Source organism: Macaca mulatta, chromosome 2 (genome assembly GCF_049350105.2).
Source record: "Macaca mulatta isolate MMU2019108-1 chromosome 2, T2T-MMU8v2.0, whole genome shotgun sequence".
Taxonomy (NCBI): Eukaryota; Metazoa; Chordata; class Mammalia; order Primates; family Cercopithecidae; genus Macaca; species Macaca mulatta.
This window is the reverse complement of record NC_133407.1, coordinates 192,979,760-193,051,848: the sequence shown is the minus strand read 5'-3', so window position 1 is coordinate 193,051,848 and position 72,089 is coordinate 192,979,760.

Here is a 72,089-nt window from a genome sequence, read left to right as displayed (position 1 = left end):
TCTGTCTAGAGAACCCTGACTAATACAGCATTTATATCTTTACAACTCTGCTTACACGAACTTCTCTTCCTTTAGCCTATAGGCAACCCTGGGTCAGGGACAGAATGCAATGCGTTTTTGTATACTTGTTTTTTCTACAGTGCCTGGTATATATTAAATACATAATAAACACTTGTTGAAAAATGGAGAGAAAGAGAGAAAGGAAATTACTGGGTGTAGAAAATAACTGTGTAAAGGGGAATTTAATTGCAGTGAGTGCAGTTGAGATTCAAAGTTTCATGGACAGCAAACATTTTGTGCTCTGATCTGCCTACAACAAGTTCTAGGTCCACTCAGCTTTGCGTATGAACAATGGAGAATCTCTATAAGCACTTTTCCTGGTTTTTCTTCTTTTTAATTATTTTTTCTTATTTCAACCTTTATTCTGTTGTCTCTTTCTAGCTTTACCATGGCCTAGAAATGGGCATATGTAAATTCCCTCTACCCTTCCATAATTCATAATTTAGACATTTATAAAAGACAGCGTGTTAGTCCGTTTTCACAATGTCATAAAAACTACCTAAGACTTGGGTAATTTATGAAGAAAAGAGGTTTAATTGACTCACAGTTCCGCAGTCTTAATAGGAAGCACGAATGGGAGGCCTCAGGAAATTTACACACAGGAAATTTTGTAAGTATGTGCCACACACTTGTAAACCATCAGATCTCATGAGAGCTCTATCCCGAGACACCATTAGGGAGATGGTGCTAAACCATTAGAAACCACCCTCATGATCCAATCAACTCCCGAAAGGCCCCACCTTCAATACATGGGGATTACAATTCCACATAAGATTTTGGTGGGGACAAAGAGCCAAATTATATCGGGCATCTAGCGAGCTGTTCTTAAAGTGTTTGTTTTAGTAGTTCAGAAGTCATTTGTACAAGCACAGGGATTTAAATACAAAGAGATTTTTTAAAACTTTCCTTTTACTTTTAATGGCTAATTGAAGCTATTTTTGTGGCTGTGAAAATAGTATCTGGAACTAACTTGTGATGTACTTTCTTTCCTGTCTCAATAATTTTACCTAACTCTTTTCACTGTTTCTCAAAAATCTCTACAGCCTATTTTTTTTTTTTACATAGTTCCAAAGTCAGTAAAATTTTAGTTGCTATTCATTTATACATCCTACATCTGCATGTCCACATGTCATTCACAGTGTTTTACAATATTAGCAAATTTAATCCTTAAAAATCACCTTGAGGTAGTTTCTCCTACTGGTCCCATTTTACTGAGAAAGAAACTCAAGACCGAGAGCCAAGAATTACTAAAATGGAAGAAATCTAATTGCAGAATCCAATATATTCTACTTTTTGAAAAAGTAAACCTTTAATTTTTTAGTTACACATGTATATACCTATCTTTCTATTTGCCTATGTTTTGAGACAGGGTCTCACTCTGTCACCCAGGCTGGAGTGCAGTGGCACAATCATAGCTTATTGCAGCCTCAATATCCCAGGCTCAAGCAATCCTTCAACCTCAGCCTCCTGAGTAGCTGGGACTAGAGGTCTGCACCACCACAATCAGCTACTATTTTTGATGTTTCAGTAGAGACAATATGTTGCTATGCCACCTAGGCTGGCCTTGAACTCCTGAACTCAAACAATCCTCCTTCCTTGGCCTCCCAAAGTGTTGGAATTATAGGCATGAGCCACCACACCCAATCCATGTTTTAAGTGAAACAAAATACTTTCTATGCCAATCACTCCAAGTTTGACAATAAGCATGATTTTGATTATCCAATGCACCTTAGCAGTGATTTTCTTTTTCTGAAGGTATTTATCTTAATCAGCTGCTCCCTTAAAAGGACCAAACACATTGTTTTGCTTAGAATGTTTATACACACACATTTCTTGTTCACATGTCTCCCACATAATAAAGATGTCTATGCACTGGCCTTAGACCTTATAAAACAATTTCAGAATATGTATTTTCTTAAATTATAAGGAAAATAATAAATGCCTCTTTACTTTTTTTTACTGAATATCTATACCTTTCAAAAATATCTCCAAGAGACCAAAAAAGGTAAATATATTTTGTTCTATATGCAATTAACATTTATTTAGTATATATGGTATGTTTTCATTTATACGAAGTTCTAGACATCAATATCACTCAATGATAACAGAAATTAGAGTATATGCTGCTGAGAAATTTGGAAAAGAAAATGTTCTTTATCTTGGTATGAATATCGACTGCCCAGTTGTACACATTTCTTAAAACTAATCAACCTACAACACTTAAAATATATGAGTATCTTTGTAGAAAAGTTAATAGAGAAAAAGTGTAAAGAAAAGTTAACGAAGAACCGATGTCATATTGATATTTAATCACTTTTTAATGTACTGATTCCATTTCTCTAAAAAGATTATAATAGGTTATAATATGATTTCTAAAATGACGATTGATGGTAGAGAATTTTTCTTGACAACAAGATGTGGCATTGATGATGCCATTTCTTTGCTTCTTAGAGATAGTTGTAGAACCATGTACAAACACTCTATGATATATAAACAGGCTCCGTATACTTTCATAATTTATTAAAGAGTTATTTATTGAAACACCAATTAAATGCTTGATAAAAGTAAAGGGTCAAGACAGGCATGACAGTGTGCTCCTGTTCCAGCTAAACAGGTGGCGGAGGCAGGAGGATCACTTGGGCCAGGAGTCCAGCCAGGGTAACATATCTTGAACCAGGAGTTTGAATTCAGCCTGAGAAATGCAGTAATACACTGTCTCTAAAATAAAATTTAAAATTAAAATAATAAAAATTTTAAAAAGCTAAGGATCCTTATATATATAAGGATTCACAAAGCATTTGTCCTCTATGAATCTTCACCAAGGATTACAAACTTAAATGTAGAACCTAAAACTATAAAAATCCTAGAAGAAAATCTAGAAAATACCATTCTAGACAACAGCCTTGACAAAGTGTTTATGACTAAGTCCCCAAAAGAATTTCAACAAAAACAAAAATTGATAAGTAAATTTAAACTAAAGAGCTTCTGCACAGCAAAAGAAATTGTTAACACAGTAATCAAACAACTTACAGAATGGGAAAAAATATTAACAAACTATGCATCTGACAATGGTCTAATATCCAGAATCTATAATAACTCAACAAGCATAAAACAAATAACCCCACTAAAAAATGAGCAAATGACATGGAGAGAGACTTCTCAAAATAAAACATATATGTGGCCAACAAATATATGAAAAAATGCTTAAAATTATGACTCATTTGATGTAAATCAAAACCATAATGAGATATCATTTCACACCTGTCAGAATGGCAATTATTAGAAAGCAAAATATAACAGATGGTGGTGAGGTTGTAGAGAAAAGGGAATGTTTAGACACTGTTGGTGGGAATGTCAATTATTTCAGCCATGTAGAGAGCAGTTGGACATTTCTCAAAGAACTTAGAACTGCCTTTTGACCCAGCAATCCCATTATTGTGTAGATACCCAAAGGAAAATAAATTGTTATACCAAAAAGACACATGCACTTGTATGTTTATGACAGTACTATTCACAATAGCAAAGACACGGAAGAAACCTAGATGCCCATCAATGGTGGACTGGATAAAGAAGATGTGGTATATATATACTATGGAGTGCTACACCATAAAAAAAAGAATGAAACTATGCCATTTGAAACAACATGATGGAGCTGGAGGCCATTATCCTAAGACAATGAATGCAGAAACAGAAAACCACATGTTCTCTCTGTAGGTGGGAGCTAAACACTGAGTACATAGAGACATAAAGATGGGAACAATAGACGCTGGAAACTACTTGGGCACTTTGCTTATTACCTGGATGACAGAATCATTTGTACACCAAACTTCAGAGACACACAATTTACTAATGTGGCAACCCTCCATATGTACCTCTTGAAATGAAAATAAGAGTTGAAAAAGAAAAATAAAATATCTGTCAATATTTGTCTCAACCTGTTCAGGATGCTGTAACAAAATTCTATAGTATCGGATGGCTTATAAACAATAGAAATTTATTTCTTTTAGTTGTGGAGGCTGGGAAATCTATGATCAAGTACCAGCAGAATTGATGTCCGGTGAGGACCACTTCTCAGTTCATAAGCGGCACCTTTTAACTGTATCTTCACGTGACAGAAAGGGCAACACGCAAGACGGCTCTTTGGAGACTCTTATAAAGGCACTAATCCCCACAATGAGGGTGCCTCTTTCATGATCTAATCATCTTCCAAAGGCCCCACCTCCTACACTATCACTTTGAAGATTAAGGATTTCAGCACAGAATTTTGAGCAACACATTCTGACCATAGCAATATTAAATTAAATAGAGCATGCAAATACTCATTACTGCACTTAATTTACCATATATACTCAATAAATGTTAACTGCATATAGAGAAAAATGTTTTTACCTTTTTTGGTCTCTTGGAGATTTTTATGAAAGCTATAGATTTTATACATTCAGTAAAATATATGTATATCAGAATTTAGTATTTTCCTTATAATTTAAGAAAATACATCGTTTGAGTTCAGGAGTTCAAGACCAGACTGGGTGACATAGCAAGACATTGTCTTTACTAAAACATCAAAAATATTAGCTGGTTGTGGTGGTGCAGACCTATAGATCCACCTACTCAGGAAGCTGAGGTTGGAGAATCACTTGAGCTTGGGATATTGAGGCTGCAATGTGCTATGATTGTGACATTGTACTCCAGCCTGGGTGACAGAGTGAGAACCTATCTCAAAAAATAGATTAGATAGATAGATAGATAGATAGATAGATAGATAGATAGATAAGTATAAATATGTATAACTAAAAAAGTAAGGGTTTGTTTACTTTTACAAAATGTAGCATAATGTATTGGATTCTGGAATTAGATTTCAGAATCTATTTTATTTAATGGACAATTCCATCTTTATTTAAAACAAAACGTATTGCTCTAAAAAGGATAGTATCTACACAACAATGAAAAATAGCACATTTTCATTTTTTAAGTAGTATTTTTTCTTTGAAACAGATGTTGTAATAGCAGAGAAAGATACAAAAAGAAAGGGGAATGTGACACTTATCTTCAACTCAACTGCTGGTTTTATGCATTTTCTTTAAAAAAAATAATACCGTCACAGTAATGCAAATCTTAGTACTGAATGATAATACTAAGTCTCCAGCTTTGTTTCAAGCAGGTTACTTGTAATCCACTCTGGATCAATATTTTGAGACCTATATTTATTATCACTGACATCAATATGATTAATATCATAGAATAGTTATCTAAAAGAATGTATAAATACAATTGCATAAATGCTGCAGTATAGGCAAATATGTCAATAATTGAAACTATTATTGACATGCAATACTAACATTACATAATTAAAATAATACTTTTCATTGAGAAAAAATACGTTTAATTTTTTACAAAAAGATTGTTTAGAATGTGGATGTATAACATACAAAACACATCTTATTCCAATGTACCACACTTGAGAGTTAAATTTCACCTCTATTTTCCTATATTTTAAAATCTTCACAGATGTTATTTTAATTCATTTTAACACATACATTTTACATTTTGGATATACATAAATAACACATTTTGTATATACGTTTTACATTTGATTTTTTTTCAATTACTCAGTTATGAATATTTTTTCATAAATTTAGACCTTGAACAATTTTGACTTTAGAGAGACATTTGTAAAGTAGTTTCTGTTTGGCTGATTCATATAAATTTTATACACTAAACCTCCTTTTAAATTTTCAGGATACATTACTTTTAATAATGGACTAATCAATTGTTCACTAAGGTTTGATTAATTAAACAGATTTGAAAGACCCCCTCTTTTTAAAATTTAATATAAATTTCATTCAATTCTACAAACTGTCACTGTTATTAGATAATTATTTTGATGAGTGTAGAAAATATAGTATATTGGTTTTATTTAAATCTTATTCTAATTTTCCTTTAAGGGAATTAAAATAATTCAAAAAGAATTAATTTTGGTTAGGCAATTGATTTATGGAGTTCTATTTCTGATTATTGCCTTTTTACAGAATAAAATTATTTTTACTATGTATCTCCCTTAATGACTTTGAATTTAAAATGAACTTTAATTTTAAACTTCATATTTAATGGGAGAAGATAATTGTCTTTACTGATGCTTTATAATCATCTGTAAACCAGTTTATTAAGTAATTTCTCTTTTAATTAGAAAAAAAGTAATACTTCAGAAATATCATCTTATCAGTTGGCATTTCCCATGTGCACTACTTGGATGTTTGTAAAATAACTAAATACAGTATTTCCAACCTTAATAGAAGGGTCAGAAGCACTTTTCTCTTTTTCTGACAAAACAAATTTTCTTGATAATTTCTAAACTTTCAAGCAATAATTATCAACATCAGTTTTGCCTTCTAGATTCTTTTAAAGAATTAAAATATTAGATTTACTCTTAGAAGACATTCAGAATTGCAAGTATGCTTCTCTAAAATCAAAATGCAATGTAATACCTTAATATATAATGGCCTTACTTTTGAAAGACATTCAATATGAGTTAATATAATTTTAAACTGTACAGATTTAAAACATTATTAATTATCATTTGTTTCTCAATGAATATTTATTGTATTACCAAAATGATAATCTAAGTTTTGAAACTCTGTCTCTCTCTCTCTCGCTCTCTCTCTCTCTCTCTGAAAATTTAAACCTTAATTCTAACATATTTCAAAATACTAGAGACTTGGGGTAACAGAACCAAAATATTAAAATCTTCTTAACATGATATAAATATGTTAAAGAGCCCGGCAAATAAATCTAATAACTAGAAAGAATCATGGAAGAATCTTTTTTTTTCTAGTTTCATGCAGAAAGATAATTCAGTTATTGAAGAAACATAATGTCTAAAACCAAACACATAGAACACCAACTATTTTTGATACATTGACACTATACTCTAGAAAATGTGTTTATTTATGTTATTTGGAGAGTTGAAGTGATATTTTTATCATTCTATAATTAGAAGGGCAGATGAAATTTCTAAACAGTTTGAGATATAGCGCAAATACATTTTCTCTATTTAATCTATACAATTTAATGGCTTTTAGTAAGTGCATAGAATTGGGTAACTGTTACTAAGAAAAGAAACTATACATTAGCAATTTTTCCCATTTTCTACAATTTCTCCTGCCATAGGCAACCAATAATCTAATTTTAACCTCTGAAGAATTGTCTATTCTGAAAGTTTCATACAAATGAAATCATACAATATCGTTGTTTTTATTTCTGGCTTTTTTCATTTTCATATGTTTAAGATTCAGTCATGTTGTAGAATGTACCTGAACTTCATTCCTATTTATTGCCAAATAATATTACATTGTATGGATATACCACATTTTGTTTCTCCATTCGTTAGTTTGTGGATACTTGTATTGTTTTATGATTTGGCTTTTATGAGTCACGCTGCTATGAACATTTGTGTAGACACTTTTTGTGAATGTATATTTTCATTTCTCTTGGGCATGTACCTGGGAGTGGAATTACTGACTAATAAGGTAGCTCCATACTTTGTATTTTGATGAGCTATGATATGGTTTGGCTGTGTCACCTCCAAGATGTCACCTTGAATTGTAGCTCCCAAAATTTCCATATGTTCTAGGAGGGACCTGGTGTGAAATGTTTGAATCATAGGATATATTTCAGACATTACTTCTTCGGTTTTTTTCTACTTACTTCTCTTATTTCTCTTCTTTCTCTTATTGTACTCTCATTGCAAATATGTTACTACTTTTTCTGGCATCCCAAAGATCTTTAGTACATTGTTCATTTTTCTTTTCTCTTTGTTCCTTATGCTGCATAATCTACATCAATCTTCAAGGTAAGCTTTTTTTTTTTTTTCTACCAATTCATGTTTACAGTTGAGATCCTTTAGTGAGTCTTTTTTTATTTTTTACTTTAGTTATTGTGTTTTTCAACACCAGCCTTCCCATTTGATTCTTTTTAATAATTTTTATGTTTTTATTGGTGTTCTCTATTTGATGACTCCTTGTTGTCTAACTCTATTTCTTTCAGTATGATTTATTTTAGTTTTCTGAACACATTTATAGTAGCTGCTTTGATGTCTTTGTCTGTTTTTGTTTGTTTGTTTTTGTTTTGTTTTGTTTTTTTCATGGAGTCTCACTTGCCCAGGTTGGAGTGCAGTGACACTATCTCTGCTCACTGCAACTTCTGCCTCCCGGGTTCAAGCAATTCTCCTGCCTCAGCTTCCCTCGTGCGTAGCTGGGATTACAGACACAAGGCACCATGCCCGGCTAATTGTTTGTATATTTAGTAGAGATGGGATTTCACCGTGTTGGCCAGGCTGGTCTCGAACTAGTGACCTCAGGTGATCCAACTGTCTCAGCCTCCCAAAGTGCTGGGATTACAGGCGTGAGCCACCAGGCCTGGCCAAAGTCTTTCTCTTCTAATTTGCCATTCAGGCCCTCTCAAAAGCAGTTTCTATCACCTGGTTCCCACTTCCTCACTACTCTGTCTGTATGGGTCACATTTTCCTATTTTTCGTTTGTCTCATATTTTTTGTTACTGAGTTGAATGCTGAATATTTTACATAATGTATTATGGTGAATCTGGATACTGACACATCCTTCCTCTTCAGGATTTTTTGTTACTATTGTTTGCTTATTTACTTGTTTAATTCTTTGCCTGGACTATTTTAGTAAAGTTTATTTTCCCCATAGCATGTAGTCTTTGATGTCACTTTTCATAAGGCACGGCTTTGGCCATATTCACAATAATTCTGGGTTGACCATGATTTTAGCCTGGTTTCCTTTGACTGTCTTTTCCATGATCTTTCTTAAGTAGCTGCATCCATTTGCTTCGCACCCAGCCGGTAGCCTCTACTAACTGCTAGCTTAAATGCTCTATTCTTTTCCATGATGCTCAGGGAATAAATTGATCCAAAGTCTGATCCAATTAAATTCTGATCCCTTTGCAGTAGTAGTCTTTGAGGCCAGACTTTGAGATTTGTTCTAACCCCAGGAGGGCGCTTCTTAGCTTTCTCTTTTCATGATTCTCTGTATTAAAATTCTGGCTGCTCTGTGATTTAGCCTGTTGTTCTTACAGAAACATTAATTTCTCCAGAATCATAAGGTAAGGAATAATCTAGAAGAATATATTTATTTTCTATCTGAAAAACTCAGATATAGAATTATCACTGTAAATGCACATGGGTTACAGTGACAAATTTAAGATTATTAGGTTTTATTTTATTGGAAAAATAAGAGTATTACAATTAATCAATAGAAGCTAAAATTATCTCTACGTAAAACATGGAGTAGCCTTAGGCTTACATTAAGCATTAAGAATATTCTTTCCTGTATTATTTACTGTAATACTATTCAATTTTTTATTATATTCTATATGGAATATGATGTTTATGACTATTTTTAAAGTGTTTTTGGTTCTGCGATATAGTTATATTGCTTGTAACTTTATACACACACATACAATATTTACGGTTATATGGAATGCTATTTTTAAGTAGGTAGTCAAAAAAATAAGGAATTATGAAGAAATAACTACATTCTCTTATAAACATATTTTAAAAGAGGGTTTGACCCCTCTGACTATTAATAGAGTAAATGATGCATTAACTTATGGAAAAGTTTTTGTTACAATTTAAATGGAACCTGAATGTGTGATAGGTGAGTAAAGTAAATGCACTGCTTAGACACGAATTTTATTATAAAGATGATGAGTGAGGGCCAAGCGCAGTGGCTTATTCCTGTAATCCCAGCACTTTGGGAGGCCGAGGTGGGTGGATCACCTGAGGTCAGGAGTTTGAGACCAGACAGGCCAACATGGCGAAACCCCGTCTCTTTTAAAAATACAAAAATTAGCTGGGCATGGTGGCGGGCACCTGTGATCCCAGCCACTCAGGAGTCTGAGGCAGGAGAATCACTTGAACATAGAAGGCAGAGGTTGCAGTGAGCCAAGACCCTGTCATTGCACTCCAGCCTGGGTGACAAGAGCAAAACTCCATCTCAAAAAACAAAACAAAAAACAAAAATAAAAATGATAAGTGAGTTGCATTTTGGGATAAAATAGAGTGACATATTGGCATAAAGCATTATGAATGGTGACAAGATACTGTACTATTATTTCATAATTTTATCTAGAAACATTTATTTAGCAATGTTAACATCAAATGTCTTATTCAGTGCCACCATGCAATTAAATGCATTCTAGCTTTTAAAAGTTTAAATGCATAATGATATATATGGAGTCTGTAATTATTTCACTGTAGAAAACAAAAAAAAGTTAAATATTAAAAATGAAATCATCTGAAATTCTACTTTATTACCTCATTAATACTTTGTTGCAAATAGAATGAAGTTATGGTTGCTTGTCAGGAATAGTGATAGGTTGTTGAGAATAACATTCTGCCTCAGGTTGATCACTTCTTCAGGGATTTGGTTCCTTGCCTCAGTTGCCAACAGACCCTGAGATAATCAGTCATTGGCAGACACACTTATAGAAACCAAATTCACAAGTAAAAGTTTTGTAGCTAAAGTCAATTAATTTCTAGTGAGGGTTATCCCTGCCTCAGGTGAAATGTAATTCTAAGTGGATTGGACATGCAAATTCCCAAAAGGAATAATCCAGTACAATTATTTTGAATTAGTCATGAGGCTTTGGTCTCAAAATCTCCATTCCATATGTTAAACATAAAATTAAAAAAAAAAAAAGGTGACACTGTTACATGTATGAATAATTTAATCAGAAAATAGAATGTGACCACTTCAAATTATTGTGCCAAAAGTTACAAGACTACCAAACGAATGTATTTGTAGTAGTTGACAAAATTTTAAAAATAATGAGGATGTGCCATTTCTAGTGTTAAATATGTAGAACTTTATTAAACTTTTATTTTTGCCAAATTACCTGTGAGCAGTTCACTTAGTTTTTGTCGTTTTGTCATCTTTAAATTGAAGAATTGTTTAAGTATATTTTATTTAGTTAAGAAGAATTAGACTTCCTCAAATGTTCTTAAGTATGGGTACAGAGATTTTTCTAAGGATATATATGCCTATGAAATTAGCAAACTATGTGCAAGTGACCCAGAAAAAATATCAATGTTAGAGAAAGTTCACTATCTTCTCTGTAGTCCTCTACCATTGATTTGGGTGTTCCAATTTTATTTTTCTTTTCAGCTACTATGTCACTTTTCAACGTACTGTCTCTCAGCTCCAATGAACCATCTCTAGTTACAGTTTGTGTTACTTAGGCTTAAACTCTTTAAAACGCTTTATTTTCTTGCTCCTTCCGTTTGGCTTTCTATTTTCTTTCTGCTTCCTATTCCTGTGTCATCATAACATGCTTGTTGAGGAGGCCAGCAGTGTTCCTTCTGTTAGCAGCAAGTGAACCCAACATGAAGATTTTCCAGCCCTTGAACAACCAGATTAATTGCTCTCACTGAAAGACAAGAGTATCCTAGTGGCTGGCAGTACCTCCTTATAGAAGGGGCACTAGCTCCATGAGGCCTCGCTTCAAACCTTCTACCTTTAATCACGACAATTTCTTTCTTTTGTTCTTAACTTCCTAGAAGTAGTAGCTACTTTCTACAATCGTAACCTTTGTAAGAACTTACTGTTCTTTATATCTTTTCAGTTAGCTAATGAACAATTTTACACCTACTTTATCAAATCCTTATATTATGCTTTTTTTCATTCATATGGTTTCTGTCTCTTGACTGATAAGAAATTTGTTGCAGCAAAGAAATAATCAGACATTATTTGAGAATTGTATTGGTGAGGTTTTTGGTCTCCAATGCAGTGGCAGATTCTTTTGACAATAGGTAATAAAAGGCTAGTATTTCCTGACATACATTATCATCATGTTATTAGGTCTGATCTTGAAATGCTTACTGAAGCAAATGCCTCCTCAGACCAAATAGCTGCTGCATTTTCAATTTGGCAGTAATGATAACTTCACGTTCTGTGATGTAGATTCTCTGAGTACACTTAAGTGCTTACAGAAATTAAATGAAATACATCTTTAATTTCTGAGGTTAAGTCACCCTCAGGAAACATATAGAGCTTCAACCATTGCCATAACATAATCAGGAAAAATATGGCTAAAACTAAACAAAAAGTTTCTTTCCGTTCCAGAATTGCAATGTGAGGTGATTCATTGCCTTTCAATTCTTTCACAGGAATGCTATGATAATGACTGTGAAAGACTGAGCATCTAAAACTTAGAACGGAGAAGTCTATTTGAAGCCACATGAAACCAAGGACCTTGAACTTTCAAGTTACTCAATTTTTCTTGCCAATAGAAGCAGTTTCTCTTCAATAGTATTATAAGTCTTTCCTTGCTTGAAAAATCTATAATAACATTATTTGTAGCAGTTTTATTGCAAAGAAATGCCATTTTTTAAAAGAATAACCCCCAAAATAGCTTATTGTCACTAGGCTCATAAATAGGGACATATTACAGCATGCTTCAGACAGGCGAGTACAAAAACTGCCCCAGGAGAAAACAGCTGATATACCAAAATAATTTTAAGATTTTGTTCATTTCTATCAGAGGCAACATGTGAAATATGTATGAAGATATAGTCTAAGGACAGTAGATGAAGAAAAATGGAACAAAACACCAAGTCAGTTTTACTGATGTGATGTACAGATTAATCGGATAATTTGGGCACCTGCAAGTGACTGTAATAGTTTCCGTGGCTGGTTGACGGAGGATTGCACTCAGTTGTGATCTTCATTTACTCATGTTGAGATGCCAGAACTTTCCTGGCATAATTTAAAGAAAGACGTTCAAAGAATTAAAGGGTACAGAGTATTGTAATGGACATTTCCTATATAATATATACACCTACCCTACCAATATGTGCCCTCCTAGGACACAGATAACTCTCCATTTATAAAGATATCAAAAAATAAATTAGTAAATTGAACATCAGTATCTTTAACAAATTTGTGTTAAATGTCCTTTGTAGGATGGATATCATGGTAAAGATTATACAATGGAAATGAATTTTCTGATTTTAGTGGGGATTACTGGATTCCAGAAAAAAAGATGTTAGGTAGCAGCGGTAGCAGGATTTAATCACTTTTTTTTTCTTCTTTTTTTAACTAAAAAGTGCATTAGGTTAAAAAAAAGTGGTAATTAGAAAGTTTTGATCCATATGAATTTTTGTTGGTAGTTAGTCAATGGATCACGGTGTCTCTAAGAATGACTATATAGTCTGATTATTACATATTTACTTATCTATATATAGTCAGGTTATTAAAAATAAGTCCAGGTGTAGTGGACAAAAAACACAATAAGGAATTATTGCTGTTTACCCAGTTTCTAGGACTAAGCCGTTTATAGACCCAAAGAATGCAGATTGAGGAAGAATTAGGATTCCTTTGAGGAAGGACCCTGCAACATTGGCACAAGTATATACTCTAAGTATCTCTTTCATACAAGCACATTCCAAAGGGAATTGCAGCCATTTACTAGAGTAACTGCACATTTTAGAAAAACAAATATCTAAGCCTTGCGAAATTACCAGACACTATCTCTGAATTGATGGCAAATCGTGACCATATAAAATTCCATGATTGTTCATGATCTGACAGCTAAGGGAATATTTTATTTGATTCAGGTGTTAAATAGGGCTTTGGCTTAAGTTTACATCACACTGAGCCCAATATCTTTGAAGTCTTGTCTTGTGGTTATCTCTCCATTCCCGAATATGTACTAGATACACTCATAAACAGCAACTAACAACATCCCCACATTTGCCCTCCAAGTGATGGTACAGAGATATTATGGTAGAAGAGGTGAAGTGGAAGCCCCTACACCTTTCTTCTCTTCCAAGATTGTACCAGCAGCAGTAACACATTCCTAGGGTATTGCAAATATTAGCGTGACTATCACAATCTTGAAAGATGTGTGAACAATCCTATGACAGCACTATTTAACTTGCCTCTTCTGCCTGTGCACAAGGTGGGTAAATCTTAGAGAATAAAATGTTTTCTTTCATTTTTTTTGGGGGGGGGGAGAATAAAAATTATTGTGAAGTAGGGACTCAAGTTGCCTCTGCTGTTCCAGTAACAGTATATATTTTGGAGTAAAGTGACACATCCCTGGGTACTTGTAACTATTAACCTGAGTAATTCATGTTCAGGTTACATATCAATTTGAAAAGTCTATCAAAAGCTGTTGCTTTTACCTGATAGGATCAACAAAAAATTTTGCCTCAGGACTATATCTACTTTCCTGCATACTGCAATAATATAGTCTGCAGGGATCTTAATAGTTTTAATATTTCATATGCCCTCACATTCTTCCAGTAACATTATGGCTTATTAGACTTAATGAAGAAGAAGTGGCAGGTACTTTAGACTCCTTAGTAAGACATTGGTGAATCAGAAGATAGTATGCAAACCCCAAGAATATTTAAGGGCCTGCAAACACTGGGAAGTATCAGAGAATACAAAGGGATGGAGCATATCATAATATTATCTTTGGACAGAAAGACAAGTTGCCATACTTTGCACTACTGCTATCACAGACAAGACACAATGCTTGAAGGGTCTTTTTGGATTTGGGAGCATCATATGTCCTACTTAAGTGTGCTTATTCAAACCCTTAACAAAATAACCTGTAATTCTACTAGTTTTTAGTGAGAATTGGAGCAAAAGATGGCTCAGCAGTAATTCTAGGCTGAAGTCCAGCTGCTCTTCTACTTTGCCTATGAACAAGAGCAGCCAATAATGTTCAAAGTGTCTGTGACAAATGGGGAGTAATATGAAGCCATTACCAAGGAACAATAGAAGAATCATAGTGAAGTCATATACAGTTTTTGAGAAACCCTTGCCCTCTTCTGCAAAAAACTTCACTCGCTCTCTTGCTCTTTTTAAATTTTTTTTTTTTAATTTTGAGACAGGGTCTGTGATGGTTAATACTGAATGTCAACTTGATTGGATCGAAGGATGCAAACTATTGATCCTGGGTGTGTCTGTGAGGGTATTGCCAAAGGACAGTAACATTTAAATCAGTGGGCTGGGAAAGGTGGACTCATCCTTAATCTGGATGGGCAGCATCTAATCCGTTGCCAGCATGGCCAGAATATAAGGCAGGCAGAAAAACGTGGGAAGACTAGACTGACTTATCCTCCCAGTCTGCATCCTTCTCCTGTGCTGGATGCTTCCTGCCCTCAAGCATCAGACTCCAAGTTCTTCAGCTTTGGGACTCAGACTGGCTTCCTTACTCCTCAGCTAGCAGATGACCTATTGTGGGACTTTGTGATCATGTGGTTTAATACTTCTTAATAAACTCTGGTATATATTTATATTCTATTAGTTCTGTTTCTCTACAGAATCCTAATACAGATTTTGGTACCAGAAGTGGTTCTAGATGAACCGAATATTGAGGATGGAATTCTTCCATTGGTTTTGGGGATTCTGGAGTTGGTTGATTAATATGATTAGACTCCAAAATTCTAAGGACTCTACTTCTAATAGTATGGAGAATGCTGATAGTCCTTGGCATAAACTGGTTAGAGAGCTATGCAAGATAAATGTATTTGACACTCCTGATTCACTGCTCATGAGAGGCATGAGTTTAGTGACTCTATACATAATACTTTGACTATATGTGGAGAACCAAGTGTTGTGGGAAGTCAGGGACGCTGAACGGAGGGACTGGCTGAAGCCACAGCAGAAGAACATAAATTGTGAAGATTTTATGGACATTTATTAGTTCCCCAAATTAATACTTTTATAATTTCTTATGCTTGTCTTTACTGCAATCTCTGAACATAAATTGTGAACATTTCATGGACATTTATCACTTCCTTAATCAATACTCTTATAATTTCCTATGCCTGTCTTTACTTTAATCTCTTAATCCCGTCGTCTTCATAAGCTGAGGATGTATGTTGCCTGTGATGGACCCTGTGATGATTATGTTAACTGCACAGATTGTTTGTAAAACATGTGTGTTTGAACAATATGAAATCTGGGCACCCTGAAAAAGAACAGGATAACAGCAATGTTCAGGGAACAAGGGAGATAACCATAAGATCTGACTGCCTGTGGGGTCAGGCAGAACAGAGTCGTATTTTTCTTATTGCAGAAAATGAGTAGGAAAAATATTGCTGAATTATTTTCCCAGTAAGGAATAACCCTGGGAAGGGAATGCATTCCCAGGGGGGACCTATGGATGGCTGCTCTGGGGGTGTCTGCCTTATGCAGTTGAAGATAAGGGATGAAATATGCCCTGGTCTCCTACAGTGCCCTCAGGCTTGCTGGGATTAGGAAATTCAAGCCTGGCGAATTGTAGTCAGACAGGTTCTCTGCTCTTGAACGCTGTTTCTTGTTAAGATGTTTATCAATGACAATGAGTGCACAGTGGGACATGGAACCTCATTAGTAATTCTAATTTCTCCCTGGCCTTGTGACCTTGCTCTGCCCTTGTGATCTTTTATTGCCATTTGAAGCATGTAATCTCTGTGACCCATGCCCTATTTGTACCCTCCTCCCTGTTTGAAATCCCTAATAAAAACTTGCTGGTTTTGCGTTTCAGGGGGCACCATGGAACCTGCCGACATGTGATGTCACCCCTGGAGGCCCAGTTGTAAAATTTCTCTCTTTTGTACTCTTTCTCTTTATTTCTCAGACCGGCCAAAACTTAGGGAAAATAGAAAAGAACCTATATTGAAATATTGGGGGCCGGTTCCCCCGATATCTGGTGCCTGACATGGGGCTCAAACCCATAACCCTGAGATTAAGAGTATCATGCTCTACCGACTGAGCTAGTTCAGCCAATATCAATGGGATGCTTCAGACTCAGACCAATGTTGTGTTTCTGCTTCAGGTGGTCCCAACACAGACCCCTGCACAAATAAATTTACCTACAGTCAACCCAGATGGGTCCCAGCTTCTTCTTTTGTCTCAGTATAATGCTTGTCCACCTCCACAGTAGGGGGCAGGGCAGTCAATCTCTGTAGTACTATTCCTCTAAATTTACTACCTAACTCTTTGCCTTTAATTGTCCCCACAGTGGTCACTGGCTTTTTACCTCAAGATTCAGTGGGACTGTTGTTAGGTAGGGCATCCACCTCTGCTAAAAGAATCACCATTCATACTGGTCTCATTAATTCTGATTCTGTTGACGAGATTAAACTAATTGTGTCTGCCAAGGTTCCTGTTTCCATTCCAGCCAATGAGTCAATTGCTCAATTGCTTTTCCTACCTAATATTGTTTTAAACAAAGCAGGTAAGGCACGTGGCCCTGGGATGGGCTCCGGGAGTGAAAAGGCCACTTATTGGATTAATGTAATTTCTAAACAATGGCCCACCTGCACCATGTGCATTCAAGGAAAAAGTTTGCAGACCTAGTAGATACTGGGGCTGATGTTTCTATTATTTTCTCTAGTTTATGGCCTTCCTCCTGGCTTAAACATCCTGCTAACATGGGACTAGCAAGTGTTGGAAAAGCCAATGAAGTTTACGAGAGCATATTTATCTTGCCTTGCACTGGCCCTGATGGTCAAAAGGGTACAATTCAGCCTTATATCACGCCAGTCCCCATTAATCTTTAGAGTAGAGATTTACCGGCACAATCGGGGGGTCTGAAATTAATATTCCACATAATTCCTATAGTGCGCCCAGTCAGCATATGATGGAAAACATGGGGTTTGTTTCTGGACACGATCTTGGTCCAAAACATGAAGGGATTACTAAACCCCTCCCAAGTACTGTAAAAGAAGACAGGGCTGGTTTAGGTTATCCTTTTTAATGGTGGCTCCTGCCACGCCTCCTGATCCTATCCCTTTACAATGGAAATCTGACACATCTGTGTGGATTGAGCAGCGGCTGCTTTCTAAAGAAAAACTGGAGGCTTTATCTCACTTGATTTCTTAACAGTTATAACTTGGATATGTGGAGCCTTCTCTTTCCCCCTGGAATTGTCCTGTGTTTCTAGTAAAAAAGAAATCAGGCAAGTGGTGGATGGTAACCAATTTAAGGGCCGTTAATGCTGTAATTCAACCTATGGGGGTCATCCAACCCAGCATGCCTGCCCCTGGTTTAATACCTAAAAATTGGCCTTTCATAGTTATTGATCTTAAAGATTGTTTTTTTCATATTGCTTTACATAAATTGGATTGTGAAAAATTTGCCTTTACTGTACCATCTATCAATAATCAGGACCCTGCAGCTCGTTATCAATGGAAAGGACTTCCTCAGGAAATGCTGAAGAGCCCTACAGTCTGCCAGCTTTATGTTGGACAAGTGCGTTCACCGGTTCGAGCCCAATTTCCCCAGGCCTATATTTTTCATTGTATTGATGATATTTTAATTGTTGCCCCCATTGATAAAGAATTAATTGACTGTTATCAAATTTTGAGCCACCGTATTACAGAGGCTGGATTATACATCCATCTAGAAACCCAAGGCTGGGCTGCTTATCTTCCAGAGATATCAGCTACAGAGGAACCACGACATTTGGTCTCAGGCCTCTCCCTTTCTCCTTTAAAACAAATGAAAGAGGGAATAATGGGAGATACCCCATACTTTCAATATAAACCTGCAGGAAACCCATGCCCTAAAAATTTTGAAGGCTTATCTAAAACTTTAATTTTGGCAGATTGTGTTAATGCAGTAATATTAAAAAATGACTCATATGGCTTATTAATGGACTGGGCACCAAAAGGCTATTTAAAAAATAATTGCTCCTCTGGCAGAAGGGAATGCCTGGAGGGTACTTATTTTATTTCTTATAGGGAGAACGAGAATCATCAGTCTACTTTGTGTAGGAAGTTTAACTCATTCTTTCCCTTAAAATAGGAAGATAAAGGCATTACCCCTCCTCCCGAGATGTCATATGATACTCCCCATTCTGAGCCCAGAACACCCAGAACTTTGGAAATTGGCTATTGCCATGTCTGGACTGCGAGTATGGGAAGGGGAAATTATTCTGTCTGTTGTCCCCGCTACCGTCCCCCTCCCTCAGTATCAAGGTAGATCCAGACATTCTGCTTTGCTTACCTCCAACCTGACAGTTCCCATACAGAGTTGTGTTAAGCCTCCTTACATGCTGCTAGTGGGAAATACCAAAATTCGGAAACACAATCAAACTGTCCAGTGCATTAATTGTCATTTATACACTTACATTAACTCCCATTTTGACTCCAGGAAAAATGTAATGTTGGTTCGAGCCCAAGAAGGAATCTGGATTCCGGTAAGTTTGCCCAGACCTTGGGAATCCTCCCCCTTGATACATTTAATTAATGAAGTGTTACAGTGAATTCTGAAAAGATCTAAGAGATTTGTTTTCACTTTAATCACTGTGATCATGGGCCTAATTACAGTCACTGCAATGGCCACCACTGCCGGAGTGGCGTTACATCAATCTATTCAAACGGCTCATTTTGTTAATGATTGGTAAGCCAATTCCACCCAAATGTGGAATTCTCAACAAGGCATTGATCAAAAATTGGTTAATCAAATTAATGATATAAGACAGTCTGTTATTTGGCTTGGAGATTGGATAGTGAGTCTCAAACATCACATGCAAATGCAGTGCGATTGGAACACTTCTGATTTCTATATCACCCTTTATTCCCATAATGAGACTGATTATTAGTGGGAAATGGTAAAAAGACACCTTCTGGGTAGGGAAGATAATTTATCATTGGACATAAGTAAATTAAATAAACAAATTTGGAAGCTTCTCAAGCTCATTTATCCATTGTGCCTGGAGCTGAGGCGTTAGATCAGGTGGCAGAAAATCTTTCTGGAATAAACCCCACAACTTGGATTAAGTCTACTGGGGGCTCCACTGTAGTAAATTTTGGAATTATGTTTCTCTGTTTAATAGGCTGGTCTTTAGTGTGCCGAAACAGTCAAAGAACCCTGCGTCAAAATCAAGAGAATGAACAAGCCTTCATCACCATGGCACATTTATATAAAAGGAAAGGGAGAGATGTTGCAGAAAGTCAGGGACGCTGAACAGAGGGACTGGCTGAAGCCATGGCAGAAGAACAGGGCTGGGCAGAACCGAGTCATATTTTTCTTATTGCAGAAAATGAGTAGGAAAAACGTTACTGAACTCTTTTCCCAGTAAGGAATAACCCTGGGAAGGGAATGCATTCTGCCTTTGGGGGTGTCTGCCTTATGCAGTTGAAGATAAGGGATGAAATATGCCCTGGTCTCCTGCGGCACCCTCAGGCTTGCTAGGAAATTCCAGCCTGGCGAATTGTAGTCAGACAGGTTCCCTGCTCTTGAACTCTGTTTCCTGTTAAGATGTTTATCAATGACATGTGTGCACAGCAGGACATGGAACCTCATTAGTAATTCTAATTTTGCCCTGACCTTGTGACCTTGCTCTGCCCTTCTGCCCTTGTGATCTTTTATTGCCATTTGAAGCATGTGCTCTCTGTGACCCACTCCCTATTCTAACACTCCTCCCTGTTTGAAATCCCTAATAAAAACTTGCTGGTTTTGTGTTTCAGGGGGCATCACGGAACCTGCTGACATGTGATGTCACCCCTGGAGGCCCAGCTATAAAATTTCTCCCTTTTGTACTCTTTCTCTTTATTTTTCAGACTGGCCAACACTTAGGGAAAATAGAAAAGAACCTATGTTGAAATATTGGGGGCTGATTCCCCCGATAACCAAGGAACATAATGAAGTTGGTTGGTTGTTCCTAAGTTCACTGGACAAAGTGATGAAACAAAAGGATGAACTCAAGTATTCTAACGCCCAGCTTCAGAAGCAGATACTGAGCCTCAATTGTTCTAAGATTGCCCTGAGTGAGAGTCTTGTGTCCTGCAGAGAAAAAGCTGAAATTGTGGAAAATCTAACACAAGCTCTTATCACGCAAGTGGCTGATCTACAATGAAAGGTTCATGCACAGCCTCACCAGGTGTCTACTGTTAAAATGAGGGCACTGTTTGGGAAAGAATGGGACCCTGCAACTTAGAATGGGAACTTGTGGGAGGACCCTGATGAAGCTGGGGACAATGCATTTGTAAACTCTGATGTACCTTTTTTGCCAGAAGAAGCAGCTTCCCCATTCCCATAGTGGCAACATCCCCTTCCTGATCAATGCTGCCTACAGCATTTCTACCTTTGTCTAAGGAGAAAAACTCTGTGCTGCCTGAAGAAACAGTCATGGCCTCCCCTGAGGCAGTTGCCAGGCAAGACAATGTTGGTTCTCCTCAGGACCCACTCCCAACACCTCTGCTTCTAGACCTATAACTTGACTAAAGTCCCAGCAGGCCCCTAGAGGTGAGGGTCAGAGTGTGACCCATAAGGAGGTGCACTACACCTGAAAAGAACTGCTTGAGTTTCTAATTTATATAAGCAGAAATCTGGAAAACAGGTGGATGTTAGGGGTGTGGGATAATGGTAGAAAGAACATATAGTTGTATCAGGCTGAATGTATTGATTTTGGGCAACTAAGCAGGAATTCTGCATTTAATGTTGCAGCTCAGGGAGTTTAAAAAGGTTGTAATAGTTTATTTGCTTGGTTCTCTGAAATATGAATTAAAAGATAGCCCACTGTGAGCAAGCTGAAAATGCCTGATCTCTTTTGGTTTAATGTAGAGGAAGGAATCCAAAGACTTAGGGAGACTGAGATGGTAGAGTGGATTAGTCACTTTAGACCTACTTATCCCAGCTAGGAAAGTCCAGAAGATATATCCTTGCCCAGTGCTTTGTGAAATAGATTGATGAGGGCATCACCTGCATTTTTTAAGAGCCCTGTAATTTCTCTTCTCTGTATGTCAGATCTAATGTGGGAAGCGCAGTCACTCAACTACAAAATTTAAATACAATGGGAGTAATTGGATCTCGAGGTGGCAAGGGCCAGTGGCAGCACTCAACTGTCAAAGGTAAGGTGGATATAGCTACCGTAATGGACATCAAAGGCAAAACAGCAATCGGAACAGTCTGACTCGTGCGGAGCTCTGGCATTGGCCAATTAATCACGGTGTTCCTGGAAGTAAAACTGATAGGAAGCCTTCTGCATAAGAGAACCAAGTAGCAGAAGTTGAAGTGGCTCTTCTCATTATTAAAACAGGCTCAATAACAGAGTTACTGCTTCTCATCTGCTCCATTTTTATCTCTGCTTTTTTGGAAGTGCTGCTTCCAAGAGAGGTATGTTCTCACCTAAGAAACGGCTGCAGTTCCATTAAATTGCTACTTGAGAATGTCATGTGGCCTTTTTTTTGCCCTCCATACTATGGAAACAACAGTTAAATAAAGGGGATACTCTGCTCACTGGGGTAACTGATTTAGACTACCAAGGGGAAGGTTGGTTGCTACTAGAAAATGAGAACAGGAAAGGATATGTATGAAGCCCAGATAATTATTTGAGGTATCTTATAGTCTTCTCTGTATTACAATATAAATCAATAGGAAAATACAGCAATTGAAAAAAGAGTAACCACTCACACTTCAGGCCTTTCAATATTGAAGGATTGAAGGTACTATACTAAGAAAAGGAACATGACCTGAGCAATTGAAGGCAATGAAAGCATGGAAGGAGTTCTGGAAAAAAAAGAAATTATAGACATTAACTATGGCCTAAAGCCTATGTCTTAAGGGCAATGAAAAGTGGAATAAATCATGTAAGATAGAAAAGTTATAAATATCAGCTATGCCCTCAAGACCAGTTTAAGAAATAATTTATGCTTTATATATTTATACATTGTCTTCCTTATTTGTTGTGTGTTTGTAATTTTTTTCCCTTTCATCCCTACTTCTTATTTTATTCAAATTTTATAGAAGGTGACATTAGTCATTCAGTAAAAGTTTTACTTCCCAGGTAACAGTACTTATAATTCAGGGAATAGAATATGTAGACATGACTGTGACTGAATTTGAGGGTGAATTAACATAGATCAGAGAGAGAAAATGTGACATTCTCCCAGAGTCAGATACAATGATGGTTAGAATTTTACATGATTTTTTTCAGCAGAGTGTAAGAACAACTTGAATGAAAGATAGTAGCATCTTATTAAGGGTAAACACAGATTTTTGTTGTTTTATGGAAGTTCAGATATGTACAGAAGAGCATGTGTGAAAGCCAAGTGCCCAAAAGAGAGTGTGACAGTTAATAAGGTTTTGTCTCTCAGAGCCAAACTTTTTGATCCTGGAGCTGCAATTCTAAAAACTGTGTATCTGTTTTGACAGCTGGCTCCCTGTTGGTCTCTGTCTGTACAGGGTGTTAGAGAAAGAGAGGAAGGCTATAGCAGAAAGATGGAGCTTGTTCCTTATTAGTGGCTTTCTATCTACTTCTTGGTTCTGTGAGCATTACCCTAGCAATCTTTAACCCAACAGGCTGCAGTTTCTCTTTGCAGCAAGATGATGAATGAAGTTTTCGGGACTTTTTTCAGCATATGCAATACCAGCCCTGATTGTGTCCCATTCTAAGACACCAATACCAGAGGCTCAAGCTCCCATCTTAAAGATCTGGCTCCCAGACCATTAAGTTTCCTCCTCCAAGGTCAGAAACTTTAGCATGAGTTGACCAGCACCACTTTCTTAACAGCCAGTCTCAAAAAAAACCCTTTCCCTTGGAGGCCACTTGTCAAAGCCTCTAAACCTCAATAATTTTAACTTCTTCCTTATATTCTCCAGCTGTAGGAGAGGTAGAAATTTCATTTTAGGAATAATAAATTTGTTATGCTCTTATTGCCTCTAAGTCACCTAGGTAAAAATTCTCTACACTAATTTCTCTCTATCCAATTAAGTGGTGAGGTTTCTGCCTTTTGACTGAATCTTGATTGATACAGGTATTCATTGGTGGATACTTTCCATTGATTCAGTTGAAGTTCCTGTAAGAAAGAATTTATTTTGCCTAAAATATAGTTTTAATTCTGGCAACATACATTTTGACTGATCTTGGACTAGAGGCCAACTTCCAAGCAAATCAAATATAAAAAAGAGTAATACAGTAAAAGTCACCTAATAAAATTCATTACCCCCTCAGGCCTGTAGCCAGAGCATTTCCCAAGAAGTTAGGGGCATATCGGGGACTGTGATTTGCAAGTCTAGAATAAGGTATTGCTTCCTCACTGGTAGTGAAAATTGGGGTATTAAATGAGACGGTGTATGTACAAGTGCCTTGTCCAGTACCTGATGTTTATTTAGTGTATTATTTTTGGACTCTTTTACCTCTTAGGTTTTTCTTCACTGTCCACACACATACACACACACATACAAATTTTAAAGCCAGAGTCTCACTCCATTGCCCAGGCTGGAATATAGTGGCATGATCATAACTCACTGCAACCTCCAACTGCTGGATTCAAACCATCCTCCTGCTCAAGCCTCCCAAGTAAGTAGAACCACAGGTGTATGCCATCATGCCTGGCTAATCTTTGTATTTATTCTAGAGATGGGGGTCTCCTTATGTTGTCCAGGCTGGCCTCGAATTCCTGGACTTAGTGATCTTCCCACTTCTACCTCCCAAAGTGTTGGGATTACAGGTGAAAGCCACCATGCTTAACCTATACATTATTTGAATATATATATGACTAGCTAGCATAGAAAAAATACGAAAGAGCAAAACATCTGTGTTTCCTGTTATCTGAAACACGCTTGGATGGCATATGTCCTCTGCAAAGCTGATCTAAATGTTTGTTGCACTCTTTCTAGATTAGGTACTAGTGCCTCCTAGTTAAATTTCAAGCTATTTGCTTATCTATCATATCTATAAACATTGGTTATATCCTGATGCTCCTGAGTTTCAAATGTGAAAATGGGATGACCTTTTATTATATCCTGACTACGTTATGAGATGTTCAGTTCTTTAATATTGGGGTCAAAAGCACTGGAATTCACTTTAACAGTGCAGATAACTTGAAAAAAAAAAAAACCACCTTGCTAAAACTCTCTATGCACATTGTTTCAAGGAAAAAGAAGTCTTGGCAAGTTTGGAAGCCACTCATTTCTGTGCCAGTGCCTTTCTTCTGAATGGACAGTTTGCACTTCATTTCAGATATATTGATTTCAGTAATTCTACAGCAGTGAAAAGATAAGGAAATGGGATAGCAAGGTTTAATTTCTTTGTCAGTGGAGTCTAATAATTTCTAGAGATTGGCCTTTATTGGATTTCAATCTTAGTTTTGCTTGTTAGGCTTATATAGTGCTCTTTCTTCTAAGAACACAGCGCTCTGTGCAAAGGCTTTGGAAATCATAACATTTAATATAATAGAAGTGAAAAAAACATAAAAATAAAAATGAGAAGGTGGTGTGTAGGCAGTAGGGTTAGGATAAAACAGTAGGAAAACTAGGAAACAACAAATTTGCAAATTCTCAGACAAGGATGTTTGTGCCAAGTCTTTGAAAGATAATAGAAGTACTAATCTGTACGTCTCCACAGTAAGGAGAGAAATGGATAAAGACTGTTAAATTGGGCATGCTTTACTATCCAGTTCTTTATTTTGCACCATTATAAGTAAAACTTGATGTGGAACAGCTTAACTAGCAAGTGTATCTGCAGACTGTAGACTCTCTAAGGTTTCAAGCTGCTAAATGGGAGAAAAAATTCAGGATTTGACTTCTTTCCATTTATGCTCTTGCCACTTTCTTTCTCTCTCTTATGATGTTCTTTCATCCTCAGAAAATCCATTTAAATGTCAAGGAGAGATGGGAAAGCAATAGGGCAGTAAGACCAGTTGATGCAATTCCTTTTTAGTAATTATGTCTAAGGAGCATAAATTGAGATGATGTACCAGATTTCAAAATAATTAAATCTTATGCAACTGCTGTGTAGAAGAAATATTACTGTCATTTAGTAGATAGATTTCATCCTAAAAATCTTCACTTTTTCTAACAAACTCTATACAAGTTATTGATAAGAGTATTAACCAATATGTAAACTTAATGTACATTATCAATGAGAAAACTTAATTTGTCATTTTATGTAACCACTCTTTTAATCAATTTTCAGAATACTTTTCCATATACCAGAGTAGAATATTAATGATTATTAAATGTCCCTAAAAGTCAGTGTTTAGCTCTTTGAAAAAACTATCTCATTTATTCTTCGCTGAAACCCTGTGGGTACTTCTGCTTCTGGAAAGAAGGAGCAGAAGTACTTTTTCATATTTCTCCAGCTACATAGAACTAAAAACTCTGACCATTATATAAAAAGTAGACATAAGGCTCTGAAAGATAAGGAAAAGGAGGTAGACTAGTTAAGAGGCTTGAGACCTGAAGAATAACATGGCAAGTTACTGGGGTTTTTTTTCCTAATTTTCCCAGATTCAGTGATAGAGAAGCTAGCAAACCAGAAATGCCAATTGCAGACGAAAATAAACAAACAAATGCTTGCTCTCATTAGCGAAGTGACAGTGAAAGAAAGGTGTCTAACAAGACAAATATTTTAGACAAAAGAAAACCCCGCTATTCCAACCAAACACACAGATTAAAAGCATGATACCAGTTCCACATCCAGCAGCAAAGACTTGGAGTATCTCGTACCTAGATACTTCAAAGACTTGGAGTACCAAGTGGAGTACTTAGGGTAACAATCCCACCTGGCTCTAAGGAATTACCCTAACACTGCTGCTAAAGTTATAACAAAGAAAGTGTTTTATCTACCCCACTCCCACCAGTAGTGTGAATGCACACCAGAGGGGGAGCCTGCACTTCCACCCTTACCCTCTGAAAATGAGGTGCCTTACCTTTCCACCGGAGTGGCACCAGTAGAGGCCTAACAGAGAAAGAAGGCTTTGACCACCACTCAACAGCGCTGAACTTTCCTCTCCCAGCAGTGTCACTGAAGGCCATGTGGGGAAAGGTACCAAGAGCCTTGCCCCTCCCAGCTAGGTTGGTTTCAGCAGAGGCAGACCAGGAACTGGAAATTCCATCTCTACTCAATAGTAATGAGAAGCCCTTTCTTCACTCCTAAAGGTATCATTGGAGGTCAAGAGGGAAATCTGGGTTTCTATGCATCCGCTTGGCAGTAATGAGACAGTACTTCTCCACGTCCCCTTCTGAAGTGATGTCAGAAGACACTGGCTAAACTAAAGAAAGAAAAATAAATAAGGTCTAGAGTCTTATAATATAATAAAACAAATGGTCATTTTTTTCCATTGAAAATCACTTTTTGTTTTATTTTATTTTACTTTAAGTTCAGTGAAACATGTCCTGAACATGCAGGTTTGTTACTTAAGTATATATTTGCCATGGTTTGCTTCACCTATCAACTCGTCATCTAGGTTTTAAATCCCACATGCATTAGATATTTGTCCTAATGCTCTCCCTCCCCTTGCCCCCCACCCCCTGACAGGCCCCAGTGTGTGATGTTCCTCTCCCTGTGTCCATGTGTTCTCATTGTTCAACTCCCACTTATGAGTGAGAACATGTGGTGTTTGGTTTTCTGTTCCTGTGTTAGTTTGCTAAGGATGATGGTTTCCAGCTTCGACCATGTCCCTGAAAAGGATATGAACGCATTCTTTTTTATGGCTGCACGGTATTCCATGGTGTATATGTGCCACATTTTCTTTATTCTGTCTATCATTGATGGGCATTTGGGTTGGTTCCAACTCTTTGCTATTGTAAATAGCGCTGCAATAAACATATGTGTTCAAGTGTCTTTATAGTAGAATGATTTATAATCCTTTGGGCATATACCCAGTAATGGGATTGCTGGGTCTTTTAATACAAAGAAGTGGGAAAATTTTAGATTGAATGAAAAAAGGCAATCAGTAGATACCAACACTATATGACAAATATGACAGAATTATCTGACGAGGATTGTAAAGCAGACACCAAACAAATGTTTTAATAGGCAATTACAAGCAAGCTTAAAACTAACTTAAGAAATAGAACATGTCTTCCATGAAATAGGAAATGTGAGTAAAGAAAAAGTAAATATGCAAAGCCAAATATAAACTTTGTGACTAAAAATATAGTAAGAAAAAACAACTAAGAAAAAGAAAATAACTCACTGGGTAGGTTTACAACAGAATGGAGGGGACAGAGGAAAGAATCAATGAACATGAGGATAAAACAGTAGAAATCATCCAACCTTAACCACAAAAGAAAATGAACTGAAATGAAGATGAGCAGAACCTCAAAAACTTATGGGACAATTTAAAAATATAGGGCAATTAATATGATCACAACCCATAAGGAGAGGAGAAAGGAAGTGTGGCTGAAAATGTTTTCAAAGAAATAATGACTCGTAATTTTCCAAATTTTGCAAAAGATGCAAGCCAACAGATTCAAAAAGCTGAGCAAAACCCAGGCAATACAAGCCTAAAGAAATCTGTCCAAAGCTTACTGCTTTTTACTTTTCTTATTATCTTTAATATTCAGAAGTTTGATTACGTGTATTTTGGCAGATTTCTTTAGGCTTGTATTGTCTGGGTTTTGCTTAGCTTTTTGAGACCATCCTAGCAAACATGGTGAAATCCCGTTTCTACCGAAAATACCAAAAAAAAAAAAAAAAAAATTAGCCAGGCCTGGTGGCGGGTGCCTGTAGTCCCAGCTACTTGGCTGAGGCAGGAGAATGCAGTGAACTTGGGAGGCGGAGCCTGGGCAACAGAGCGAGACTCCGTCTCAAAAAAAAAAAAAAAAAAAAAAAAAAAGACCAAAATATCTACAAATATCTACAGAAAAAAAAAAAAAAGTCCTACAACTAGTCTAGCAAGTTTTCAGAATACAACTTAAATATGTTAAAAATATAATTTCTGTATACTAGTGGTAAATACATATACAAAAGAATTAAATATACAACACTATTTAGAAATACCCCAAAAGAGAAATATTTAGATGTAAATATAACAAAACATGCACAAGACTTTTTTTTACTGAAAACTACAAAATTCTAATATAAGAAATCAAAGAAGATACAAAAAAGAAGATACAAAAAAGTGAAGAGATATACTATGTACATGGATTGAAAGACTAAACGTAATAAAGATGAAAATTCTCCCTAAATTGTTATACAGATTTCACCCAATTCTTTTCAATATCACAGCAAGATTATCTTACAGATATAGGCAGGATTATCCTTAAAGTTATATTTCAAGGCAATGGAACTAGAATATCTAAAACAATTTTGATAAAAGAATAAGAAAATGGAAAAAAAATTACTTTACCTGATATGAAGACTTATTATATAACTACAGTAATCAAGGCCGCATGGTGTTGGTGAAGAGAAAAACTCATAGACCAATAGAGCAGGATAGAGAACCCCGAATTATCCCTATGACAGCATAACTAATGGGTATTTTTAAGGTACAAAAATAATTAAGTGGAGGAAAAAAATAATGTTTTCAACAATCGGAGATGGAAATATCAGACATGCACAAACCAGAAACCTTGTTCTAAGCTTTATATCTTATACAAAATAACTTAAGATGGATTCTATATTTAAACACAAAAAGTGAAAACTATAACTCCTTTGAAAACAAAAGCATCCTTGGGACATAGGACTTGATGATGTATTCTTAAATATAACATAAAAAACATAGTCCATAAATAAAAAATAAATATAATTTCATCAAAATTAAAATATTTTGTCTCTTGAATACCCCATCAAGAGGATGTAAAGAAAAATTATACATTGGAAGAAAATGTCTGTAAACTAAATATCTGATAAAGAACTCATATATAGACTATATGAGCAACTCTCAAAATTCAACTGTTAAAAAAAGCCTAACTAGAAAATAAACAAATACATGAAACAGGAAGAGACATTTTACCAGAGGTAACACACACATAGCAAATGAGCACATTTGTTCAATATCACTAGCCAGTGGGAAAATGCAAATTGAGACTAATGTAAAATATTATTACTTTGTCAGGGAATCCAAAAAAGCACCACCAGGTTGCTGATTCACTAGGAGGACTCACAGGACTTAGCATATTGTAATACCAATGGCCATTATTTGTTATAGTGAAATAATGCAAAGCAACATTAATAAAGGAAAACTGCACAGAGAGAATTCCAGTAGAAATCAGGCAGAAATTGCCAACATTTCTCTCCAAGTATTGTCACACAGGACACACTTTCTCCAGCAATAAGTTGTAACAACAAATATGAAATGTTGTCTATCAAGGAAGCTCATTAAACTAATTTCTCAGGATTTTTACTGGGGGCTGGTCATGTAGGCACTCACTGACTAACATATATCAAAATCCCAGACTCCCAGACTGAACATAGATGCTCAACATAAACCAAATTTTTGTACAAACAGTTTAAGTACAGGTAAGCCATTTTTATCAGAGAGAGTGGAGACCCTTTCAAAATCCATGTTTCAAAATGCCAACCAAGAGCCAGCCTTGCAAGCAGGGAGCTTTAAGGTTAGCAATCTCAGGTTTGCTACGTTAACCCCTCTGCACAACTATATGTCTCTTACAGCAGCTAAAATAAAAGGAGTAACAATAACAAATGCTGGGGTTGGGCACAGTGACTCACGCCTGTAATCCCAGCACTTTCGGAAGCCGAGATGGGTGAATCATGAGGTCAGGAGTTCGAGACCAGCCTGCCCAACATGGTGAAAGTCGGTCTCTACTAAAAATACAAAACTTAGCTGGGTGTAGTGGTAATTATATTTATATATATATATATATATTTTTTTATTCAATATATTATATATATATATATTTTTATTCAATATATATATAATTATTCAATCCTCAAAAAAATTTTTTTGAAAAGTCGAATCATCATCTTTGTATACAAAGGAGACCAGGATGTTTTAGAAGTCTTAAATAACTTACCCAGGATAGCAGAAAAAGTTCTTTGTGGTTTTCAATCACTTTCTTTTCCCAAATGAATATATACTTCCATGTGTAAGTTCTAAAAACCTTAAAGTATCAAGATCTATACATATTACTGTTTATAAATCATTCAAAACCAAACATATTTGAAATCTGTTCTCTTCCTAAGTATATTGTTATTTTTCCTTCAACTTCATTTTGGAACCTAAAAAACTATTTCAAGAACAAATTTCTACATTTATGAGGCATTATCTGCAATAATTGAAAATTAAAATATATTTTAATTGAGAATACTTAAATGATACATACAATAAATGATTCATCATGTATGGCTGCATGGAAAATGCAGGAGTATAATGCTAACTTAAGCAACAAAAGTTGGCAATATGATTATACTTACGATAATATATGTGCACACATGAATAAGAACTGAAAATGTTTCATTAAAATTTTTGAACAATAGCCTTTTCTTCAAAGTTTTATTTTAATGTTATTATATTATTTTCTTAACACTTTCCAAAACTAAAGGACATTAGAAAGTTTCGTCAGCTTAGTTATTTGATGGCATTTAATTGTAGAGAGAAGAATTGGTAGAAGGTAAAATCTGTTTAGTCTTACAGGTACACTTTTGTGTTCTATATATTGTTAGTATTCAAAATTTAAAAATCGCTATCATTTAGAAATCTGGGGAAGAAAACTGCAAATAATCATTTATAATGGTGAATAATACATATATAATTCTGTATTCATTGAACAGATTATAATGTATACCACAAACACTTTTTGGAATCAAAAAGGAAAGACAGCTAATGAAATGTTTGAGTCATGCATCATGAAGTTAAAGAGAGCTCTAGTTTTAGAAATATTTCTTTTCATTCTGAAAAGATTCTGAAGTTACACAACCACTCCAGAATAGACTCCATAAATTCTCACACCATGTCTCTCATTTATTTATTTTTCTTTCCTAATATCTCATCTTACTGTTTTGTCCCCTAACTTTGGTCTTCTAACTTCATATTTAAAAGGATTTGGTTTAGAAAAAAAGAGTAGAAGGTAAGAAAAATAAATGATATTTTTTCTTTTTTCTTCACTCCATTATCCACCACCTTACTCCATATAGTATAGACTCAAATTTCATATGTAAATTTTTAGACTAAAAAGTGAAAAAATTGTTTTTTCTTGGGCAGAGGTTAAATTACATTTCTAGAACATTGCTGAAGAATACTGGTATTAATAATAATGAAGTTCAGAAATAGTTTACTAAATCGTACAGTGTTCCATGAATTTTAAATAAGTATCTCTCACAAACTTCACAACCAGAGAAATGCTGTTCAAATGTATTATATAATATAAATAGGAAAGTCTATAAAAAGTTTCTAATTATGTAAGTTTTGGAAGTCTGAAAGACTTCCTAGAAAAAAAATTGTGATTTTTATATTTTACCAATTTCTGAGTTTATTTTGATCTTATGTAGAGATTTTCTCACAAAAACATAGATTTTTTAAAAAGCGTTGTCTCAAGGGTAAAAATATAGAACATATATTTAAACTTTGAACTTATATTGGCATACTAAGAGGGCATAAATCAGAACTGATGGGAGAGGAGAAAATATTTTACTTCAACAGGCAAAATTCCATCCTTTGTTGAGAAAATGTATTGACTATGAACAAATTTAATTCACAAAACTTAACCCTTTCTCTTGCTACCGCACTTAACAATAGAAAATAAAATTATGCTTGATTAATAAACAAAAAAGCAAATATGAAATATACAGTTTATGTATAAAGCCTTATTTTTATTACACCATCATTTCCATCAGATGTATTTATTTATTTAACAAACATTTGTTACTGTCATTTAGGAAATATGCTATTATAGATGTTAAGAATAAAAAGATAAATGGTAATGAAACTTAAATTTATTTAGCCTAGTATAGTAAGGTAGAAGAAAACCTATGCACTAAATAATTATAATACACTATAAAAATGATTTTGTTGGAATATACATACACCCAGATATAACATACATTTGTACTTAATATATATGAGTATATTTATACACAATTCTAAGGTAGCACAGAGAAAAGAAAATCAGTATTGCCTGGACCTTACAAGGAATGCTACAACAAGGAGGTTATATTTGAGCTGGGTCTTCAATGATAGTCAGACTTCAACTGGGGAGAGTTGATTTTATACAATGAGGAGTAAATCGAGCCAAGCTCTATGATTATAAAATAATCTAACATGTCTAAGATATGGCAAAACGTTTTATAGACTACACTGTAAGAGATGGGGTGGGAGGATAGAGACAGGTATAGCAAATAAGGGACCAGAGCTATACTGTGCATTGTAAGCCTACAGTTTATGCCCACCCAAGGGCTCCATTTATTCCATATGCCCAGGGTGCCAAAATAGTTTTAATACTGGTAAATAGATGACTTATTTCCATTTTAGGAGTAATAACTGAAGTGGCTAGATGATTGTTTATAATATTTCATGTGACAGATATGAGAGCTTGAACTAAGCAGTAACAATGAGAAGAAAGAGAGAAAAACAGACTTTTAGAGACATATCTGAAGTACTTTTGATGGGATTACAGTTGAAAGACTTGATGACCACTGTTACCATTAAGTGACATAAAAAGCAAAAGCAATTTCCTTTTCTGATTTCTACATGCTATGAGATCAAGTAAATAACCTTTAGTTTTATTCTTAAAATTTGAAATACAGTACTTAGTGGTTCTTTCTAATCCATATGAGACCCTCTCCTGGATGATAGACATGAATTGATTAGTTATTGAATAAAGGAGCATGTCAATGTAAACATGTCTGTATACATTTGCAGTTTTTAATTTAAAAATAAGACAACTGTGTTTTTTAAAGTTCAAATGTTTGACCATATATCCTGGCTTCTTTTCAGGTTAGAATAGAATCTCCTGAGTCATTTGCTGTGTTATCTATATTGAACTATATTGCCAATACCTTTTGGCTCATCACGTAGCTTTGTACTATCTTTCTGATGCTTAATGCTATTTCAGTGTCATGTGACTAAATTGAACATGCTGCATGATTAACAGATGTAATAAATACATGGTACCTATATTCTAAAACCTTTATGAAACTCAAAAAATTGTCAGTTCAATGCTGGTCACAAGAGAGTCAAAGTGTGAAGAGTTTTCAATCCAAAAAAAAACCTGGCCAATCTTATATCTTGTTTAAGGACCATCTATAGAGAAGTATATGCATGAATGCATGTGTGTATATTTCTGACTAGAACATTTTCTCATCTCATATAATTAAACACTTAACAATTATTTAAAGCCCATATTAAATGTCACTTTTTGTAGTCTTCTCTCACCTGAATATGTATGCTTTGAATCACTGTAATCTTTTTGCCTCTCAATTGAATTTATGACAATTTCTGTTATGTTTTATTTAACTATTATCTAACTGAAACATTGAGAGTTAAAACAACATCAGATTCAACTTTTTATTGTCTATAAAAATATTAGATAAAAGCATTTTTTAAAGATAATAATGTATGAAATTTGGCTTTTAAGATCATTAGAACTTTCAAGAAAAGCGAATAGCATTGAGAATAATAATATAGCTCAAGGCATCTATTACACACTTGCAAAAAAAGAGTCTTTAGTCATTTCTGTGTCTTATATACAGTATTAGTAGGTAATGTGTGTGGATGTTATTTCACGATTTGCACATTTAATTATTAGATCATGAAATTATAAAAGGTATATTCAACAATAGTACTTTCGTGATTATTGAACATCCCCACTTGACTAAACAAAATATTATACAAAAATTGTTATACCTTGGAAAAATGAAGTGCTACCATTCACTTAAAACATACTTCTTTAATTGTCCATGAGTTGATGTCTCAGATTATTTGGACTGCTATATCAAAATGCCATAGACTGAGTGGTTTAAAAGCAACACACATTTATTTCTCAGAGTTCTAGAGGCTGGGAAGTCCAAGATCAAGCCACTGTCAGATTGAGTGTCTGGTGAGGGCCTTCTCCTTGGCTTATAGATGGCTGTCTTTTTACTATATCCTCACATCATGGAAATGACAAAGGAGATCTCTGAGTTCTCTTTTCTAACAGCTCCAGCCTATTCTTGAGAGCTCCTATGACTTAGGAGACCTCTTGGGAGCTTTATGACCTAATCACCTCTCAAAGACCCTACCTCCAAATACCACCACAGCAGAAATTAGGCTCCAACATGTGAATGTGGTGGTGGTAGGTGAGTCACAAACATTCAGTCCATAGCAGTCAATAACTGTTGAAAATAGGTGACAGATAGATGTTAGTTCATAGTACTATTTCTTCTACTTCAGTGTATCTTCAAAAATTTTAATAATAAAATATTAAAAGCAACTGTTTACCTAAAAGGTTTTGATGTGACATGTGTGTATATCACTTTATTCACCTTCAATAGACTAGAATATCATTCATATTTCTTCAACTACTCTGGAGTTTATGGTTTAGGAGGTAAGATAGAATTTGTTGATAGACACAAATCAGTAAACTAAAGAAATCAATGTGAAGATATTGTTAACTATGTAATGCTGAGAAGGCTTTAAACATTTGTATGTCACCAATATGGTACTTAAATTATTTATATATGTATATACTCTTCAGGAATTATTTTAGAAACAATCACAATGTTACATGTAAATTCTATAAAAATGTTTTAAGATAACACACACTTGTTTTTCTTAGGGAAATAAAGGTAATTAAGAGAATTAAAAGAATTAACAACTCAAAAAAGATTTGAACAGGTGGGAAAGTATACTGAGACAGAAATATTTTGTATCCCTCAAATTGTTTTCTCTTCTTAATTAACCCACAGCTGGGTGACATTGTCCAGCATCCCTACACCATCCAGGTGGTGGTCATGTGACTGAATCCAAGTCGAAGGAATGCTGCATACAAAATCACACCACTTTCAAGCCCACCACATTGTAATAGTCTATTTTCTGTTGCTTATAAAAGAACACCTGAAACTGAGTAATTTATAAGAAATGGAATTTATGTTTTACAGTTATGGAGGCTGAGAAGTCCAAAGGCAAGGGGCGACATTGCATGAGAACCTTCTTACAGATGAGAACCCTCTGAAAAGTCCTGAGGCGGTTCACGGTATCACGTGACAAAGGGGCTCAGCATCCTAATGTGCTAGCTCAGGTCTCTCTTCTTCTTCATATAAAGACATCAGTTCCTCTCCTATTGTAACCCATTAATCCATTAACTCATTAATTCATTATCTCCTTAATCCATGAATGAATTAATAAATTCATGCAGGCAGAGCCCTCATACTTCAATCACCTCTTAAAGGCCATCCCCTCATCATTGGGAATTAAGTTTTAACATGAGTTTTGGAGATGATATTCAAAGCATATTACCAATAAACTATCATACCCTGTCATGCTCTCTGCCCATCAATCAACTAGATGTTGACAGTCAGGTAAACCTTGGTGTCCAATTGAAGAAAATAGCATAATGGCCAGCAGTGTTGGTTCCTGAATCATTGTGTAGAATCTGTTTGCCTCTATCACCACTCTCTCTCATGTCTATCAATGTAACCCTACACTAAACAATTAGATGAGCAAAAAATAAACTTCTATTGTGTTAAGCCTCTGAAAGGTGGAGGTTTGCTTGTCTTGGCAATTAGTGTCCTTTAGTAAAGTAACTGCCAGCTTTTACTAGAGCACTATCATAACAAAATCTCTAACATGTGTCTCTGTGGTAGCTCTTAGGTGATGGGCACAGAAGAAACAAATATAGTAAGTTGGGAGGCTGAAACAACCTGTTACTGCTCGGTAAAACATTTGGTTAACATTTTCTTCAATAATAAATTGGGAGGCATACCATGTGCCTACTGAGTTGCAACTCTAAGGAAATATGGTTGGAAAGAGCCATGGTTAGTTGTGTGTTCCTGACTATTGAGTACCTTTACAAGGTATAAACTAAAAGAAATGAGCTCGACAAGAATTGGCCAAGAAGGAAGGAAACAGAAGAATCCAGAAATGAAGGGCCTTAGAGGATTGGAAAAGACAGCTGTCAAAAAGTAAATAATAAATTTGCAAATAGATTTCAGTCTTGCAAGATGTTTTACAAAATATCAGGCATTGCTCTCTGAAACTGCATGTCCATATTATTTTTATACATAGTAGTTATACTGGGCTTTGGGAAAAAATGAAAGACAGAAGTTAGGAAGTTCATCAAATTTTAAAAAGTGAGGTATATTTTTGTGTTTGGGTGTTAGTTTTTCTTATTGTGTGATACACTATCACTGACAGAGCAGCTGAATAAACAGCACCCATTTATTAGCTCGTAGTTCAGTAAGTCAGTTCACCACGGCATGACTGCATTCTTATTCTCTGCTCAGGGTATTGTTATAAGACTGGAATAAAAGCATTCTCCAGTCTGAGTTCTCATCTGGATGCTCTAGATGGGAAAAATGTTTCCAAGTTTATTATCTGTGCCAACATTTGGTTTCTTGTTGTTGAAGGACTGAGGGCTCTATTTATGTTCTGGCTGTCAGCCAGAGACCACTGTCAGCATCCACAGCTCACACACATTCCTTGCCACGTGGCTACTTCTATCCACATAAACAATGACACATTACTTCCTACTTGTGCCTCAAATCCCTGAATTCCATTTTTGCAAACAGCTGGAGAAAACACATTTTAAACATGTTTTAAAGGCCTCTCCTAACTAAGTCAGGGTCTCTGGATTATTTCCCCAACCTTAAAACAACAGATTTGGAACCCTAAATGCAACTGCAAAAGTCCTTCACAGCAGTACGTAGATTAGTATTTCATTTAATAACTGGAAGAAGGTGTGTGTACACCAGGGTCCCGGAATCTTGGGAAGCCATCTTATAAGTCTTCTTATCACACTGTGGTCATAAAAAGTATTAAATATTGTTCACATACCATACTCTTTCCAAGTTGATTCATATTCTACATTTATGTATTTATTACATGTTTTCAGAAGTTCTATAGTAAAGAAACTATCTTAGATTTATTTGTGACCACCATTCTTTTGTTTCATTCACCTATTAAAACATGTCTTTATCACCCACTAGGTGGGCAGTGGGAACATCTTCTCTAGATCAACTTTCTATTTGCTGAAGCCATGTGTATGAGTGGTTAAGAAAGCGGGGAAAATTAAATTATTATTATTTTATTATCATTATTAGGGAGATATTTATTTCTTGGAATCCAGGATAAAAGGTAACTCTTATTGTGAAAAAATAAAATAAAATAAAATAAAATGTCCCAAAACTTCTTGTGCAGCTTTCTAATCCCCCTGCAGCCATAACTTAGAAATAGCTCCATGCCATTATTGTTTTCATATATTTTTTTCTCTCAATTTTATTTTTTATGCCTTTTTTTCTAACCACTGAATTTGTCATTGCTTCATCCACTTATGGCACAAGACAAAAAAATTTGATTTTGAAAATCTATAAATAGTGATTTAAAATGTTCTCAGGGACAATTATTCTCATCTCCTCACAAATACTTCTAACTTGATTTAAATTTAACTTTAAATATTTAAATGTCTAAAACATATGACATTGAAACAAACTATTAATTTATCAGAATGATGAGTTACATAATTTTATTCAAGAACATGCTCATTCACTTTGATTTAAATAAAATATCTAAACAGAAATGGAATGTTTCTCTATACATAGCGAGTAAATATTTCTAAATAGAATAACCTTAAAGCAGAGATAATTTTTACCTAGAGAACTAGATTTTTATCTTGAAACTGAGTTTTTTCTCTAGATAAACAAGTGTCTTTCTCTGTAAAGGAAGATTTTTGTTACTGCCTTATATATCTTGCTATTCTTTTTGACTATTGTGTTACTTCATTCTCACACTGCTTTGAAAAAACATCTAAGACTGGGTCATTTATAAAGGAAAGAGGTTTAGCTGACCCTCAGTTCTGCATTGCTGGGGAGGCCTCAGGAAACTTACAATCATGGCAGAAGGCAAAGGAGAAGCAGGCACCTTCTTCACAAGGCAGAAGGACAGAGTTAGTGCAAGCTGGGGAAATGACAGATGCTTATAAAACCATCAGATCCCTTGAGAACTCACTATCACAAGAACAGCTTGGGGGAAAACACCCCCATGATTTAATTACCTCCACTTTCTCCCGCCCTTGACATGTGGTGATTATGGGGATTACAATTTGAAGTGAGATTTGTATGGGGACACAGAGACAAATCATATCAACTAATAAAAGGAAACAGTATCACAGGACATATTATAAATATCTCAGGGCCTGCACATTTGAGTAATAATTGGTTATCAATTAATGTAGGGACTTGACATCCAAACTAAGCTCCCAGTATTTAAGTTAGAAGTTAATTAGGATACAATTCTCTCTACGTATGTAAAATAGAGAACAAACTACTACAAGGAAAACAAAATATTGCTTTCCAATGTCCTCACAATGATAAATCTAATTTCCAATGATGTTAGAAATCTATTATACTGGTGCTGTGAATTGTGACTACAGTTTATATTACCATTTTAAATTTATCTATGGTTAATCTTCTTTTAAACACAGATCAGTTTACCTTAAATTGCCTGTTGGGACCACGGCTAGCGTGCTTGGAAAGTCCAATAGAATTAAGAGTAAATTAAGGATGTAAATAGTTTGCATATCCCTACTCCTGTCCTTTATCTTTTAGAAATGTTATCCATATTCAATCAAAAGAGGGAAAAACGAGGTCTAAGAAGGGAGAATTGCCAGATTTTATTAAGTTGAAGTATGTGGGGTGCACTGCTACCATTCAGGCACTCACATTTCGTTAGCTCACTCATCTGGCATGATTCCATTTTTATGTCCTAAACTCTCTAGACTGAATGAATGCATGACTGCTATATCAGGCAACCTGTGCAAAATACTTGACTTCAGCAAATCTTTGACAAGCACCATTCATTAATCTTTGTTTCATAATTCTCACCAGTATGCACACCCTGCCTTTCTGTTCCTATCTGCAGGTAAATTGGTTTTTCAGAAAATGAAGAGGTCAGCAGAAGATGTTGGAACACACATTTTTCTGTTGAAACAAATCAGTAGAATTGAACAGCAATGTCAATGGTTAAAATTAGTAGAACTTGCCCATTTTTCAACTCAATCACCAATTTATATTAGCAGCAATATTGTTTGGGTTCCCATGTAGTAACAAAAATAAACTTACTTATACTAAAAATATGGATAGCTCTTAGCCTACACACACACTTAATGCCTTAAAATATAGTTATAAAGAACAGACTTCAGGTGTCATAAATGTTATTAGTGCCTAATTTTTAGGTCCAAAGGTAAGTTATCCGATTTCTTTTTCCCATAACAGTGAATTAGGTACTTGAACAAGCACACGTGATGAGGACAAATAGAAAAACTGGAGAGTATATGCTGAAAATATATGTTGTAAGATATAGAGCTACCAAGGTAATACAAGTCTAGATCTGTGAGGAAAAACTAAACAAAACTTTTTTCTAAGTATTTGAGGCCCTAATTTACTTAGCAGGTTGGGATTTTAGAGGAAATTTGAACAGACTCACAAGGCTAGGGGGACAAAAGTTGGAATTTAGGATCTACCAGGGACTGGGAGCCCTGATGGACCTGACTAGTATTACAGAGGTCACCCAAAGAATTATAGCTTAGTAGAAGATACTCAGATAAACAAACCCTTACTGAGAGAAACACAGCTTCAAATTGTCACAAATGTAGAATGAGTAAATTGACTTGGAATTGCTCTTGCCTTAGACCCCTGGCAGAAGAAAATACAAATGCTCTGTGAAGAACATTTCCTCCAGAGCTGAAAATATCTCTACTATTTTTTCTACAATGCCTAGCACTTAATCAAAAATAATCATGCCTATTGAGCAAGCAAATGTAATATTAGAGACAGACTCCAAGGGAATCTAGACTTTAAAAAATCAGATCAGAATTTAAAAAGATAAGACTAAGGAGGCCGGGCATGGTGGCTCATGCCCGTAATTCCAGCACTTTGGGAGGTCGAGGTGGGTGGATCACAAGGTCAGGAGATTGAGACCACGGTGAAACCCCGTCTCTACTAAAAATATAAAAAATTAGCCGGGTGTGGTGGCGGAGCCTGTAGTCTCAGCTACTCAAGAGGCTGAGGCAGGAGAATGGCGGGAACCCGGGAGGCGGAGCTTGCAGGGAGCTGAGATTGCGTCACTGCACTCCAGCCTGGGCAACAGAGCGAGAATCCGTCTCAAAAAAAAAAAAAAAAAAAAAAAAAAAAAGATAAGACTATGGTAATATGGTAAAGAAAATACAAGATGAGTTTGAGAAATTTGATAGATATCTTTCTTTCAAAAGCATGAAAGAAAATGGTAATTCTAGAGCTGAAAATTATACATAACAGAAATTAACAATCTGAAAGGTGAGATTAATACATTAGTCAGAGCTGGGAAAAATGCAAATAGGAATATGGGTCAGAAGAAATACTCATAATGAACTATGAATAGGTTAAATGAAAGAATACATTAAAAATGTACAAGAGACGTAGAAGATATAAGTATGATAGGTTTGGTAACTATGATAGGTTTATCATACTTGTAATTGAAGTATTTGAAGGAGATAGAAAATAAAACAGAAGCAATATTTGATGACATTATGGTTGAGAATTTTCAACATTTTGGTTGGAGATATTCAGCAATAACGCTATGGAATCAAGGCAAGCTGGATAAACATACAGCAAGGCATATCTAGGCCAAGCATAGTAATTCTGTTGAAATCATCCTTCCCTCTAAAACATAAAAGAAAGCAAAACAAAGCAAAACCACAAACAAACGGGGAAAAGGATTTAAAATAACCAAAGAATAAAAAGGCAACACTAAAGCTAAGTGCTGACTCTTCAATAAAAACCAGAACTATTATAATACCTCACCTTTTCCTGCATAATCTGCAATGCCATTTCTGTCCTACTTTCATAAATAAGTCCATTTATTTGTACTTGAGCATAAACACAATAATGTTTTATTTAATAAAATTTTATAATAGATCATCTCACTCCTTGTACTTCTTTCATGTAAAAATTTGCTTATACTTGGCTCTTTGTTCCAGCACTTAAAATACAGAATTAGCCTGCCAACTTCCAAATAATACCCAGTTAGGATTTGACTAAAATTAAGCTGAAAACCCAAATCAATCTGTGGAATGCAGATATTGTCTGAATTTCCCAATAAGATGTTTATATAATCTTTAATTCCTTACAATAGAGCCCTTGCATATCTTTGTTGGATTTATTTCTTAAAAAGTATCTGTGAGCATATGATATGAGTACTTTAAGTTGTTTTCAATTTTTTTTGGTAAAAAGAAATGGAGTTGACACGTATTTAGGGCCCTTATAACAAATACCTTGCTTAACACTTTTTTTTTTTTTTTTAAGTCGATGTTGTTCCATCACCCAGGCTTGAGTGAAGTGGTGGGATCATAGTCTACTGCAGTCTGAAACTCCTGGGCTCAAGCTGTCCTCCTGCCACAGCCTCCTATGTAGCTAGCAGTACTGGAAATAGGCCACCACACCCAGGTAAATTTTGTAGAGACCAAGTCTCTCTAATTTGCCCAGGCGGGTCTTGAACTTCTGGCCTCAAGCAAACCTCCCTCCTCATCCCCTGAAAGCACTGGAATTACAGGTATGAGTCACTGTGCCCAGCCCTTAACATCCTATGAAACAAAATATAAATGATAGGGACTTTTTTTAAATGTATAGTTTCAGATCTACTCAAAATGTGACTTGTAGACTAAGGCTGTTCCACCCAGTGTTCACTACTCATCTGCAAGGAAGTATGTGAAGACATTCAGAATAGACATAGCAAAATTTTCATAGAAACATAGAATTGTCACAGCATCTTAGTGTGTTATTACTGTATTATTACTATATTTTACCGAAAAAAAAAAAGGTCATAAATGGTTTTTCCAAAAACTTCTGGCCGTTTACCACAGGTCATTTGAGAAGTGTGAATGTCAATACCATCTACTGGAAAAGACAGCTTTGTTTACATTATTTCCCAGTTTTACTGGTTCATCTTTCCTGCAGTGGTGACTGTCCCTTTCATACCTGCAACCACAGAGGGAGACCATCTTCAATTTCCCATCCAGAGATCCTACTTTGCCATGTGAACACTTACTCAGCTTTTAGCAATTCATTGAAGTATTGGTTCTTTTATTCTTATGTACTTGGTGGTGGTCACATATATCTCCAGTTGGTCTCTCCTCAGCTTTCAGGTTGTATTGTTGTTCTGTGATATCAGCTCTGATATGGGTTAAAAAGAAGTTGTTACTTTATAGTTCTCGTGGCTTTTTCCCTTCCACAGTTCAGAGAGGAGTGATGCACTTGTCCAATTATGTAATGTTTACATATACTATTCTGGCACTTTACCTCTCTTATTTAGTCTAAATCCAACAATTAAATATATTTAGTGATTATCCACAAACCTTATGCTGAAGCTTCTCAAATCATTTTTTCTTGTCTGAAGGTCATTCTCTAAGAGTTTCTCAAGAAGTTCTTATGGGAACAATTATTCTCAAGTCCTTGCATTTTCATAGCCATTTTACTTGAAGGAGAATTTGGCTGGCTACAGTGTCTGTGATATGCTTTCTGGTTTTGAAATCATTTTAAAAAGTTTCTGTATTGGTTTTAGAAGTCTAATGAAACTCTATTATAATTTTCTGCCTTTTGTAAATGACTCTTTGTCAGGATGTCCAAGAAATTATTGTTTATCTTTATTTTCCAACAGTGTCACTAAAATATATCTCAATATTCATAATAGTGATTAAAATTTTTAGGTGTAGAGTGTGGCTTCCTAGGATGGCAGTTATTCTTTTTTAGCATAGTGGTATTTTTTAGTTTACATTGTTGCTGTTATAAATAATCTGTCCACCTAATGCAATCCTTTCAAGATTGCTTTTAAGATGGTCTCTCCCCCCACCCAGAATTCTGCTCCTTTTAAGAATTTGCCATTGTCTTTTATTTTCTGCAATATTATTATTACAAATGTCTATGCATAGATTTCTAATTGTTCCTGTTTACAATAAATTGGGATCTTTGATTCTATAGCATAATAGTTTTCATCAGTTCTGAAAATAGCCATTGTTTTTCACATATTGTTTATTTCTCATCATTTCTCTCTTCTTTTGTATTCTGTACAAATGCGTAGTAGATGATTCCTATTCCTACTGTTTTTTTTTCTTTTTCTTTTCTTTTTTTTTTTTTTTTTGAGACAGAATCTCACTCCGTCACCCAGGCTGGAGTGCAGTGGCTCGATCTTGGCTCACTGCAACCTCCGCCGCGAGCTCAAGAGAGTCTCCTGCCTCAGCCTCCCGAGTAGCTGGGACTACAAGCACATGCCACCATGCCCGGCTAATTTTTGTATTTTTTGTAGTAGAGATGGGTTTTCACCATATTGGCCAGGCTGGTCTCAAACTCCTGACCTCCTGATAAGCCCACCTCAGCCTCCCAAAGTGCTGGGATTACAGGCGTGAGCCACCACACCTGGCCTATTCCTACCGGTTTTTCACATGTTTAAATCTGTGTTTCAATTTGGAATAAATTTCACTGACTTTTTTTCAGCTTACTAATTGTGTTTTCAGTTTTCTCTAAATACTTGTAAAACCAGTCTGCATTATTTTAATTTTAGTTAATATGTTTTTTACTTCTAGGTGACCTGTGTGTTTATAGATTTGCTTCTTACTCAGAGGTACGTAGATCATTCTGATAGTCTCTTTCGTGTCAGAAACTCTCACTCAGGATATGTATTTTCTTGTCAACTTAATTTTTTGTTAATATTCTATTTGAGAAAATAAATCTTGGAGATTATTTGAAGGCTTGACTTAAAGTTTTGTGGGTTTTGGGGGTTTTTGTTTGTTTTTGAGCCTGCTTCTGTTGTTTCTCTCAGGTAAGGATAGCAAGGGCCTAAGGCCACTTCAAGCTCAATCTTCAGCCTGTTATTTCAGCCCTACTTCAGAAATTCTGCTGTCAAGCACCTCTGGAAGCAGAATGCAGTTAAGAAATCCCAGGGCCAGGCGCGGTGGCTCACGCCTGTAATCCCAGCACTTTGGGAGGCCAAGGCGGGCAGATCACGAGGTCAGGAGATCGAGTTCATCCTGGTTAACATGGTGAAACCCCGTCTCTACTAAAAATACAAAAACTAGCCGGGCGTGGTGGCGGCGCCTGTAGTCCCAGCTACGCGGGAGGCTGAGGCAGGAGAATGGTGGGAACCCGGGAGGTGGAGCTTGCAGTGAGCCGAGATGGCGCCGCTCACTCCAGCCTGGGCGACAGAGCGAGACTCCGTCTCAAAAAAAAAAAAAAAAAAGAAAAAAAAAAAAAAGAAAAGAAAAGAGAAATCCCAGGAGACATATTTATATATATATATGTTTTTTTCAAGAAAGTGTCTCAAACATCTCCTTCTGTATTTTAGGATTTTTTGAGACATACTCAGTTGAAGGTAAAGCCTTCCCAGAGTTCCAACTTTATAAAGATCTTTTGATCCAAACCCCTGTCCAGACTTTGCCCTGTTTATAGTGCACAGACCATTAAGCCAAAATTCCAGGCCACCTCAGACCAGAGGTCAGCAGATGCTTCTAGAGCAATTTAGTGCTTGCTTAATGTCCGTTGAATTGCATATTACTTTTAATTTGGGGGATTCTTATTTTCTTATTACTCTACGCATTTTTTAAAATGAATGTTAACATTTTATCCAGCATATTTTTGTGTTCCATATCGGAAATTTTTACCACAATGTGTAGTTTGGGATTCTACTTAAAATAGAAACATGATTGCCTCTTCTGCAGAGATCTTTTGAGATGGGATTATTAAATTAGAGCATAAACTTATCTGAGGTTTAGGTTTATAGAAATTTTGGACCTTATTGGTCTGCATTTCTTCGTGATGGGAGACATCTCACCTGCCCTCCTTGGGCCCACAGTTATACGTATAAAACCATTTTTTCTCATGACTTTTCATTGTAAAGAGCCACTTATCTTCCAATGGTTGTTTCTGACCCTTTTGTTTTTTGGGATTTAGATATGTTTCCAATTTTGTTATTTCGGAAAACTTTCCTGAAAAAAATTACATTAATATTTGTATTAAATATTAATAAAACAACTGCACTCAATATATGGAATTTATCATTTCTGAGGGAACACATCTATTTAATATATCAAAGAATACATGTTCTATAACAGAAAGAAAGTACAAATAGAGTGAATGTGTGTGATGAATTTGCAATGTCTGCCATGGTTCTTTTATTGTGCAGGAACAACAGAGCAAAAATAATTCAAGTTCTTCCATTGTGTTTGTACTTCCCACTGAGTAATACTATCGCTTCCATTTTTGTCTTTGGACTCCAGTGTATCTTTTATGTTAATTTATCATGTGTAATAGGTGAGAGGTTTGTGTTTTGCCTTAGAAAGGACCTGATAAAATTTGCATTGTACAATACCCAAGAGATGATGATGGCATTTTTTTCTTGTTCATTTTATATTACAGTGTTCTGAAATGTATTATCAATGGAACTTTACACAAAAAGACTAAGAGATTATATTGTTCTTCATTGCATAGTAATCTGTGACATACTAAAAGCATATGACTGCTCCATGCCTTTAATTATGAAAACTATACCTATATAAAATGAATTTTAGCATATTGGAATTTTATTTATATTAAAACACGGAAGAAACTAATAATATAATTTAGTACTTATAAATTTCCAAAACTCCCCCAATTAAAGTATAATACATTGAAATGCTATTAGAAAGCTTATAAAAATGTATGACAATTTTTATTGGCAAGCTACTTATCAAAATAGACTATAAATTGTTTTTTTCATGATATGCATAACACTTTCTTATTAGAGATAGTTTTCCTATCTTCAAATGAGCAGCTGTTCTCTTTTAACACCTTTTAAGATGACTAATAGAATTGTTTTGAATTTTCTATCACTTAAGTTTCTGTTTTCTGGGTGGATACCTGATAGAAATAATCCGTGTCAAAGTATGTCTTATGCACTATTGTTAGCTTGCATTTGTTTAGATCTTATACTTTACAAAACACTTAATAAATTCTTGCATTATCCATTCTGGTTAATGCATTCATATTAATAGGAGATATAATATCCTAAATAATAGATGAAATTTTAAACACTCTGGTAGACTGATAGTGATTGTTTATATATATGAGTAGGCAGTTTGCTTTTTTTTTAAATGTTATTTTACTTTAAGTTCTGGGATACATGTGCAGAATGTGCAGGTTTGTTACATAAGTATACATGGGCCATGGTGATTTCCTGCTCCTATGAACCCATCATCTAGGTTTTCAGCCCCGCATGCATTAGGTATTTGTCCTAATGAAGAGCAGGCAGTTCTTTTACTATTCCTCAGCCTCTTACTCCATGGACAGAGAGCGCCAGGCATCTAAACATTGCCCTTACACAGTGAAAAGCACATACATTGGCAGAACCCTGTTGAGGAAAAATGTAAGCATTACATAAACAGAGAAGAACACAACTTTTGCTTATTCACTTTTGAAGACTAAATTTCTATTAAAACTCTGAAAATGTGCAGGTAGAATATATATAAACATGTGTATATGAATATATGTGTGTATATATACGTATATGCGCTCAAACTAAAATGACCTAGTCTATATTTTAAATCCTGCTGGACTCTAGTCTAAAAATTCATAATAGCATTGGATTTTTGAATACAATGAAGTAAAAATCAGTCAGATCTAACCTAGGGTTCTCACAATCTTCATAATTGCAATTTTAATTCACTTTAGATCTATTTATTCTAGTTATTTACTTTTTATTTTTATTTTTTTGAGACAGAGTCTCGCTTTTGTCGCCTAGGCTGGAGTGCAATGGCACGATCTCAGCTCACTGCAACCTCTGCCTCCTGGGTTCAAGTGATTCTCCTGCCTCAGCCTCCCAAGTAGCTGGGATTAGAGGCACCCACCAACACACCCAGCTAATTTTTGTATTTTTAGTAGAGATGGGGTTTCACCATGTTGTCTCAAACTCCTGACCTTGGGTGATCCACCCGCGTTGGCCTCCCAAAGTGCTGGGATTACAGGCGTGAGCCACCGCACCGGCCTCTTCTAGTCACTTTCTTTTCCCTTTAAGAATAACATAAATTAACTTTGGATATAGTTTGGGTATTTGTACCCTCCAAATCTCATGTTGAAATGTGACCCCCAATATTCATGGGGCCTGGCTGGGAGGTGTTTGTGTCATGGGGGCAGATCTCTCATGTATGGCTTGGTGCACTCCTTGTGGTAATGAGATTTTGCTCTATTCGTTTGCAAGAGAACTAATTGTTTAAAAGAGCCTGGCTCCTCCTCCACCTGTTTCTCTTGCTGCCTCTCTTGCCATGTGACACATATGTTCTCCCTTTGTCATCTGCCATGGTAGAAGCTACAAGAAGCCTCACCAAAAGCTGACCAGATACTAGTGTCATGCTTGTATGACCTGCAGAATTGTGAGCCAAATAAACATTTTTTCCTTATAAATTTTCTAGTCTCAGGTATTTCCTTTACAGCAGTGCAAAATGGGCTAACAATCTTAATAAAGCATTAAAAAAAGAAAAGTGCCAAAATGTGTTACAATTGCTCTGTTACTTAAAGGTTATGTTGTACTCTCAATTATATGATTAAACATATTTTAAGAAAAACAATTTGGTATTTAATTGATAGGAATTCTCAATCATAAATTTTGTGATAATATTCAAATATTAAACATTTACAGTCTCATGTTGGCTAACAGAAAATCTTTTGAAATTATGTAACTTAAGATCTGTACAGAATTGTATTAGAGAGACACCCCAGATCTTCTACTTGTATAATCTAATGTCCTTTAGAAAGGAAACAGTTATAGATGTGTAGTGTTATTTCTGAGGCCTCTGTTCTGTTCCATTGGTCTATATATCTGTTTGGTACCAGTATCATGCTGTTTTGGTTACTGTAGCCTTGTAGTATAGTTTGAAGTCAGTTAGCATGATGCCTCCAACTTTGTTCTTTTTGCTTAGGATTGTCTTGGCTATGCAGCACTATTCACAATAGCAAAGACTTGGAACCAACCCAAATGCCCATCCATGATAGACTGAATTAAGAAAATGTGGTACATATACACCATGGAATACTATGTAGCCATAAAAAAGGGATGAGTTCATGCTCTTTTCAGGGACATGGATGAAATTGGAAACCATCATTCTAAGCAAACTATCACAAGGACAGAAAACCAAACACCACATATTCTCACTCATAGGCAGGAATTGAACCATGAGAACACTTGGACACAGGGCAGAGAACATCACACACCAGAGCCTGTTGAGGGGTAGGGGGCAGGGGGAGAGATAGTATTAGGAGAAATACCTAACGTAAATGACGAGTTGATGGGTACAGCAAACTAACATGGCACATGTATACCTATGTAACAAACCTGCACATTGTGCACATATACCCTAGAACTTAAAGTAAAACTAAAAAAAGAAAGGAAACAGTTATATTCAAATAAGACGTTCCCTCCAAAATACTATTAAATTTAAAAAATGAGTAATATTTAATGTTAGAGTAAAATGAAAATCTATATATTTATATAACATTTACTCATTACACATGATTTTAATTTTTCTAATATGTTCATTTCTTCAAACTATGGTTACAAATACATTGTCATTAGGAATACAAATGTATTTATGTGTGTAAGAGTAGTACTATGTAGATAAAATAGACATTTTTGAACTCATAAATACAATCATATATAAATTTAAAAATATTTGGATTCCAATAATTCATTAATCAAAAATTGATCTAATTATTACAGTATTTGGTGAGATAGTGTACAGTAACAAAATGTAACTAAAATTTTGGGTTTAAAAATTAATTTTATTTTTTAAATTTCAAGTAGTACATTAAGACATCATGTCTACTTTCAAAACATGTTTGCTTACATAAGTATTAAGAATATGCTTCTAAATAAACTGATATTGTAGCCCAATGGTTATACAGTTTTCTGTCTTGGTGATTATAAATAAGAGACCTAGGCTATCGTTGATTCTTTAGTTGAAATTTAGCCCAAAGGCAAAAGGTAGATTGAATAGCCTCTTTCTGTTTTTTTTCTTTGGCACAGGTGGTACATCAAAATCCAATCTGCAAAGATGCAAGATATTCAGAATTCTCTTATACTCTCTACTAATTTCATGATACAGGTACTAAGAGAAGAGCATGGGTAAATTGCGTGACACTGAGGTTTGGGATATGAATAATCCTGTCACACAGGTTGTGAGCATAAAACCATGTAACAAGCTTGCACATGTACTCTCTGAACCTAAAATACAATTTGAGATTTAAAAAAAAAGAAGAAGAAGAGAAGAGCAGACCAAACAACTATAATAGGATTGGGGTGGGATTTTTTAATCTCTTCTTTCGTGACCTTCAATCACATATGTGTACAAAATATATGTATTTAAATGTAGATATGTTTCCAAAAGTTCTGTGAACACATCAGAGGGTTCTTTTCTAGAGAGAGAAGTTCTGTGGGGCTGTAAGACCAGTGAAAGAGCAACATGGAAAGAAGGACTAGAGAAGCAGAGTTCTCCCCATCCCCTTCGGGGGTGTGGCTGAATTACCTTGACATGACATGTCATGCCATTTTATAGAAACTGCCTTTCAGCTACGAGGAGCTGATAAAAGACAAGGTTTAATAACCTCTCCTTGCTCACTTCATACCATTGACAATTAGTTCTCTTGTAAAATCTATGAATGTTTTGCCTTAATTTTTTTAATTTTTAAAATTTAATTTTTGTGAGTACATAGTATATATTTATGAGGTACCTGAGATATTTTGATACAGGTATGCAATGTATAATAATCACATGATGGAAAATGGCACATCCATCTCCTCAAGCATTGATCCTTTGTGTTCAAATGTGTTCAAATTATACTTAGTTATTTTAAACTGTACAATTAAATTATTATTGAGCATAGCCACCCTGCCGTGCTATCAAAAACTAGATTTTATTCATTCCTTCTATTTTTTGTACTATTAACCATCCCCACCTCTCATTCAATTCCCTACTACCCTACTTGTAACCCTCATTCTACTCTACCTCCGTGAGTTCGATAGTTATGATTTTTAGATCTCACAAACAAGTGAGAACTTGTAATGTGTCTCTTTCTGCACCTGGCTTATTTCACTTAACATAAAGACTTCCAGTTCTGTTGCTGCAAGTGAGAGGAATTCATTCTTTTTATGGCTGAATAGTGCACCATTGTGTATAAGTACCACATTTTCTTCATCCATTCATCTGTTAATGGACACTTAGCTTGCTGCTACCAAATCTTGTGTGTTGTGAACAGTGCTGCAACATACATGGGAGTGCAGATATCTCTTTAATGTACTGATTGCCTTTCTTCTAGGTATATACCCAGCAGTAGGATTGCTGGATCAAATAGTAGCTCTATTTTTAGTTTATTGAGGAACCTCCAAACTGTTCTCTATAGTGATTGTACCAATTTAAATTCCACCAACCGTTTATGATTGCTCCCTTTTCTCCACCTTTTGGCCAGCATTTGTTATTGCGTATCTTTTGAATATAAACCATTTTAACTGGGGTGAGATGACATCTCATTGTGATTTTGATTTGAATTTGTCTGATGATCAGTGATATTGAGTACCTGTTCATATACCTGTTTGCCATTTATATGGCTTATTTTATGTCTATTCAAATCCTTTGCCCATTTTAAATCAGATTATTCAAGATATTAATCCCTTGTCAGATGGGTAGTTTGCAAATAGTTATTCTCATTCTGTGAGTTATCTCTTCACTTTGTTGATTGTATCCTTTGCTGTGCAAAAGTTTTTTAACTTGATGTAATCCCATTTGTCTATTGTTGCTTTAGTTGCCTGTGCTTGTGAGGTATTACTCAATCAATTTTTGCCCCAACCAATGTCCTGGAGATTTTCCCCAATGATTTCTTGTAGTAGTTTCATAATTTGAGGCTTTAGATTTAAGTCTTTAGTCCATTTTGATTTGATTATTGTATATGGTGAGAGATAGGGGTCTAGTTTCATCCTTCTGCATATGGGTATCCATTTTCCCAGCACCATTTATTGAGGAGACTGTCTTTTCCTTAATGCATGTTCTTGGCACATTTGTCAAAAATGAGTTCCCTGTTGATGTGTGGATATGTTTTTGAGTTTCCTATTCTGTTCCATTGGTCCATGTGCCTGTTTTTATACCAGTACCATGGTGTTTTGGTCACTAGAGTTCTGTAGTATAATTTGAATTCAGGTAATGTGATTCTTTCAGTGTTGTTCTTTTTGTTCAGATAGCTTTGGCTATTCTGGGTCTTTTGTGATTCCACATAAATTTTGGATTTTTTTTTTTTTCTATCTGTGAAGAATGTCATTGGTATTTTGATAGTGATTGTATTGAATCTTTAGATTGCTTTGGGTAGAATGCACATTGTAACAATATTATTTCTTCCAATCCATGAACATGGAATATTTTGTTCCATTTTTTTAGTGTCCTTTTTAATTTCTTTCATCAATGTTTTACAGTTTTCATAATAGAGATCTTCTACTTCTTTAAGTTAATCAATTCCTAGGTATTTAATTTTATTTGTGGCTACTATAAGTGGGATTACATCTGTTTTCTTGTTAAGATTGTTTGATGTTGGCACATAGAAATACTACTGTTTTTTACATTTTGATTTTGTGTCCTGCAAATTTACTGAATTTGTTTATTAGCTCTAGTAGTTTTCTGGTGGTGTCTTTAGGTAATTTTAAAATTGTAAGGTACTATATTCTGCAAAAAAAAAAAAAAAAAAAAAAAAAAAAGGATAATTTGACCTCTTCCTTTCCAATTTGGATTCTTCTTATTTCTTCCTTTAGTCTGATTGCTTTAGGTAGGATACCCAGCACTATGTTGAATAACAACTGTGAAAGTGAGAATCCTTGTCTTGTTCCAGATATTAGAGGAAAGAATTTTAGTTTCTCCTCATTCAGTATCATGCTACATGTGGGTCTGATATTTATGGCTTTTATTATGTTGAAGTGTGTTTCTTCTATACCCAGTTTTTTCAAGTTTTTTTTTTTTTATCATGAAGTGATGTTTAATTTTATCAAATGCTTTATTTTTTTTTTAACGTCAGTTGAAATGGTCATATGTTTTTGCCCTTCATTGTGTTGATATGATGTACCCGGATTAATTTGCATATATTGAACCATCCTTGCGTCCCAGGGACAAATTCACTTGATTATGATGAATGATCTTTCCAATTTATTGTTAAATTCAGCTTGCAAGTATTTTGTTGAGGATTTTTGCATCAATATTGATCAGAGATATTGGCTTGAAGTTTTCTTTTTTTGATTTGTCTTTGGTTTTGGTATCAGGGAAACACTGGCCTCATAGAATGAATGTCAAAGTATTTCCTCCTCCTGTATTTTTTGAAATAACTTGAGTAGGACTGGTATTGATTTTTTTTAATATGTCTCATAGAATCTAGTATTGAAGCCATTGGGTCCTGCGTTTTTCTTTACTGGGAGACTTTGTTATGGTTTTGATCTTGTTACTTTCATTGGCCTATTTGTATTTTTTAATTCCCTCATATTTTAATCTTGTAGAGTGTATGTGTCTGTGAATGTATTGATTTCTTCTAGATTTTCCAACTTGTTGGCATGTAGTTGCTTATAGTAGCCTCTAATAATCTTTTCAAATACTGCTATGCCAGTTGTAATGCACCCTTTATTTGCTATGATTTTATTTATTTAGGTCTTCTCTCTTTTTTTCTTAGTCTGGGTAAAGGTTTGTCAGTTTTGTTTAACTTGTTTATAAACCAACTTTTGCTTATCTTTTGTATTATTTTCTTCATTTTAAATTCATTTATTTCTGCTTTGATATTTACTATTTCTTGTCTTCTCCTAATTTTGGATTTTGTTTTGCTCTTGCTTTTCTAGTTCTTTAAGATGCATTATTAGGTTGTTTTCTAAAGTTTTTCTTATGTTTTGATGTAGGTACTTATAACCTTCTTTCTTAGTATTGCTTTGACTGTATCCTATAGGTTTCAGTATGTTGTGTTTACATTATCATTTGTTTCTGGAAATTTTTCAGTTTTCTTAATTTCTTCATTGACTGACTAGTCATCAGCAGCATGTTGTTTAATTTCCATGTATTTGTATAGTTTTCAAAATTCTTTTTGTTATTGATTTCTAGTTTTATTCCATTGCATTCGGAGAAAATGCTTGATATTGTAATAATTTTCCAAGTGTTTACGACTTGTTTTGTGACCTAACATATGGTTTGGTTACTGCTGCCTTATTTGGTGAGATCAGGTTTTCTTTGATGGTCTTAATACTTGCAGATATTTGTCTGTGTCTGGGCGTTGGAGTTAGGCATTTAAATTAGTCTTTGTAGACTGAGTTTGTTTGTACCTATTGTTCTTGGGAAGGCTTTCCAGATATTTGAAAAAACTTGGGTGTTGTGATCTAAGCTCTGCTTTAGGGGCCACCCAGTCCAGTAACAGTATGGTTCTTGCAGACTCGTAGAGGTACGGGCTTGATAGTCTTGAACGATATCCAGAATAATTTTCTGGATGATGAGACAGAGAACCCTGTTCTTGTCCTCTATTTTCTCCCAAACAAACAGAGTCTCTATTTCAGTTCTAATCCACCTGGAGCTTGGGGTAGAGTGACGTAAGCATGACTATGGTCACCACTACAGGGACTGCACTAGGTCAGACATTTAGTCAGCACAGCACTGGGTCTCACCCAAGCCCTCCTGTAACCACTCCCTGGCTACGGCCTATGTTTGCTCAAGATCTCAGGATCTGCAATCAGTGAGGGCAAACACAACCAGGCCTATGTCCTTCGCTTTACTTGGGTGGGTCCAAAGATGTCTTCAGGAGCTAAGGACTGCAGTAAAAAATTCTTAGAAGTCTACCTAGTATTCCACTCTACTGTGGCAGAGCTAGCACTCACATCGAAAGATGCAGTTAGTGTCATTTTTCATATCCAGAATTTCTGCTTAACACAGAGAATTACAGATAACTTCATTTCCACTCTTCTCTCCCCTTTCAAAAGGCAGAGGAGTCTTACTCTATGGCCATGATCATTACAGGCCCATGGGCAGTACTAGCAGACTACCACTGATGTTCCCTTAGGGCCCAAGGGCCCTCGAGCACTTTACCCCATGGTGGTGAGGTTTGTGGGGACTCAAGTTCAGATTGCTGGAATTGAGGATTCCTCCTTGGCAAGGGCTGCTTTAAATGCTACCTTATAGGTTGGTGTCAGTTGAATTTGGTCCAGGTTTGCCTTCTGCTGACACAGATTAACACTGAGTTCAATATCTCACAACTGTCGTACTCTCCCTCTCCCGAGTTCACAGAATCACTCTCCGCATCGTACTGCTGCTGCTACAGGATGGGAGAGTGGTGGTATCAGCTATACAAGACTGTTTTTCCTACCTCTTCAGTGCCTGTGCTATGGAGTTAAAACGAGGTACTGTGAGTGCTCTCCTTATTTTTGGTTCTTATGAAGGTCCTATTTTGTGTAGATAGTTGTTAAATTGGTAATTGATTTTTTGCCGGCAGCAGGGGTGATCAGTTAAGCCTTCTATTCTGCCATCTTGCTCCACCCCACTGCTTTTTAAATATTTCTTAAATCTGTCTCATCCTCTCTATTACCACTGTGCTAATGTGGACCATCATCAAGTTTTTATGGATTATTACAACAGCCTCTCTTCATGCCTGCAGTCTTAAATCCTTCCCTTTTTTTCCTGCAGAGAAATGCCAAGTAACATGTCCTGAAATACAAGCTCATATGAAATTTATTGTTCTCACATGTAGTACAAAGTGCAAGCTCTTCACTATGAAGCATTTTGCATGGTACATATGAACTGTGCAAATGCCTGTTGAAGAAACAAATGGACAATAAATAAACAAAGAGGTGAACAAGGCAAATAAGGCATAGTCAGATTCCTTCATGCTTTCTCTTCTTCATCTTTTATCTTTTTTTATTGTGTACTTTTGCCTTCCAGATTGATCCCTACTTAGAACCACTCTCTCTTCCTTTGCCTTGTTAATACCTAGTCACCATTTTTTTCTTTTCTTTTTTTTTTTTTGAGACAGAGTCTCGCTGTCTCACCCAGGCTAGAGCGTGGTGGCTCAATCTTGGCTCACTGCAAACTCCACCTCCCAGGTTCAAACAATTATCTGCCTCAGCTTCCTGAGTAGCTAGGATTACAGGCACCCACCACCACGCCCGACTAATTTTTGTATTTTTAGCAGAGAAGGGGTTTCACCATCTTGGCCAGGCTGGTCTTGAACTCCTGACCTCGTGATCCACCCGCCTCGGCCTCCCAAAGTGCTGGGATTACAGGCGTGAGCCACCGTGCCTGGCCACCTAATAGACTTTTAAGACTCAGCTTAGAAATAATCTCTTCACTGAAGTTTCCTGGATCCCTCCTCTTGACTTCCTCTCTCCACAGCATTTCAAATATTGGAAACATTTCCTCATATTGATTTATATTAGCCTATTAATATTGTCTGGAAATTTGTCCTCTCCAAGACTCATATTGAAACGTGATTTCCAGTGTTAGAGGAAGGGCCTTGTGGGAGGTGTTTGAGTCATGGGAACGGATCCCTCATGAATGGCTTGGTGCACTCCCCATTGTAATGAATTCACACGAGATCTGGTTGTTTAAAAAGCGACCTGGTACCTCTTTCTTTCTTACTTGCTCTCTCCATGTGATATGCTGAGTCTCCTTTTGCTTTCACCATGATTGTAAGTTTCTTGAGGCTTCACCAGAAGCAGATGCTGGTGCCATGCTGCTTGCACAGCATGCAGAACTGAGTTAAAACAAAACCTCTTTTCTTTATAAATTAACCAGCCTCACATGTTCCTTTATAGCAATATGAATGTACTTGTCACCTCTGAACACAGCTCCACCACATTTTAGCCATTTATTTTCATGTCTCTCGTTATACCTAGACTCATTTCCTTAAGGACAGAGATCATATCATATATAAATATTTGCAACCTGACATGAAATTCACTCTTTAGCCTCACTTATAGTTAGCCTCACTTATAGTTACTTAATACTCACTTATAGTTACTTATAGTTTATAGAATGAATACAGAGTTGAATAACTTAACTAATAGTAAATAACAATCATATTTGTCCAATCTGTGTGCGTCTGGGGGAAGAATTAATGAACATAATTTCTGCCTTTTAAAATCTGTCAGTTATAATTGTTAACATTTTTCCTAAAAATATAAATATATTCAGCTGAAAACCTTCATATAGGGCACATTTATAAATCTTACCATTTCTTTGTTTTTATTCAGAAAAATGCCAAAGATGTTGAATATTTTACAAATATACTCTATGAGAAAATTCTGCAATGATCTGGTTATGCTTTATTCAAAGGTTTTGGGATTCTTTTATTCCCATATTTGACTGGAATTATGATTTTATATTGAATGTTATTCATGCATATATTCTGTCAAGAAAGTTTCTTTAGATTGTGTGACAGAATTAAATGTATTAACATGTCTTGGCATTCTGCTTTAGGTAACCTCTTGAGTCATTTATGACATATTAAGGTGGTATTGTTCACATTGGGGTTACAGCAACAGATAAACAATATTCACACATTATGGGAGCTATTTTATGGAGTAACACATAAATTATGTATGCAAACAAATGAAAAATAATAATTGTTCAGACAATGATACATTAGCTAGAATGGTCAGGAAGAACCCTCAGAGCAGGGAGACAAGGGTAAAGGCATGAATGATAAGAAAGTGACAGCCACAAGAAGTTATTGAGGAACAGCCTGCTTGGCACAGAAAGAGCAGATACAGAAGCCTCCAGTAGGAATAGACTTTGTGATGTATGCGATAGAAAGGTTAATGAGACTAAAGTGAGTGAACTAAGAGGGGCGTGCTAAGAGATGGGTAGGAGAGGTAGACAGGGGTTAAAATGAATAGTTTAGATTGAATTATTATTGCAGGAGAAGCCATTAGACAATTTTTCAACAGAAGAGTAAGAAGAAGATAGATCAAAGGACTTGCTGTTGTCTTAGATGCGAAATATTAAAAAATAAGTGAATGAAAGATGAAAAACAAGGGTGTTTCCTTGAGAAACAAGGTGAGTGGATGGTAATATCATTTATTAGGTTGACGCAACACTAAGAGAGGAAATACTCCAGAAAAAACAAACAAACAAACAAACAAAGAAACTATGCAGAGAGTGGAGATCAAGAATTGAGATAAAATCATGTTGGATTTGATAAGCCTATTATTAAAAATGCAAGTGAATATGCCTTCTAAGAGCTGTGTCAACAGATCAATTATGAGAACCTCAGGAGAGCACAATATATGTTAAATTATTAATATGTACTGTGACTTAATGTGTTACCTTTCTCAAGTAATAGATTTGCATTTTAATGAGTTTTCACTAAACACTTTGACCCAGATAAATTGCTCTAATACTCACCATACCAATCATGTATCAGACTATGAGACTTGAGTACTGTGATAGGCAATGATTATTTTGAAAGACATAGGCACCCCACCATTCTACTGAAGCACAGGTCTCATAGTTACGCAGTTCAGTAGTCTACCTCATCTGCTTTCCCAAAATCACTTTCCTATACTCACATTTCCAGAAGACAGCCTTGGGAAATATGAATCCCCCACATATGCCCATTAAGAGCTTTTCCTGATGAAAATTTTAAAAGATTTGAGAACGTATTCAACAGTTAATTTGTGCTCATCTTTTTTCACTGGATGAATAAGGTTAATAAGTTTTTGTCTAATAATTAAGTAGTTAATGTATTATTAAGGTATTTTTTTTAGGATGTTTTAAGATATCAATGGATAATATGTTAGATACCTAACTATGCTTTTATTTTCATTATTCAAAACAAAAGAAAATGTTTACTCTCCAAATAGTTTACTTGTTTTACTATTAGTCTAGTCTTTCAGGGTCAGAAAAATCACGAAAATCACAGTAATGACACGTTATCTCCCAGTTTGAGAAATGGTAGTTTGGAACCCAGTGCTTCATGTGAAACCCTCTTGAGCTGAGGAAAGTGAAAGTGAACTGAGGGCAGGGAGGAAATGGAGCCTTGAAAGTGAATGTCAGTGTTTTTCGTACTCTTACTTTCACACAGGGAGATGAACATATACTGGGATTATGTCATGATTTGGCCTTATTTCATTTGTGTACACTAAATTATTACTTAGACATTACTCTATTCCAAATAAGGCAAAAAATTTATCTCTTTTTAAAAACCTTTTCTATATTTATGGTTATGTAGCTCCTATAAGTATAAATGGCTGCATTGTTTAGCCCCAAATATATTTTCTCAGAGTCTAACGTTAAGATATTTAAAATAGTTTATTAAATATTTAAAAAGCTTATTAAAAGATGAATCTCAGAACAAATGCCTGGAAGTTACAGGACATCTTGAAACTGTATTGAGCTTAAAATGAAAAAATAATCTGTTCATCTTAATTTAGAAATGTTATAATTAATAATTTATAAATATAGGCTTTATTTGATACAGGTGTATCAGCTACTACTCTGTAACAATAAACACTAGAACTTAATGACTTAAATATGTTTTTTTTTTTTTTTATTTCTTGTGAGTCTACTGATTATCTAGGTGGCTTGATTGATTTGGGGCAACCTCTGTTGATTTCAGCTGGGCCTGTTCAGTCAGGTGACATAGCTGTCAGAATGACTGAGTTCTGGCTGTCCAGGATGGTTCCCTTGAATTCATTCATAGCTTGTTAGGCATGAATCTGAAAACAGATACCTCAAAGTTGTAAGATGACTTTTAACAGAATTATATTCCTCCTCTTAATTTTGAAAGAACAGTGAATAGAGGATATTTAGGAATTTTTAGTCGTATGTTTTGTTTAAGCTAGTCAAATAATTTTAAAAAGTCTATGATGGTTATCATTTTATACAGGTAGCACAGAACAACTCTTTGACGGAAGATACAAGGTCTTATAACTTCACGCTTGGGCTCAAAAAGTCACTTACCATCAAATTTGCTTCAATTATGTTTAAATGAACTAAACTTTTGATTATCCTTTCACTGCTTAGCAGGGTGCACAAAAGTATGTGTTTAATTAAATTAAGACTACCAGCCTTCCCAAATTTTAATTGGCCTCTGTGTTTTATAGGCGAGCCAACAGTATTATAGAGTTGACATAATGTAATTAAATTTTAATAAATTCTCTGCAAATTAACTTAGGAATTAAAGGAAAGTATTTCCAAATTACATAATTTGTATAATCTTTATGAGTTTATTTCACAAGATACCTTTTCAAAGATAAAAAATGTAATTCTAAAAAAGGGTTAGGTAGTTAAAAGATAAATAAAGCTATCAGTAAATGATATGTCAACAATATTAAGCTATTATTTTCAAATTCCTTTCTAATTAGAAAAGTAATGTATTAATTGTAGAGACTGGACATTTAGAAATACATAAAAAGCATAAAAACATTCAAAATTTTGTTATGCATAAATTAACCATGGAATCATACCATGTATATAGAGATATAGTTGAAATTTCTGTTAATTTTATTAATATTATGTAATAAGAGTAATTTTCTTGCATATTTTTGAAGCATTGTTTTTAATATAACATTTCTAGAATATAGTAACTACACAAAATGAGTTAAACACACATTTTCCTCAGGCATGAAAAATTAATTTAAGTATTCTTTTTTTGAACCTTTATTCTTTTTGAGTATTTATTTTGTTTTAAAAGCAAGGCTGTGATGAAGCTAAGTATCTCTGTACATTACCACATGCTTTCTTCCTGATACTGAATACTTTAAAAGTCTGTAGATGTGGACTACTAGTCCCCATCTTTTTCCTGTGCCTCTCCAATTCAACCCAGAGTACTCTCTCAATCTCTCTTTTTCTTCCTGCCCCCTTCTACATCTCTATCTTTATTTAAATCTCTGCCAATCTGAGAAGCCATATAAGTGTGTTGAATTAATTTTCTTTGCATTGTGTTGATTACCAGTAAGAGTGATTTAAAAAAATTAAATGCTAATTGCATTTTTTGTGGAAAAATGCATATTTATACACTTTACCATTTTCTGTTGAATTTTCAAACTTTGACTAAACTTTTTGTATAATACAAAATCAACCTTTTATCTAAAATTGACCTTACTTTATTTTTTTTTTCTATTTTAGATTTATATTTAAAATGTCCTCCATGCTTAGAGTTACAGAGGTAATAATATCTTTTTGATTTCCTTCATGACAGAGATACTTTTTAAAATGTGTTGTTGCATACATTTTTATTAATATGTGTAGTAAAAACAAGGGCAAGGCAGAAACCATAGAGTTGAAATATTAAATAAAAGATGAAATGATAATAAGGAAAGCTTCAAAATATGATGCTAGTGGGTCACTGCACACAAGAATTCATCCTGATGGGAACTGTCTGCCTTGGCACCTTTATTCTTCTAGTTGATTAGCTGTCACATGTGGTAACTTGGTAGACTGTGCATTATCATAAAACTTTCAGAATCACGCTCAAAGCCAAAGCATATCATAGCTATTTCTTCTCCCTGAAGATGACTTGAAACCAATAGCTACTCTTTAACTCTTCTCATCTCTCTAAACTGCACATTTCACACAAGTCGTAAAGTACCTTAAATAGGTAAATATCTCATTTTGATTTATATTTCCACAGAGATGACCTAAGCACAGAGTTCTTTATAAAAACCTATGCTTGAATAAATTTGGCCAGATCGCACAATAAGGAAGGATATAGATTTTGAGGTTAACATTTATATCAAGGTCAACTGCATTGGAAACAAAAAAAAAATGGATATTTGTACAGTATAAAAGTTCCTTTATTACGCATATTCTCTATTTTTTTGAATTTTACTTTAAGTTCTGGGATCCATGTGCTGAACGTGCAGGTTTGTTACATAGGTTTACATGTACCGTGGTGATTTGCTGCACCTGTCAACCCCTCATCTAGGTTTCAAGCCCCGCATGCATTAGGTATTTGTCTTAATGCTCTCCCTCTCCTTAGTCCCCACCCCCCATCAGGCCCTGGTGTATGATGTTTCCCTCCCTGTGTCCATGTGTTCTCATCGTTCAACTCCCACTTGTGAGTGAGAACATGTGGTGTTTGGTTTTCTGTTCCTGTGTTAGTTTGCTGAGAATAATGGCTTCCAGCTTCATTCCTTTTTTATGGCTGCATGGCATTCCATGGTGTATATATGCCACATTTTCTTTATCCAGTCTATCACTGGTAGGCATTTGGATTGATTCTAAGTCATGGCTATTGTAAATAGTGCTTCAATAAACATATGTGTGCATATCCTTATAGTAGAATGATTTATAATCCTTTGAGTACATACTTGGTAATGGCATTGCTGGGTCAAATGGTATTCCTGATTCTAGAATCTTGAGGAATCGCCACACTGTCTTCCACAATGGTTGAACTAATTTACACATCCAACAACAGTGTACACACATTCCTATTTCTCCACAGCCTCACCAGCATCTGTAAAAGTTCTTTTTTTTTTTTTTTTTAGACATAATCTCACTCTGTTGGCAGGCTGGAGTGCAGTGGGGAGATCTCAGCTCACTGCAACTTCCACCTCCTGGTTCAAGAAATTCTCCTGCCTCAGATTCCCAAGTAGCTAGGATTACAAGTCTGCACCACCACGCCCACCTAATTTTTGTATTTTTAGTAGAGAAAGGTTTCACCATGTTGGCCAGGATAGTCTCAATCTCCTGACCTTGTGATCCGCCCACCTTGGCTTCCCAATGTGCTGGGACTACAGGTGTGAGTCAATGTGTCTGGCACGTAATCTTGTTTTAAGTAGCAGATTCTTTCTGACACAAGTTAATGTTTTGTATTCTTTGTAAGAATTTAAAGAGAGAAGAATTTCTATCAATTTGAAATCTCGATTTTGTCATATAATAATAAGGCAAATTTTCACTGTCATAATTAATAAATGGATTATGGTTTGCTCACATTTTGAAATATAGCAAAGAACAAAATAAAAAATGGGAATATGTTGAAGACAATTTAAACTTAAATCATTTAATATATTAGCAAAAACTACAGAAAGGAACTTATTAACATTTGAAAAATAATACCAATAACAACCTTAAATCAAATAACAAATGATTTTTGAAGCTCTTTAATTTCTTCTGTAACACTGGTGAAGAAATATAGATTCTCCATGTACTACAAAACAGAAATCCTTTGTTTTGTTATGCTCACGTTTCTAAAAATTGATGCATGTTTCAAAGAATCAATTGGGAATTGCTGCACTTTACATATTTAAAAACATATCCACATATGGAAATCACAGAGTACATAGGGCTTTTTAATAGATGATGACTTCTCATTCAGACATTATAATTTTAGTTGTCATTTTTTGAAAGATATTAGAACAATCAACATCTGAAATTATTTTAGGCAAGAATGAATACACTATAATTTCAATAGGAAGTTGAATAGTAATAAAAGAGCAAAGCACACTACATTTATTTAGTTTGGGAGTCAATCGTGTAGACACAAAGATAATTTACAGTCTTATGTGCACACACTTAACATCCAAGGTAAAGTAATGTTTTTTAACTTAGGATTTCATATTAAAAGGTATTTTTAATGTTGGGAGCAGCAAGAAGGGAAGCAAAAATATAACCCAATACCAGTAAAATTCAAAAGGCAAAAATCTTATAAAATACAAAGCCGTGGAGGCCAATCGCTCTTCTGAACTGTTGCTGAAAACAAATTGAAATGATGTAAAGACAACCAAAATGGAACTCCTAAAGCTGCCTGGAGCAGATGATAGAATTTTCTTGGGACACATTTAAGTAAGAGCAGCAAGATAAAAAAGAGGAACAAGAAAGGCAAACTAGACAGGGTCATTGTTATGGAAAAGTTCTCAGTAGCAAGGCCTTATTTCTATAAAAAACATAATTCATACTCATACTTTATTAATACCAATGTGAGATCCAGGATAACAGATCCAAATTTCCTGCTCCATTGTGGATGAGGCAGTAGAGTGCAACCATCGCTCACGTTTTGGGATTTTAGAAAGTCTGAGTTTCAGTTATCTTACTGTAAATATCAGGCTAATATAACTTTCATTGATATTTCAGTACTGTCTGAGAAATATGAACAAATATCTGAACACACTTTTAAAAATAGTGGTGTTTCATACTAATATCAAGTAATAAAATATATTGTTTGAGTTCTACCTTTTTATGAAAAAAATTAAAGAAGGGTTTCTTAAAGTTGTGGAAATAAAGACCTATGATTGATGTGATCACATAATTTATTGTCCAAATCAAGATACTTTTGAAAATAAGAAGCATGAAAATTATTAAAATAGCATCCATTTAAAAAAACCTTTGTGTATTGACTGACAAATTGATTTTGTTAAATTGGATGAACTATAAAAAAACCATTAAAATCCATTTTTAAAAACTTTAATAACCTTTTAATCATTTATATCTCTAGCACCAATTTACCGATATTTTTCTGAAGAATACTTGTTTAAAACAATTTTATAGATACGTAATTTGTTTATTTTATTAATTTCAACTTTTAAATAAAATATCATAAAATTCATTAGTTTTCAGTGTAGAGTTTGATAAATGTTAGTATATTTATAGTTGTATAACCATCACTACAGTCTAATCTTAGAACTTTTCCATCACCTTGGGCTCTAGGTGATTTGTTTTTATTATTGTACAGCATGACTTGGTAAATGTATCACAATTTATAGATGAATTCTATCGTTGTTTAGATTATTTCCAGATTATTATTATTATTATTTAGATTATTTCCAGATTTGGCTTTTATCAATATAGCTACTATAAAAATTCTTGTCCATATCTTCTGGTGCACCTGAGGACACATCTCTGTTGTATATATCTGTAAGAATAGAATTTGTAGGTCACAGCGCAATCATGCATTTATCTTAAGGAGATCATTTCACATTGCTAAGCACAGTGGCTTTTTCAATTTACATTTGTTCTTACAGTATATAAGACAATCTTATGCACTATATATTTGGCCAAAGTTGGTACAGACAAATGTTAAGCTTTCAGACATCTTAACGTGTATAGTAATAGTTCATTGAGGCTTTAAATTGCATTTCCCTGGTAATGAAGTTAAACAAGTTTACATGTTAATTTTTCCTTTGAATAATTTCTTTACTGAAGTTTAAAAATCCATTTAAAAATTATGTTGTTTATCTTTTCTTCATTAACATGATAACATTTTTATGTATCTGGATAGAATAACCTTCTTGGTTATATATGTTGCTCTTCTACTCTGTGGCTTTTCATTACATTGCATGTGTCTTGAAAAATGAAAGTTTACAACTTAAAATAATCCAATTTATACTATTGCATGTACAATTTAAGTTCTGTATTCTTCTTAACGAGTACTTTTTAAACCCATGCTATTTTAAGATATCTTAGTGTTATCTAACTATAATAAATGTTAATATTATTAAGTACTGTTTTACCTTATTTTAGATCTATCATTTAATATAAATTTATTCATGTGTACTTGTGGATTAGGAGCTAGTTTGGCTTTTTATTTTCCAGTCTAGGTGGACGGCTGACCTAGTTCTGTTTACAGAATAGATCATGTTTTTCCCACTACTCTACGTTAACACCTTTGTAATAATTAAACTGTACTTATATCCATGGGTTTGTTTTTATCCTCTCTATTCTGTTTTATCATTCTGGTCTTCCTAGAGTCAATATTTCATTATTTTAATTACTGTGATTTATAATAAGTCTTGATATCTAATGGGAGATATTATTCATTAGTTTGTTAGGCCTGTGTTGATACCAAAGTATATCATAACAATATAGTAATATGCATAAAAATTATTAAAAATATACAAACTAACTTTGACCTAGAGGAAATCCTCACATTTTGTTCTTCTTAAAGATTTTCCTGAATAATTTTAGTCTTCTTTTATGTCCAAGTATGGTTTTAAACCCATTTGTCTTTTTCAAAATTTTACATTTATGTTGAGATTACATTAAATTTGTATATTTGCAGTATTATCTCTTACAGTGGATGAACATGTCATAGTTCTTTATTTGTTTTTCTTTAATTTCTCTAAATAATGTTTTATAATTTTGCTATGTAGGTGCCTCAGACGTCTTTGGTTAGACATATTTTTTTCTTGCTGTTGTAAGTGAAACATCTTATAAAATTATATCTTTTAAATATCTGTTGCTAAAACAATTACTTTTATACTCACAATGCTTGTTTGAGGCCATTTATTACATTAAATATTTTTTCTCAGTTTTTAAACTTTTTTACGTAAATAATGAAGTTGTCTATGCATCATAAGTTAGAGTTATTTTCCTTTTCAACTTTTAATATGGTTTATTTCTTTTTCATGACTTATTTTATTCTGAAGAACTGCCTTTGGAATGCTGAATAGACATTGTGGTAATGGGCATCCTTATCCCTTCATATCACAGAAAAGCATCTTTCAAAATTTCTTCCATAATTTTGATGATTTTTATTGTTTTTTAGATGATTAAGAAATTCCCCCTTCTAGTTGTAGTGTGATATGCGTTTTGGCAATAAGTGGATGTTTAATTGTTTCAGAAATAACTGTCAAACATTTAAAAAAAGTGTTAAATTTGAGTGTACTTCTAAATTTACTGATAATTTGTACTTTTACTTCTATGTTCATGAGTGATTTGGGTTTGTAATTTTCCTTTCTTATAATATCCTTCTCAGGTTTAAGTTTTAAAGTAATTCTCTCTTCATGAATTGAGCTATGGCTAGTCTTATGGAAAAGTTGCTGTGACTATGGTATTATTTCCCCATTTAAAATTTGTAAAATCCGGTAAGGCTATCTGGTAGTGCCCTCCAGTTTCAAGTTCTGTTCAGCTCTCTGTTGTCAGAAGTCTCTACTGTAATTGTCAGAGAGATACTTCTACAAACCTGCCAGGTCCCTAGGACAGTGTTTCTCCAAGTGTGTTCCTCACACAAGTAGCAGCAATGTCACCAAGAAACTTGCTAGAAATGCAAATTGTCAAGCCCCTTTTAATACCTGCTGAATTAGAAATTCTGAGGTTGGGGCCACCAGTCTTTGTTTAAATAAACCTCCCAGGTGACTTTGATGTGCACCAAAATTTGATAACTACCTTAAGAGAAAGCAATTCAAAGGTCAGACTTTCTTTTTTTGCCTTCTCTGATGTCTTAGCAGAAAGTATTCATTATTTTGTTAGTGCTACATTGACATCAAAGTATATGAAAAGAACATAATTATATGTATAAAAAATATTGAAAGTATAAAAACTAACTAACCTAGCAAATTCACTTATAGAAATTAATCCTAAGGAAACAATACAAAATTCTTAAATGTTTTACGTTAAATTATATTTAAAGAACATAAATTTGTGCATAGATGATATTCATTTCAGTATTACTTAGTTAATTGCGGCAAATTATGTGTAAGTTCATTAATAAAAATTGATTAAAAAATTATTTCATCTTTCAATGATATATTATGCATCTAACAAAACTTTGATTATATATAAATGATTATACATAAAAGATTTTATATATCACATATATGATTTTATATATGTGATTTTATATACAAGAGATATAAATGATTATATATAAATGATATAAAAATATATTAATGATTTATATATAAATGATTATATATATTATATACATATATTTCTTTCCAATGGTAATATATTATTGCTTTAATTAAGGCAGAAATAAAGTCGTATGTATATTACAAACAATTTTACTTTTTAAAAGATGTGGAAATATATATTCATTAAAATACCAATATAAAGTAATTTGTATTTTTGTACTTGTTTATTTTCTTATTAAGTTCTACTAAAAAGTTACTGTTTCTAAAGAGTTATTTTAACTTGTGCTCTAAATGCATTGCCTGACTCTCTATCCCAGTTTCTAAACAGTTTTTAGAAAGTGTTGTAAGTGTATTTTACAGTATTTATTGTTAGAGGAGATTATCAAATTTATGTCAAGATTGTGGATGTTTTTATTACACATATTCAGATATAAATGGATTTGCTCCCATTTAACCTTTATTTATTTTTAATGATTATATTTTGGTTTTAAAATATTTGTTCAGTTTTTGCTCTTATTAAAATTTATCTCAGGCTTATGTAAAAAGATGCAAGGAGAATACAGAAGAAAAAAAGAGTCCAAATGAATTTGGGTCTTATCCTTAGATAGAGTCTTTGCACATTTACTAATTATCTATCTGTTTCCAATTTTAGTATGTGGGCTATGAAGTGAGCATCACATTTTTTGTAAAGTTTATAGTATTCACACTTTCAAAGCCAAAACACTTCTATAGTTAATTTTGTTGAGATTAGATGTTTGTAATAAATACACCAGTGATTATGTTTTAACTGGGATGATTTCCTAGAATATTTTTCTCTAGGGAGAGGAGATGATATGGGAATAAGATAATAATACATTGCATAAATGGCATTCAAAGGTGTGGATATATATATACACACACATATATAATGAATATGCATTGAAATACTAATACAACATAGGCTTACTATTAGATGTGTGTAAACATATACTTGTGTGTGTGTATATATATATACATGGAAAAGTAAAAAAAAAAAAAAACCTCCTGGTCAAAAAGGTAAAATTAGAAAACAGTTTCAATAACATATTGCATATATTTTGTTAGTAACTCAATTAAGACAAATTATTATAATGTAATATTACTGTTAAACCTAGCTCTGAGTTATTAACTTAAAAGGGGAGGTTGACAGCCTTCCCCCAGATATGAGATAACAAGTCAACCTGACACATGCTACTTGTAAGTACTTTCATATACTGTTTTGAAATAAACTTATTTAGCAGACATCATCAATAAGCATTAGATTTGTCATATGCTAATTGTGACAGAGTTTTAATATGTACCTTTGTTATTTTAAGACCAGATTATCCAGTCACTAGGACAGGTACGTGTGTGTGTGTGTGTACATTAGTGTTTTGAAATATAAACCAGCCTCTTCTACAGCCCAGAGTAGAGAAGACTGACTTTGTTCCTTGCCTCAGTCTCTTTTCCTAGATTTTCTTCTAGCATAGATCCTTCTCTGTGCTTACTTGCTGGGATCCATTGTGATGTCTTTCAGATGCATGAATCCCTGAGCACACTTTTTACACTTCTAGCCTGAAAAGAGAAAGTTTCTTTTTCCCTATCCCCACATTCTCTCCTTAAGTCTTCTGACATCCTGAAGACTCTCTTTAAGCATCAGCATCAGCCCTGTCTGAAAATTGAAAGTGAGTCTACCACTGAGGCTGTTTCTCCTCTCAAGACTCAAGACCCTCTTTATTTCCTTTAACTCCACTGGAAGAAGGACAGCAGTAAAATGTTCAATGCCATTTGTCTGTTCTTGGCAGTGACATTCAGTTCTCTTTATAAAACAAGGGAGTACAAAGAGAGTAGAAGTGATATCTTCACACACACATACCCTTTGCTAGATTTGTCAAACAGCTGATTTCAAACTGTTGATATGACATAGAATCAATTTTTTTGAGTCAAATTTTTCATTATACAATAGAATTGAAAAGCTAATATCAGAATAACTGTCTGTTACTATTATTTTTTAAAAATAATTTTATTAGATACACATCCAAACATTCAATTGCATTCACATGGCATACGACATTGTGATGTAAAATGTATTTCTTACTCTAGTCACGGTCATAAAAGATCGAAAGCATGACTTCAGGGCATTCTTTAGTTCTGAGTTGTCTAATATGGTAGCTATTTTATTTAAATGTAAATGTATTAAAATTACACAAAATTAAAATCAGTTTCTTAACCAAGGCAGCCACATTTAATTGCTCAATAATTACTTGTGGCAACTTTATTGGACATCTTGGGTCCAATCTTTTATCATCGCAGAAAGTTCTACTGGACAATGCTGATACAGAAACAATCTAATACTATATTTATAACATTTTATTTATATGAAATTTGTACATAACAAATAATGTTCAACAATTAATACAGTTTGTGGTGGTTTTTGTCTTTTGCTACAATACAGTTTCATGCAATAGTATTTAGCTGGTTGTCTTAGGTAGTGTTCACGTGTTGAAAGAATTCCTTTGCTTTATTTAAGCATAGCGAGACCCAAAACCATGCGGCAAGAAAGAGTAATCGTTAGTGGCATGAACACGGAAGCTCCACTGCTTAGCTTCAAATCCACTTTTCTACCTGTGTGAATCTGGACATTCATTTGCCTCAGTTCTATTACCTGTAAAATGGATATGATGTGAATAGCTTTATCTATTTCTTAGTGCTTAAATTTATGAAGTGGACTTTATATTACAAATTTATATTCATAAAATGCCTACAAGAGTAAAAGCTAAATTAAGTGGTAAGAGTTAAGTTCATTTTTTCGTGTAAACTTATTTGTGTCACATGTAAATAAATATATACTTGTAGGTGGGTGTGTATATGTATTATTTTGTCAAGTGTCTTGTGAAAATGCGCAGAAGGCACAATGCAAAGTTGTGGTCATTAAAATTTTAATTTGGTTATTGACATTTAAGTTCTCCCTCCTATGTTAGATTATTCTGGACCCATATTTATATGTTATGAGCAAAAGATAACTACCGAATATCTATGTTTGAATATTATTTATTTTTAATATATATTTTTAAATAATTTTAAATGGTTTCTCACAAGGATAAGATAGAATGGAGAGTTTGGAAATTTAAAAAGTAAATGTAGTTCCAGGATGAAAATTGAGAACCATTTCCACTTTAAGAGAGAGAACAGCTTCACAGTGGATTAAAGTATTAAGCTTTATGTCAGTCAAGCCAGGTTTCAAATTCCTCTTGCCTCAACTACCCACCATGCAATGAGGGCAGATTACATAAACTTTTTTAGTCTCACTTTTGCCATCTAGCAAATGAGTGAGATAATATGTGTTCCTTATAGAGTCGTTGTGATAGAAAACAAAGTATCAGCGTATTCTCACTTATAACATTGAGTACCCAAAGGACAAAACAATAGACAAAGGGGCCTACTTGAGGGTGGAGGGTGGGAGGAGAGTGAGGATTAAAAAAAAAATACTTATCAGGTACTATGTTTACTATCTGGGTGACAAAAAAATCTGTACACCAAACTCATGCAATGCACAGTTTCTCCATGTAATAAACCTTCACATGTACCCCTTGAACCTAAAATAAATGTTGGAAAGAAAAACAAAAACAAAAATGAAGTAATGTATGTAAATTGCTGAGAATCATGTTTAGCATAGAGTAAGTGTTCAACAAATGTAAGCCTTTATCATATTATTCATGTAGTAGTAACTGCCTCCCGTGCATATGTAATTAAACACCTGAAGAGTTTGATTTTCTTCTCATAACTAAATTGTAATTTTCTCTCTGTTTCTGACTAGGTGTGTGATATTGAATAAACGGTTCAGTGTTTCTAGACCTTGGTTTCTACTGAAAAATAAAACACATGAATAAGGTCCTCCTGATATCATTTCTGAGCCTGTGGTTTGGAATCTCAAGAGAAACAAAGTCAAAGGCATTAAAAGAAATGATATGATGTAAGGGTAATGAGGAAAACAAAATATATTTAGGCATATTTGAAATTTTGAATTCATCGAAACCCAACCTATGTATCAGTCAGCACAAGCCCAGTGAACAGTTTGTGTGGTTTGACAAAGCATACTAGATGTCAGCATATTTCAACCTTTTTCTCCTAAGTATGTCTGTTAATTGCTTTTACACTTCCATTATATATAATTCTTTCAGAGATGAATTTGACATTATGCATTAACTTATAGTCAATAAGAAGCTATATAAACAAAAGTTTATGTGTGTTTTATTGGTGTCTCTGAGATGATTTATAAGTTAGTACTCTTCGAAGAAATTTTAAAAATGAAATGAAAGTTAAAGATGAGAGCCAACATATAATCTTTATTTCTGATGGACACTAAATGGGAAAACAATTTGGTCTGAAGGGCAGTTTGGCAGTTTGAAAATTTGTAAATTCCAAAATATAACCATCAGTTTGTAGATGTTAACAGGCAGCGCCACATGACATTCAAATGAGAAAGCAATAGAGCAGAGCAGCAAACGTAAGCATATGATATCTGGAAACTTCCAAGAAGAAGATGAGAAAGGTGCCCAAGTTATTCTTCCTT